The sequence below is a fragment of the Nicotiana sylvestris genome, chromosome 9, assembly GCF_000393655.2.
Source record: "Nicotiana sylvestris chromosome 9, ASM39365v2, whole genome shotgun sequence".
NCBI lineage: Eukaryota > Viridiplantae > Streptophyta > Magnoliopsida > Solanales > Solanaceae > Nicotiana > Nicotiana sylvestris.
In genome coordinates, this window is record NC_091065.1 from 107,339,986 (window position 1) to 107,412,074 (window position 72,089).

Sequence of the window (72,089 nt, forward strand, 5' to 3'; positions counted from 1 at the left end):
CTCCCTTTGGTTAAGGGATTCTGATTTCAACGGATAAAATTAGTTAAGGAAAGAAGTTTTAATTAAAACCTTTTCAAAGTAGCACAAAAGGGGTAAGTACATAGAAGTTATTTAAGGAAAACAATCAATGGCATACGGTTTGTGCCATATATGGCAAGGGAATCAATCAAACAGCCAGGAAACCAAAATTACAAGTTCAATTCGAATGAACCAAGTCAATAAAGGTAATAGAGGTTCAATCAAAGAAAAATCAGTGACAATTCATCAGCTTTTTTAAAGGGATTTCAGAATCAATCACTTAATTGGTGAAAACTTTTGAAAGAAGAATTTCTCATATATAAAGCACACAGATCAAGCAAAAGGAATCGTCAGGTTTCTTAGAAAAAGAGTCTAACATTGAAAGTCTTAGAGCCACAAGCAAAAGGGATTTGAGTTCAGTTACAGACTCATAGTGAGTCTGAAAGCCTAGGGTCCCTAATACCACTTGCCAAAGAAACCCCCAAATCCTAGGGTTTCAAATTGAGTCAGACAATTGAGATGAGAAGGCAGGCCACTTGAGAGGGGCTCAAAAGTTTTTTCAACAGACTTATGAGAGACAAACACACACGATAGAAAGAACACTGATTCAAAGTTGTGAGAACATGCTCGAGAAAACTTGAAGTTTAAACAGGTTCAGAAGAAAGAGATGATACGAGATTTAAACAAAAGTAGATGAAATATGCTTAGCAGGAACACAAACAGAACTCAGTAAAGTGAACAAAATCAAAGAACTCAACCATAAACACATATAGCAAAGAATAAGGATTAACAACACGGATTAACATGAGAGAATAAGAGTGATAGCAAAATAGAAGAGTCTCGCATAATAGAAAAGAAACAAGAGAGCAAACTCATGTGTAGTAGAAAAGAAAACATATGAGCCTAATATAGATAAACACACATATAGAAAGAACGGAAAGAATTAGAAAGATATTTGAAGAAACTTTTTCAGAAACCTTAACATCGAAATTGAATGATTTTAAAAAGGAAATTTGGGGAAAACCTTTAAAATGTCAAATAAAGCCAAGACATATCACAGATCTAAGAAAATAGGCGGGTACAGAACCTCAGACAGCTTAGAGTTGTAGATAAAACCCTAGCAATGAGAAAGGTCTTGAGGAAAGTCAGATCCTGAGTCGAAAAGACTCATATTGCTTGAACATGCAGGAATAATGGCCGGAGAAGCCATAGATCTACATATCTGAGAAGGATCTGAAGAAGGCCATTGAAGTCGGGCTTCAAACCTTGAATAGCTTAGGTCTGATGGTGAGAAAGGATGAGTACAGACCGTCCATGGCCGGAGACGCCATGGATTCCGGTGGTAATATGGTGAGATAAGGTGGGAAACGATTAGGGTTTCGGAGAGGTTCGAGAGAGTTTGAGAGACGAAGAGGGTTCAAAAGTGGCGTCTCAGTTAAATGAATTAGGTTAAAGGTGGTTTGGGAATTAAAAAAGGATTGATCAAAATGATCAACGGCCTGGATCAAAGAGGAGCCGGGTAGGTTTTTAAATTGGGTCAGGGGTCGGGTAATTTGGGGGATTGGGCTGGTTTAATTTGGGGACAGAATTGGGTCAAATTGAGGGCCAAAATTGAAAGGTGAAAGGGCTGTAATTGAAATAGAAATGGGCTAAGTGTTAAATAGCCTATTTTCCCTTTTTATTTTATAAAAATAGTAATAATAATTTTAAAAGTAAATAAAAACACTGAGCAAACAAATATTATATAAATATTAATTTAAAAATACTTAAAATAATTTTATAATTATAAAATGCTACTAATCATGAAATAGGCTATAATTGCAATTACATGCAATTTAGCTTAAAAATACCAAATAGATTTGTAAAAAATATACAACAATCACCTTAATTATATTTTGGTTTAAATATGAGAATAAAATAAGTTATTCACTAAAATGATAATCTTGGGAATAATTATTGGATTTTGTACTGCTAAAAATAGATAATAAATTGATTTTAAAATCTTAAAAATTAGAAAAAAAATACTAAAACCTCTTGGTCATGCTTATATATGTATGTATATACTATTTTGAAAGTATTTTATATATAAAAATATATAGGAGAAAATTGGGTATCAACAGCTGCCCCTCTTTACCCGAGAAGGATGAAAGAGTTGTCGGGTAAAGATATGATGACCAATTTTGACCGAATGAAACGATTTTGAAGCATTTTGACCAAGCTCTGGTTTCTGAGCTACTTACATATCCCTGGCATTACAGGAATGAGGCCATATGTAGTTCGGGATCCATCGGCGGAGTATGCCGATGGAGATTTTCGAAAAGCGGACGGATGTTCAGGTTGAGAAAGGATGGTCAGAGTCTGATAGGCTGCGAGAACTGGAGCGGGATCGCTCATACTGAGACGGTTGTTGCTAGCCGGTGTACCTGCGAATGAACAATACCAACATATATATATTGTGCATAAATTTAAACGTGATGCAAGTTCTCGTTGGACCGTGAATGCTGTCTTTGGACGGTTAGGATGACGTCCTCGGACCATGATGTCATGGGCCATGAAGCGTATGATAAAGGATTCGCAGACTATCAAATGATGTTCTCGGGCTATGAGGATGATGCCTCCGAACAATTATACCTTTGAATAATGATATGCAACAGATAAAATGGGGTCCTCAGGCCATGGTATGGCGTTCTCGGGCTATGAAAATGGTGCCTACGAACAATGACGCCTTTGGAAAATTTGGCGATCTTTCAGCCGATGAAAATGCAAAAGGTGGCGATCTTTCAGCCGATGCAAGACGTAAATAAAGGGTGGCGGTATTTCAGCCATGCAAGAGAAATAAGATGGCGGTATTTCAGTCATGCAAGAGAAATAGAGTGGCGATACTTCAGCCATGCAAGAGAAATAAGGTGGCGGTATTTCAGCCATGCAGATGGAGGTAGAGCTTAACCCCGGAAGGCAGAAAGGTAGCCTTATGCAATGCAAGAGATGCAGATTGAGGTAGAGCTTAACCTCGGAAGGCAGAAAGGTAGCCTTATGCAATGTAGAAAATGCAGATGGAGACAGAGCTTAGTCTTAGAAGGCAGAAAGGTAGCCTTATGCAATGCAGAAGATGCAGATGGAGACAGAGCTTAGTCTCAGAAGGCAGAAAGGTAGCCTTATGCAATGCAGAAAATGCAGATGGAGACATAGCTTAGTCTTGGAAGGCAGAAAGATAGCCTTATGCAATGTAGAAAATGCAGATGGAGACAGAGCTTAGTCTCGAAAGGCAGAAAGGTAGCCTTATGCAATGTAGAAAATGCAGATGGAGACAGAGCTTAGTCTCGGAAGGCATAAAGGTAGCCTTATGCAATGCGGAGAAATGCAGATGGAGGTAGAGCTTAACCTCGGAAGGTAGAAAGGTAGCCTTATGCAATGCAGAAAATAAAATGCGAATAGTAATGAAATCTCTTAGCTGATAGATGATAGCTGATAGTTGATTGCTATATTATGGCTACTGCGGATGTCGTGTACGGATAGCAACTGTAAATAGGTGATGATTCCGAGAGTTGTATTCCCGGGAAGTATGAGTGCATAGATATATCTGATGATTTTACGACTTGAGTGCCTGCATCCAAAGAAAAATTGTGAGTTTTGTAAAAGGAAGGGAAGGTTAGTTCGTTTCCCCATGAGCTTCGCTTTTCCTGTTTGGCGTTGTGTATCATTGAGGTAGCGTTGCTAAACAAAGCAATTTTGATACCAGACATGCATGATTTAGAAAAAAGTGTAACATAAATACATAATTTAAAATAGTTTTCTTTAGATGAACCGATGAATGCGACGCGGTTCAAGACATTGCAACCTCTCTCACTCCGGAATTTTGTAGGTCCTCCTTAAAATTCTGCCCCAGTTTACTAGGCTGGTGCTTCTGACAGCTGCATGCGATAAATGGCTGAAATCAACTTCGAAATTTTGAGGGTCCTCCTCAAAATTCTGCCCCAGTTTCCAATAGCGGGGGAAAATAAAAAATTTATTGAATTGTGACCGAACCCATAGGGCTACCTACGTATCCTCTCTTAAATGGGAATCAGGTCAGGCGTAGTCCAAATACATTATACAGGAAATCGTAAGAGTTACACATAGTATCGCTTCACTGCATCTGAATTGATCGGTTTCGGCCAAACTTCACTTTCCATTTCTGCAAGTATGAGGGCTCCTCCGGTTAGAACCCGGTGAACCATGTATGGACCCTACTAGAACTTCCCTTTGGCTTCATCTTGATACGGGAAAATCTTCTTTAACACCAACTGCGCCGGTGTAAACTGTCTCGGCTTGACTCTTTTGTTGAAGGCTCTAGACATTCTGTTCTGCTAAAGTTGACCATGGCAAACTGCATTCACTTCTTTTCCCATCAATAAGAGCTAACTGCTCGTAGTGACTCCTTACCCATTCTGCATCGTCAAGTTCTGCTTCCTGTATGATTCTCAAGGAAGGAATTTCTACCTCGGCGGGAATGACTGCTTCTGTACCATAAACCAACATATAGGGAGTTGCCCCAGTTGATGTGCGAACTGTGGTGCGGTATCCCAATAAAGCAAATGATAACTTCTCATGCCACTGCTTATGTTTCTCTATCATCTTCCTTAGTATCTTCTTGATATTCTTATTGGCGGCTTCTACAGCTCCATTCATCTGAGGTTTATAAGCTGTAGAATTCTTGTGTTTGATCTTGAAGGTTTCACACATGGCTTTCATCAGGTCGTTGTTGAGATTGGAACCATTATCAGTGATGATTAACTCCAGAATTCTGAACCGACAAACAATACGATCGCGGACAAAATCTGCTACCACTTTCTTAGTCACTGCTTTGTACGATTCTGCTTCAACCCATTTGGTGAAATAATTAATTGCCACTAGAATGAACCTGTGCATGTTTATTGCAGCAGGCTCGATAGGTCCGATAACATCCATTCTCGAAGCGGCGAACGGCCATGGCGAGCTTGTTGCAGTAAGCTCGTTTGGAGGCACATTTATCATGTCTACATGTATCTGACAGCGATGGCATTTTCGGACATACTGGATGCAGTCTGTTTCCATAGTCATCAAAAATAACCAGCTCGGAGTATTTTCTTGACTAAGACAAAGCCGTTCATATGTGGTCTGCAAGTCCCCGCATGAATTTCCTCCAATAATTTGGATGCTTCCTTTGCGTCGACACACCTTAGTAATCCCAAATCAGGAGTCCTCCTATACAGGATTCCTCAGCTATGAAAGAAGTTGTTAGATAGTCTCCGAAGTGTGCGCTTCTGAGTAGGATTTGCGAGTTCTGGATATTCTCCATTCGTCAAATATTCCTTGATATCATGAAAAGGTTTTCCGTCTGCTTGTTCTTCTATATGAGCACAGTAAGCTGGTTGATCATAGATCTTTACCGGAATAGGATCAATGAAGTTCTTGTCTGGGTGCTGTATCATGGAAAATAGGGTAGCCAATGCATCGACAAACTCATTCCGAACTCTGGGAACATGTTGGAACTCTGTCTTTGTGAACCTCTTCCTCAACTCCTGTACATGATGCAAATAAGGGAGTATCTTGGAGTTCTTGGTTTCCTATTCTTCTCGGACCTGATGTATAAGCAGGTCTGAATCTCCGATCACTAGTAATTCCTAAATGTTCACGTCAATGGCCAGCTTGAGCCCTAAGATGCAGGCTTCGTACTCGTCCATGTTATTGGTGCACGGAAACCTGAGCTTGGCAGATACCGGATAATGCTGACTGGTTTCTGATACTAGGACTGCTCCTATGCCAACTACTTCGAAATTTGCTGCTCCGTCGAAAAACATTCTCCAACCATCATAGGATTCTGCAATATCTTCCCCTATGAAAGATACCTCTTCATCAGGAAAATACGTCTTTAGAGGCTCGTATTCTCCATCCACGAGATTTTCAGCAAGATGATCTGCCAGTGCTATCCTTTGATTGCCTTCTGAGTCACGTAAACAATGTCAAATTCACTCAGTAGGATTTTCCACTTGGCTAGCTCGCCAGTGGGCATGGGCTTCTGAAAGATGTACTTCAAAGGATCCATTCTTGATATGAGATAAGTAGTATAGGCACAGAAATAGTACCTCAACTTCTGAGCTACCCAAGTCAGAGCATAACAGGTGCGTTCCAATAAAGAATACCGGGCCTCGTATGGGGTGAACTTCTTGCTGAGATAATAGATGACCTGCTCCTTTCTTCTCGTTTTATCATGCTGCCCCAGAACACAACCAAAAGCTCCATCCAATACTGCAAGGTAGAGTAATAGAGGTTTACCCGGCTCGAGCGGGACCAAAACTGGCGGCGTTGACAAGTATTCCTAATTCTGTCAAAGGCTTTTTAACAATCATCAGTCCATTTGGTAGAGGCGTCCTTCTTCAACATCTTAAAGATTGGCTCATAAATGACAGTGGATTAAGCTATGAACCGGCTGATGTAGTTGAGTCGTCCCAAGAAACTCATAACCACTTTCTTATTCTTTGGTGGTGGCAATTCTTGGATGGCTTTGACCTTTGACGGATACAGTTCTATTCCTCGGTGACTCATAATGAACCCAAGTAGTTTTCCGGCCGGAACCCCGAATGCACACTTGGCGGGATTCAGCTTCAAGTTGTACCTTCTTAGTCTGTTGAAGAACTTCCTCAGATCTTCCATGTGGTCAGTGGCTCTCTTGGATTTGATGACGACGTTGTCTACATACACCTCAATCTCTTTGTGTATCAGGTCATGGAAAATGGTAGTCATGGCCCTCATGTAGGTGGCCCCAGCATTCCTTAACCCAAACGACATCATCTTGTAACAATACATCCCCCACGGCGTAATGAAAGCCATTTTCTCCGAGTCTTCCTCATCCATCCATATCTGATGATACCCAGCAAAACAATCAACGAACGACTGCAGTTCATGCTTGGCGCAGTTGTCAATTAGAATGTGTATGGTCAGCAATGGGAAGTCATCTTTCGGACTGGCCCGGTTGAGATCCCGGTAGTCGACACAGACTCTAACCTTCCCGTCTTTCTTCGGCACTGGCACAATATTGGCTAACCATGTTGGATACTTACTACACTGAGAACCTTGGCTTTGACTTGCTTGGTGACTTCTTCCTTGATTTTCAAACTCATGTCGGGTTTGAACTTCCTTAGCTTCTGTTTTACTGGTGGACATGTCGGATCGGTTGGCAGTTTGTGAGCTACAATAGATGTACTGAGACCAGTCATGTAATCATAAGACCAGGCGAATATGTCCTCATATTCCCTTAGAAATCCCGTGTACTCTTTCTTTTCTGATGGTGACAGATGAACACTGATGCACGTTTCTTTGACATTTTCTGCATCTCCCAGGTTGACAACCTCAGTTTCGTCTAGGTTAGACTTAGGTCCGTTCTCAAAATCCTCAACCTCCTTAACAACCTCTTCTGGAATATCATCTTCTTCTGAGTCTATATACGTTTGTTGCGTTGTCTTGTTGCATGTCACAATCATCGGTTCATCACGATAAGCAATAGTAATGCTGTGTAAATAAAGTAAATGATAAAAAGTAATAAGATCAAGATTTATAAGAAACTGAAATGCTTTGATAAATTTCATAATTGTTTTGAACATTGGAGCTCTTATTTCAATATTAAAAATGCGGAAAGAAAGTCAACTAGCGAAAAATAAAGATAATGCATGGTGCTTTGTTCAGCCTTGCTACCCCGAAGCTTTCCGGGCCCTGGTGGTTCTGATGGACCAATTTTTGAGGCATGCTCCTCGGCTCACAGCTTTTATAGAAGGGCCTTCCTCCCCCTCCTCCTCGAAAATGATACAATAGTCCATATTGTCATCTTCCAAAAACAAATTCCTCATCGCCGCCAGTGCTTCCTCTTCTTCCGGCTGGAAGGTCTGCTCTAAGCGAGGTATCGGATGCTCCAGCGGGTAGTAGGGACTGCGCCATGGTGGCGACCATTGGTTGAAATCCTCCCGAGTGTATTCATATCCCAAACCGAAAGTGGTACCGTGTTTCTTCAACTTGATAGGCTTAGTGATTCCTTGGAGATTCTTGCCAAGTCCCTTGCTAGGTTCGTATCCACACCAATTCAGTATACTTTCAATTTTTTTATCCCACCATTTATCTTTGTCTACGGCGTTGACTCTCTCAATGTGATGGTAGGTTTCTCCGCCTATCTTCCTTCTTCCTCTGATTGTTGGGATGGTTTGGAGACTGTATATGGGATTGCTACCGTCGCCGTGAATAATTATCTCTTGGTGATTCCACTCGAATTTCACTGCTTGATGTAGGGTTGATGCTACAGCCCCAGCGGCATGGATCCAGGGTCGTCCCAATATCAAGTTGTAAGATGTTGGGACGTCTATTACTTGAAAATCAACGTCGAACCAAGTCAATCCCATTTGCAGACACAAACTGATTTCCCCGATAGTGGATCTTTGGGATCCATCGAAAGCTTTGACAGTGATGGCTCCATCCTTGATCTCATGCAGGCTCTTTCCCAATGTTCTGAGAGTCACCAATGGACAAATATTGAGGTTGGACCCTCCGTCAATCAGGATTCTGGTGATGAAATAATCGTCGCACTACACAGTGATGTGCAACGCCTTGTTGTGGTCAACCCTTCTGGTCGGAGCTCATCTTCATGGAAAGTGATTTTGTGACTCTCTAATACTTTCCCTACCATGTTTGCCATTTCTCCTCCAGTTTTGTTGCTGGGCATATATGTTTCGCTCAGCACCTTCAATAAGACATTCTTATGCATGTCAGAGCTTTGTAGCAGAGCCAAGATAGATATCTGTACTGACGTTTTGTTCAACTGATCAATGACCGAATACTCTTTGGCTTGTATCTTCCTCTAGAGATCATCAGGCCCAGTTTCAGCGACGGTTGGTCATCCAGAGGCCTACTTACTAGACTCAGCTAGATGTTCTGGAGTATAAACCCTGCCAGTTCTTGTCATACCCTGTGCTGCAATTATTTCTCCAAATTTGGTTTTCCCTTTCCTTCTCGCCTCGACAGTGTAATCCCACGGTATGGCCTTTGGGTGGAACGGTGTTACGACTGTCATGGCTACCGGAATGGGCACCCTTGCTTTGGGAGGTAATACAGAAACCTCAAATGGTACAGGTGCCTTTGGGGACCCAAACTCGAATTCAATAGGCCCTGGTGTCTTTGTAGAAGAAGGTGCTTCGAACTCAAGTGGTATGGACATGTTCACTTCAGCGTCTTTAGAAAGTTGCATCTGGACCACAATCGGGTTAAGGGTGATTGTTGGTTTCTTTGGCTCGTCACCTTCAACGATCAATCCAATCGACCCTTTGGGGTCCCAATCGTCTTCTATCTCAATCATGAACATCTCCAACCTTGTGGTCTGGTATAGGGTTGTTACGGACATTTGGAGTAGGCTCCTTTTCCACAATGATCTTGTTGTCAATTAAAGCTTGGATCTTATCCTTCAGAGAGCGACACTCATCAATGGTATGCCCCTTCATGCCGGAATGGTATGTACAGGTTTTGTTTGGGTTGACCCATTGGGAGGGGTTTTCGGGGTTTATGGCAGGGATAGGGGTGACGTAACCAGCAGCTTTGAGCCTTTCATACAGCTGGTCAATAGGTTCAGCAATGGCGGTATACTGTTTGGGGGGTCTACGGTTGAAGTTTGTTCGGGGTCTAAGGAAATGTTGGCGAGGGGGGGCTGATTGATATTAGGCTTGTTGGGTGTTGTAGGCTTGGTAGACAGGTGTGGCTTGAGAGTATCTAGGAGAAGTGGGCTGATATGTGGGAGGTGGAGATCATTGGTAAGTAGGCGGTAGAGCTTGGTAAGAAGGCAAGGGTACTTGGTAATTTGGGGTAGGCTGATATGTGAGTGGAGGTAATGGGTAGGTTTGGTATTTGATTGGGGACTTTGTTCTCTGTGCAACCATCACAGCACTCACATCCCTTTTCTTGGACGTGCCACCAGACTGTAGAGCCTTGTTGGTGGCCTGTAATGCTTCAAAATTTGTGACCATACCACTTTTAATACCTTCCTCGATCCTTTTCCCTAGCTTAATGATGTCAGAAAATTTCTGCCCTTCAATCAACATCAACCTCTCATAATATTGTGGGTCTTGAGCCCGGACGAAAACCCTATTCATTGTTCTTCTTCTAAAGTCAGCCTGACCTTAGCAGCTTCTGATCTCCAATGAGTAGCATACTCGCGGAACGTCTCCATAGGTTTCTTCTTTAAGTTCTAGATGTAGAGCACATCTGGCGCATTCTCCGTGTTGAATCTGAATCTGTCCATGAAATCGGATGTCATACTTACCCAATTCGACCACTTCTTCGGGTCTTGGCTAATGTACCAAGATAGAGCATCCCCTTTTAGGCTTCTCATAAAGAGGTTCATGCGAATCTTTTCATCCTTCCCTACTCCGACCAGCTTGTCGCAGTAGGTCCTCAAATGGACTTTGGGATCCCCTGTGCCATCAAACATCTCAAACTTGGGAGGTTTGTACCCCTCGGGCAGTTCGACATCTGGCTGAATGCAAAGGTCTTTGTAATTCAATCCCTCGATCCCCTTGTTTCCTTCAACATCCTGAACTCTGCTAGCAGCTTCTTGAGTTCCATAGCCAACTTCTTGATAATAGAGTCTTTATTATCAGACTCACGTGTGCTTGAAATAGGTTGAGTACAATGTGGTATGGTTTCCACATAGATGTGGGTGTTGTGGAGTTTAGTGGTTCAGGGATGAGTAGTGGGGTATTGTTTGAAGTGTGGCATGTGTTGCTGTGGTGATGGAGAGCAGGTTGGTTTTGTGGTTTCGGGATGTTTTGTGGAGGTGTGGGGTTTTGAGTGTTGGGAAAGTTGACATCTGGGGTGGTGAGGGAAAACGACAAGCTTGCCAAGTTCCGAACTTGGTCTAGTTCTTCCTGAAATTTCAACAACTTCTCGAGCTGGGAGGCACTTTCCTTAGAAACCTGAATACCTTGAGGAACCTCTACCCTTTCAATTGAGTTCTCCTTTCTGATGTTGCTCAAATCTTCCATTTTTCCTTGTCCTTGTTTCTGATAGGACTCGGAGGAGGAGGAGGCAGATGGCCCTTAGATCTTGTGGAGTATGATGACGATGCCAGAGTGCACGAACTAACCTTTGGGGAGGGGAATAAAACAAACAATAAAAACAAAGGTAGCAAGTTAGTGCGGGTTGTAAGAAGAAGAAGTTGCGATATTTAAACACATAGTGTGAGAATATAATTCATGTTCTAATTTGGGAGCCTCGTTGTGCCCGAGGTAGGCCCAGTGACAAGTTGATTTGGAGAACTTATAATGCTAAATGCCTCATTTTATTGATAAAAATAAGACAAATCCCAAAACGACACTAAAAATAGCAAAAAATAAAATGTCACTAATGGTCATTGGCCTTATAACATTCTTAAAGCAAAAGAAAAGACTCCTAGGTACTTGGTCCCAGAAGGACCTTCTTCAGGTTGAATGTTTTTGTTGATAAGATCCTCTAGCTCGCATAGATTTTCTAGTAAAAATGCCTTCGCCAGACGCTCTCCTTTTCCTTCCTCAGCGTTTTGACAGTCGATGACTCTTTTCCTCACTTTCCCTTCCAACTCCAGCAGACTGTGTTCCAGATATTCCAGCTTCTCACTAGCCCTGGTGACTCTCTCTTTCCATTCATTAATTTGGTTACTTGATGGGAGGTTCCTCCACCAGGTCAGCAAGAGTGAGGGTATGTTGACCATACCAAAGTCGGGAACTTTATCATTCATTTCTGCAAAACAAAAGGGCGAGGCCATATTTCTGACAGATTCGGCTAGTAAATATCAACAATTAGCATGCGCATCATTTAGTTCTCCAAATAAATGCACAGACACGGTAGCGTCCGTTTGGGTTTCAAGGGAACCCAGTGGACTTTGGACAAGGCTATCTTAAAGAGTCATTATGCGGACAGCATAACTGACTCGGCTTGGTTTGACAGTGATGCATGCACAATTGAACAGAGTAAGGTTTCTATGGGGTATTAGACCGGTACCCTTGAGCGGATAACTCAAGAGGGAAAGGCCCGGAACCGTCGACTACACCACTGATCGATTGGTTTTACCGCAAATACGCCTTTGCCAAATTTAGGGGTGATAATATTGGAAGGGCGCAACCACTCATTATAAGCGTTGTTATGGTATTTTGTTTGGCACGAGTGGAATATGATGTTGAATATGCAATTACAAGAATGAAACAAGTTGTCACGAATTTTCACGTTCATAAAGTAATGATTGCAATAATTGCTCATAATTACAACGGCATTGAAGGAAAGCGGCAAAAGAAAGCATTAAAAAAATAAACAAAGAACCAAGTCAGTTTCATAGCAGAAAAGAGGTAAAGATTAAATAAAGGTAATAAAGAAGCAGTGAAGTCACAAGTAACATGAGATGGTAAAAGCCTAAAGAATTCCCCAGCAGAGTCGCCATGCTGTCGTGCCCCCTTTTTCTAAAGGAGAAATCGGGTTCATGACATTTGGGAGGACAACTCGTTCCCTCTTGGGAATTGGATTTTTTGGGTTGAAGAGATGCCACCTAATGATTAAAGTGAATTAGGACACTAAAGAAGAGTTCGAGTTGGAAAATCAGAGTTCGGGTAAGGGCTAGAAATTATCTCAAGGGGAAGGTGTTAGGTACCCCCCAAGATCCACTAGTGTGGTTCCCGTCCATGTTACAATGTGACTTTAACTAACAAGTAAGCAAATAAAGGTCTCAAATAGAAGGGGATTTACACATAATGTTGCAAGTGAATTAAAAGTTTGAAGAAAGATAAAGAAAACAGAAATCTTAAGCAAATAGTCTGGACAGTTAAAAAAAAGGGGATAACAAGTAAAGGGAAAGGAGTCCTAGGTTTACAAGCAATATGGATCACATCAATGCAATACCTGGCAATCACTCCTCAAAAGAGGGGTCGCACGTGGTATTAGCGCACCAGTCATCATGTCCATATCTACCCTTTCCCACCCCGTTAAGGTATTAAATTCGGAATAGTGTCGTTGCTTACTACATGCTATTACCCGTCCCGATCCTATCAGTCCCGAAGGCATTTGGAACTACTAGTCCTAAAGGGAGGGAGGTTGGTTTTTCTTTCAGAGTTTTAAAAGGACAAAATTCTAATGCGACAAACAAAACACATAAATAAGTAAGGGGAAACAAATAGCAGTTTAAGTGCTCAAACAAGCCTCCTCACTTAAAGGAGCAAATTATTTAGCATGACTTCAAATACTGGTTATAGTCTGAATTAAATTTAAAAGCGTTAGGACATGCAGATTTATCACATATTTCTCAGATGAGGAGTCTGAATTAGCCTTGTCTGGTTGTAGTTATCAAAACTGACACAGTTAATTAATGACCTAATGGTTTGCGTAAGTGATACCTATAAGCATGATATCTAACGGAGTGTACTGATTTTAAAAGAGAGGGTTACTGGTTCTAGAACTAAAAGATCTGCAGATTTTAAACGACCTTATGACTGATTTTAGACTCATAGACAAAATAGACGAAGATGATTCAATTGATTACTCATATAGGCAAGTTATCTAAGCGTTATTGGTTTTAAACGATTACATAGATGCAAGAGTCCTATAGGCATGGTATCTAAGATGAGAATGCAGAAGTGCAGAAAAATTTATAGGCATGGTTTCTAAGATGAGAATGCAGAAGTGCAGAAAAACTTATAGGCATGGTTTCTAAGATGAGAATGCAGAAATTAGAAAATCTTATATGCATGATTTCTAAGATGAGAATGCAGAAATAAAAAAAAATCCGATAGGCAAGTTTTTTACCCTTTGAATACATTCACCCCCATCCTTTTTCACTAGCCAACCCTAATAGTTATTACAAATTATTACATACCCGAATGAATCAGAAAAAAAAAAGTAAAATTACATCCGAAATTCCAGCTACAACCAAACAGCCTAATTCAGACTCAAAGTCCAACAATACGAGATAAACCAACTTCCAAGATGAGATTTTCAAAAGGCTTTCTCATGTTTGGGATGTGTCAAAGTTCCCAAGAGTCTTAAAAGGCTCCGGGCAGTGCTTACACCCCAAACACATTGCAGAATTGAGATCATAGTGCAGTGTGGAAGGGACAACCCTCAGATGTCCAAGTTCAGAGGGAACTTAAGGTCCCAAAGCAAGGCTCATAAGAGGGGGGCAGAACTTAAGAGTCTAAGAATAAGTGTAAGTGCATAGAGGAATTAGGGGAAAGCCATGGCAGGCCGGTGGTCATGCTCAGCAATTGGGAATGCTGGCACACCCCCGACTAGCCTGTTAGCCAAATCTTAAGAGTTAGGATCCATTGTGGATCAGGTTAAGACTTGAGCAGCAATTTGAATACTGTCAGGCCATGAGCCTTAACTCAAACACATAGAAGGGAATAGGGGTAGGGATTCATAATAGAAACAGGTGCAGGGAAAGAACATACTTAGCATAAATCATTGAACATGAGCAGTAAAGTAAACAGAATTGCAGAAAACTGTAAATAAGCACATAGGGGTGAGGCAGAAACATTAAATCAGAACATACCAGTTTCAGGGGAAAAAAAGTAAAAACAATAGCCTTAGAAAAGGCCAAGTTGCAAGCCGAGCAATCCCAAAAAATCTCAAGCAAAAGCAGAGTGTTGAAAGAGTATTGAATTCAAAGCAATATTGCAAGTGTGCAAGTATTGAATTGGAGTTAAGGACTGGTAGTGTGTAGGTCGTGTGAACTGAAGGTGTAAGGTGTCTTAAAAGTGCAGAAGGGCAGTCCCTTTTATAGTGCAGAAAGCAAGTAAGAAAGGCAAGGAAATATCATTGAAATCAACTTCCCTTTGGTTAAGGGATTCTGATTTCAACGGGTAAAAATTAGTTAAGGAAAGAAGTTTTAATTTAAACCTTTTCAAAGTAGCACAAAAGGGGTAAGTACATAGAAGTTATTTAAGGAAAACAATCAATGGCATACGGTTTGTGCCAAATATGGCAAGGGAATCCATCAAACAGCCAGGAAACCAAAATTACAAGATCAATTCGAATGAACCAAGTCAAGAAAGGTAAAAGAGGTTCAATCGAAGAAAAATCAGTGACAATTCATCAGCCTTATTAAAGGGATTTAAGAATCAATCACTTAATTGGTGAAACCTTTTGAAAGAGGAATTTCTCATATATAAAGCACACAGATCAAGCAAAAGGAATCGTCAGGTTTCTTAGAAAAAAGAGTCTAACATTGAAAGTCTTAGAGCCACAAGCAAAAGGGATTCGAGTTCAGTTACAGACCCATAGTGAGTCTGAAAGCCTAGGGTCCCTAATACCACTTGCTAAAGAAACCCCCAAATCCTAGGGTTTCCAATTGAGTCAGACAATGGAGATGAGAAGGCAGGTCACTTGAGAGGGGCTCAGAAGTCTTTTCCAAAGACTTATGAGAGACAAACACACACGATAGAAAGAACACTGATTAAAAGTCATGAGAACATGCTTGAGAAAACTTGAAGTTTAAACAGGTTCAGAAGAAAGAGATGATACGAGCTTTAAACAAAAGTAGATGAAATATGCTTAGCAAGAACACAAACAGAACTCAGTAAAGTGAAAAAAATCAATGAACTAAACCATAAACACATATAGCAAAGAATAAGGATTAACAACACGGATTAACATGAGAGCATAAGAGTGATAGCAAAATAGAAGAGTCTCGCATAATAGAAAAGAAACAAGAGAGCAAACTCATGTGTAGTAGAAAAGAAAACATATGAGCCTAACATAGATAAACACACATATAGAAAGAATGGAAAGAATCAGAAAGATATTTGAAGAAACTTTTTCAGAAACCTTAAAATCGAAATTGAACGATTTTAAAAAGGAAATTTAGGGAAAACCTTTAAAATGTCAAATAAAGCCAAGACATATCACCGATCTAAGAAAATAGGCGGGTACAGAACCTCAGACAGCTTAGAGTTGTAGATAAAACCCTAGCAATGAGAAAGGTCTTGAGGAAAGTCAGATCCTGAGTCGAAAAGACTCATATTGCTTGAACATGCAGGAATAATGGCCGGAGAAGCCATAGATCTACAGATCTGAGAAGGATCTGAAGAAGGCCATTGAAGTCGGGCTTCAAACCTTGAATAGCTTAGGTCTGATGGTGATAAAGGATGAGTACAGACCGTCCATGGCCGGAGACGCCATGGATTCCGGTGGTAATATGGTGAGATAAGGTGGGAAACGATTAGGGTTTCGGAGAGGTTCGAGAGAGTTTGAGAGACGAAGAGGGTTCAAAAGTGGCGTCTCAGTTAAATGAATTAGGTTAAAGGTGGTTTGGGAATTAAAAAAGGAAAGGGGGGTTTATGGCCGTTGATCAAAATGATCAACGACCTGGATCAAAAGGGAGCCGGTGGGTTTTTAAATCGGGTCAGGGGTCGGGTAATTTGGGGGATTGGGCTGGTTTAATTTGGGGTGGAATTGGGTCAAATTGAGGGCCAAAATTGAAAGGTGAAAGGGTTGTAATTGAAATAAAAATGGGCTAAGTATTAAATAGCCTATTTTCCCTTTTTATTTTATAAAAATAGTAATAATAATTTTAAAAGTAAATTAAAACACTGAGCCAACAAATATTATATAAATATTAAATTTAAAATACTGGAAATAATTTTATAATTGTAAAATGCTACTAATCGTGAAATAGGCTATAATTACAATTACATGCAATTTAGCTTAAAAATACCAAATAGATTTGTAAAAAATTTTCAACAATCACCTTAATTATATTTTGGTGTAAATATGAGAATAAAAGAAGTTATTCACCAAAATGATAATCTTGGGAATAATTATTGGATTTTGTACTGCTAAAAATAAATAATAAATTGATTTTAAAATCTTAAAAATTAGAAAAAAAAATACCAAAACTCTTGGGCATGCTTATATATGTATGTACATGCTATTTTGAAAGTATTTTGTATATAAAAATATATGGGGAAAAATTGGGTATCAACAAAGGTCTTACAAAATTTTCATGCATGTTGAGGACTTATAGTTTTTTCATGCCTGTTGAGGTCTTACAGTTTTTTCATGCCTGTTGAGGTCTTATAGTTTTTCATGCCTATTGAGGTCTTACAGTTTTCTATTGCTATGTAAAATAGACTGGCTAGACCGAGTTTGCCCGCTCGGGGACTTATGACCTCGGGTTTTTTAGTGAATGGCGATTGACGATAGTCTTCGAGTCATCAAGTTTGCTTAGACTTGAAAGTCGTTACTCGGGAGCTCGGAATTGCCTCATTTATGCCTTACGAGCGCGGATTTCCGACCCTGAGGCCATGTGGATATCAAATTGTTGACGCTAAGTCTCCGAGTATTTCGGGACATACTCGATGGAGGGATCCTTGTCGTGAGTATGCTGAATTCTTTTTGGAGTACGAGATGCTTTTGGCGAAAGATATTCTTTGATTGCTTAATGTAAGTACATGTTGTTTCGTTGCCGTGAGCTCGGTCTGCGTGGGCGCGGCTCTTTGACCATTTGGCCCGGTACATTATTTCCTATTGGAACTTATTCTGTCATTCCCCGACCCTTCCGAGCAGACGTCATCTTCAAGAGAGGTACCTTCCAGCATTCGAGGTTGATTGCAAAAGAAGCCCTGCAAGCTTGTCGGATCCTCCTTAGAAGGTACGTCGCCCCGCTAAGAACCTTGCTGGTGAGACCCTCTTCGGGGTGAAAGCTCGGCTGAGGGGAAAGAGTGCGACGGGTGCCATTATGGCTTCGGGATCTTTGGGTAGGGTTAACACTTCCGAACGCCCTGTCCGGGTGTCTGCATAGGGGTTAGTGTAAAATAACGAAGGAGGGAGGTGGTCTTACCTTATCGCGGGGTGCACAGGCGAAGTTTCGAGGCCCGATATATCCCTGCTGTTTTGGTGCGAGGACTCTTGTACAGCCCTCCACTGTGTTTAATCAGGATTGGCCAAAGACATGGTTTGATTACCCTTTGACTCTTTTGAGAGTGGAGATATTGGTGCCAGCGATACGTTATGTTCCGCGAACATTCCCCTTGCCGCGTGTTGCTTCCTGCCGACGGTTTTAGTTCTGTCCCTTGCGGGGGATTTCATCCTTTGGCGAAGGGGGGACGGCACGCGGTCATCTAAATAAGGCGTTCATGCCTTGAGCCTCCTTTGATGATACGGAACTTGGCATTCCGGTCTGTTGTCTTATAGAATGGTCTTTCTTCACATCGTCTCGATGGCCGTGTGGAATCCATCAAAGATTCGAGAGGCGGGCATGATTTGGTCCAGCGGTCCGAGCCGCCCTATCATCCCCGGCCTGACAATGTTGATCGAGCCACCTGAATTCATGAGCACATGTTTTATTTGAAATGGTCCGAATGAGAAAGAAGGTTACTAGTGCGTCGGTGTGAGGCTGAGACACGGTCTCGGTGTCGTCTTCGCTGAATGTGAGGGAATCCATGGGAATACATCCCTGGATTTGCTTTTCTATGGTGACAGGCATTTTTACCCTCCTCTTTATAAGTTCTTGGAGAGTGTCGTCGCTTCTCCACTATCATGGTAATATTTCGCAGCCCATTCGCTTCGTTCTTCTCGGCTGCCTTCATTACTCGTAACTGAACTTGAGCCCGATAGCTCGATAGTTCTCGGTGGTGATTTTTATTGAGTAGCTTGGCTTTTTTCCTTCTGAGCTGGTGGCCATCTTCGGCCACGTGGCCGTGCGTATTGTATAGTTCACACACCAAGTTATGATTCCTCTGAGAGGGATTCGACTGAATAGGCTTGGGCCCTTTGGCGTCCCCGATTTTGCTGACGGTGAACACGATGTCTAATACAACGATGTTGAAATTGTATCCCAATGGGCAAGGTGCCCTCGATGGCCTTGTGTCCCCGTCAAATCTGGCTCTGTTGACGATTCCTCGAGGATATTGTCCTCGATCCATTCTCCGATCATAACGAGGTAGGTTGCGTCTCAAGGCATTCCTCCTATATGCGACGTACGGCCGATATCTCTCCTTGTTTGGCATCGATTTCTTTTCCAGGAGCCTTCTTGGCTATACTGAGCCCAAGGGGGCTCCCAGCTAGTCATCCACAACCCTGATTTACGACTGGTGCCGGATGAAGGCGTCCAACCAGGCTCGACCGGATACCAGATCAAGTTCTGCTTCAACTGCCTTGAAATCACCGGGCTTTGCTCATTTAGGTTTTGAGTGAAGGCCTGCACCGCCCGGTCGTCTGAGATCGGGGGTAATTCTGTTCGTTCCATTTGAGAACGAGATGCGAATTCTAGCAGCAATTCATTCTCCCTTTGCTCAATCTCAGATGCGTCGGGCTTTCTCGTCGTTGCTTCGATGGCACCGGTGTGTGCCTTCATGAAGGAATACGCCAGTATGGTTGTTGATACCCAATTTTTCCCTATATATTTTTTCAATATGCAAAATACCTTTAAAATAACATATATATGCATATATGAGCATGTTCAAGTGTTTTATTATTTTTCCCATAATTTTAAAGGTTTAAATTGATTTATTTTTTTCCTTTTTATCCATAAAATCCCCAATAATTATTTCCAAAATTATGGTTTTGATAATTCATCTATTTTAATTTTATATTTATGCCAAAATATGGCTAAAGTAATTTTTATATATTTTTACAATTATATTTAGTATTTTTAAAAGCTAAATTGCACATAATTTCAATATTAACCATTTTAAGGTTTAATTGTGTTTTATACGCATAAAACTGATCCAGTATTTTTAAATTGTTAATTAGGTATTATAAATAACTTTAGTACCTTCTATTTATTTTTTCAGAAACTATTTACTATTTTTTATAAATTAAAAAAGGGAAAACTGGCTATTTAAATAACAACCTCTTTGGTATTTCAATTATAGCCAAATCAAGACCCAATTCCCAGCCCAATTTTAATTCAAAACCGGATCCCAACGCAATTGAAAACCCACCGGACCCAAGCCCAAACCCGGAATCCCACCTACCCCATTCGATCTTGACTGTTGATCATTCAGATCAACGGTCCCCTTTTCCCTTACCATTTTTAAACCCAAATGACCCCCTAACCTAATTCATGTCCTACCAACACGCCTCCTTTGAATCTGTTTCCCCTCCAATTCTCTCTGAAACCTAAGGCTAACCCTAGCTGCCGCCACCCAAATCAACCCCAATCCCCTTCAATCGTCACTCAATCCATGGACTCCCATGGCTATTTGAGACGTATACTGGTCTCCTATGTCTCTTTGTTGCCTATTTTCATGATTTCATGGAAAGATCTCGAAGAGATCTAGTCCAAACCTTGCTCAACTTCTATCCATGGTCCTTTTCTGGCCATCCATGGCTATTCGAGTCAGATCCATGACTTTTCCGGCTAGATCGGTAACTTTTCGAAGTTTTCTCACTTTTTCTAGGTTCTCTGAAACCCTAACTTTAAATACTTTTTGATTTTCTTTCAGATCTGTCTTAGATCTGTGTATGTTATGAACCTCATGGTGTTTTCCTCAAAGGTTTTTCCGATTTTTCAAATTGACTCTCTGTTTTAAAGATTAGGGTTTCCTCAACCTCTTTTAAAAGGTTTCTCCTCTGATTTTTAGTGTTGTCTTATGATTTTACTATGTTTAAATGGTTTGTTTTTGTTTTCTTCCACCTGGTTCATCGTGTTGAAAACCCTAAGTATTTTTGGTTTTATCCGAGGTTCTAGAACTGTCTTTGTTTATTTTGTATGTATATTTGTTTTGGTTGAGTTCTTTATGGTTAGATCATTTCTCTTAGTTTGTATTGAATGATTCTGAGTTCTTACCGTTTTTAACTCGACTTCGTTAAAACCCTAATGATTTAAAGGTTTTCCCTCACTTGTTACAGTGAGTTTAAAGATCTCCTTTAACTGTTACTATGTGTTGGACTCGTTTCTTCATTTTTGTTCTATGTGTTAACGATGACTAATTGACTTTATTGATTACCATGCTTCGAGTAGTCCTTAGCCTACTTATGTCACTTCTGTATATTTGTGTTCATCTAGTTTGCTTCTTTTGTCAATATGTTTGACCCTGCATGTTTGATATGCATGTTCATTCTTTTCTATTTATATGTCGAGGTGCAGAATCATGACTCCCTCTTGATTGATCCTAATTTCCTTAAGTTACGGTTTGATTACAAGGTTTTCTTATAAACCCCTAATCCTTTCCCCAAATTAAGTATATTATGTACTTGGACTCAATTATATACTCTGTACTTTTATCATCCCTTATAGGGTAAAAAATCAATCTTCCTCAAACTGATTTTCTTTCCTTAATTATCTCTGTTAGTATCCGTTTGAGCTGTAATTCCTTGATTAAAGGGAAGTACTTGTATTAATGGGATTCTAATTATGATTACTTCCATATTTGTGATTAACCTTTACTTGTTAGCTTATTTTCTACCTATTTTTCAAAGTTATAAATACTCTACCCTCTCTTCTCTAAAGACATGAACATATTAGTTCAGTACACACACATACTCACTCAAACTCTCTCTTCTTTCTCTGCTACTTGTGCTACTGCCTGTCTAGCCGGCTGAAAGCCAAGGCTAGACTGTCGAATTCTACTTGCTTTACTTTTCTGCACTTTGCTTCTTTAACTGGTATGTCCTAGTTTAATTTTAAAGCTTCAACAACAACATGCTTCTTTTATTGTTTCAGTTTCTCTCGTTTTTGGTCTACTTCTGCTTGTGGTTATGTTGTGAAACCTATAGTTAAGTTACATTACCAGTATGCTATAATGTATCCCCTTCCTCTTTAGATTAATGCACTTCCATATGTGTGTTTTAAGGCATACTTTGTCAATCACTTATTGTGTATTTGCCATCATATGAATCCCAAGTCCATATCCCTTCAATGTATTTATGTTCTTTTTGACTAGTTTGTGATTGTGCCAGTATCAGTTATTGTTGTGCATGCCCAAACTAGTCCTAAGACACTTGATGGGGTTATGTATTTGCAGTTAAATGTCTGTGTATCCCAAATCCCTTGACCCTCTTGTGTGACTACTGATTCTATGTGTGATCCCCTCTTAAGGTGTTTGAGTTTTGTTTGCTACTACAACTGCCTCCAATCATCTCTGTTACTAATTGCTTTCAAAATGGACTTGTCAATCCAATTTTTAAACAAACTATTTTCAAACTATGTTAAGTACTCTCACATATATTCTTAGGCTACTAGGTTTTGCCCCTTTTATGTGAGCCTTGCTTTTGGACCCTTGAGCTCCCTCTGAACCTAGATACATAAGAGCTAGCCTTTCCATACTGCACTTATTCTTGGTCATGCAATCTGGGTGTAAGCACTGTCCGGGATCCCTTGAGGTCCTTAGGGAACTCTAACACACCCAAATATGAGAAAGGCTATGGAACAATATTGGCATTTGAGGTGGTTTATTACATAACTCAGAGAGAAAGTCAGAATCAGGCTTCCTATAGTTGTAACTTCTTATTTTACATTTTCTCATGTAATTCAATCACATGGTCTGTAATAATTTGTAAACAAGTATTGGGGTGACTAGTGAAAAGGTATAGGGTAAATATGCATGTTAAGGGTAGAAAACATGTTATTAGGTTTATGTTCCTAATTGCGCAATAGAAACCATGCTTAGGGATCATGCATATATTAGAAATCATGCTCTTAGGTCTCATGTTTATTGTTTCAGCATGTGCACCTTTGCAACATCATGTTTTAAAATCAGCCCTTTATTATTATCTGCATTCCTGCCATGTGCACTTAGAAATCCTGCTCTTAGAAAATTCTGCATTCCTGCCCTATGCATTTAGAAATCCTGCTCTTAGGAAATTCTGTATTCCTGCCCTATGCATTTAGAAATCCTGCACTTAGGAAATTCTGTAATCTTTCCATACGCATTTAGAAATCCTACTCTAGGAATTCTGCATTTTAGATACCATGTTTTAGGATCTTATTTGCACTTACACTTAGTGTAAATTTCTGATTATAAAAGAGGTAAAACAGCTTCATGCTTGATCATCCCGTTTAAAATAACTGGTAACAACCTCTGTACTTGATTAGAACAGCATGCTCCTAGGGTAAATAATTTCCAAACCGTCTTCTAATAATTCTGAATAACTACTGCATCTTTCTTTATGCCTAGGTAAGCCTTAGGTAATAACTTAAATAAAACTGGAAATGCCTTTGTTTAATTATCAACTGTTAAAATCAGTAGGTAAACCTGATTCGGACTTCTTTTCTGAGTCATGTAATAAATCTGGTTCTGATGTTATTACTTAAACACCATGCTTTAGGATTCTGAATTCAGACTTTAATTGTGTATGAGTCATGCTATCTATGTGCATTATTTGTGGAGGCATATCTGAGCTTTCTGCTTGTTTTCTGTGTTTTCCCCCACTAAATGCAGTCATATTGTTTTGTATGTTGTCTTAGTATTTTGCCTTTAAACCTGAGGGTCTGCCTAGAACCTCCTTATAGGATAGGAGTCCTAAATTCCTCCGGGACTAATAGGAAGGGACGGGTAACAGCATGCAATAAGAGTCGAGACCAACCCTCCCTTCAATTAGCTTCACGGGGTGGGAAAGAGTAGATATAGATATGATGACCGGTGCGCTAATACCACGTGTAGCCCATCTTTTGAGGAGTGTCATATCGGGTATTGCATTGATGTGATCCATATTACAAACAAACCTAGGACACCCCATTTACCTTCATAAGCATGCTTAGATTGTAACTCTTTCAAAAACCTTGCTCCCATTAATCGTTTTCAAACACTTGTGTATTTAAACTTAAATCCCCTATTATTTGAGCCCTACTTGTTTATTTGCTAATTGCATAAATTCACAAAATACTGTCTGGCCAGGAACCACACTAGTGGATCCTGAGGGGTGCCTAACGCCTTCCCCTTGGGATAATTTCAAGTCTTTACCCTGTCTCTGGTTATCAAACATAGTTAGAAATGAATGGGTTTTGGGAGTTCCGTCATTTCGAACTTCTTTTGAATGGGTTTCGGAGCCGCTTCCTCTGGGAATGGTCGTTACACGAACTTCCTCGAATTTACACCCTTTTAGACCGGGGGTGCGCCCAGGATTTGGTCGACTCTAAAGTTATAAGTTTCGACCTTCTTATCGTTGGCTGCTATCATTTTCTCGCCTGACTCGATCCTTTTGGCGATGTTCTCCAGTATTTTCAAGATGGCAGGATCGGCTACTGATTTGTTGTCGGTACATGTTTAGCCGAGGGAGTAGTTTCCGGTGCTAATGTGCTGGGAGTCTTCGAGTGGCTTTGTAACTGAGCGATAGCCAACTGTTGTGCCTACAACATTTCAAAAATATCACGAAGACTAACTTCATGTACTTCCCGAGTCAGGGTCTTCTGGGCTTCCTGTTGGTCGCCATGTTGTATGCTTCTGTCGGTGTGTGAGGTTTCATCGACCTATTGCGTGTCTTGCGAACCCGCATCCGCTGGAATCGGTCCAGGTGTGTTATCGGGGTTCTGCGGTGGTGCGCCAACAACTGAAACAACCACACCATTTTCTCCATGATTTTCAAGGTAGTTGTTCTCAACTCTGTTTACCGAGCCAGACATTTTGACCTGAAATCAAAAGATCTTGGGCAAGAAAAAGCATGAAAGATAACTTGCGTTGTGTAACAAAACTGGCAAGAAAATAATCACTATTATTTTTAGCCCCACGGTGGGCACCAAACTGTTTACCGTGAAAATGGTAATAACAATTAAATTTGTAAATAAGATTCTAATAATACATGATCTTATTTTAAGCTAGTTGTTAGAGCAGTTGATGCTAGGAGTATGAATTTTAATGACGAAATACAAGTTAAAATGGGGTAGTAATCAAACCGAGGGGCTTGCTACCCGGACTTCGAGCTGATCGATGAAAGGCCTCGAGGTCGATATTCGGCTTGAGCTCGAGCTATCAGGAGTAACCGAGAAGGGGATAACAATTGAGATATAATTAAAGAAGGCTCTTTATGGCCAATATCAAGCAATAAATGAAGAACAAGTATGAAAGCAATAAATGGAAAGAGTAGCCTCGAGAGAGTGAGTTGGAGAGAAGAGAGAGAGAGAGAGAGAGATACTATTGATTTTGTGTAGAATGGTTGGAGCAACAGCAGCCCCTTACAAAGTGGTGAGGATTTCCTTTATATAGGAGGGAAATCCTGCTATAGTACAACGTACATTAATTATAAAAGTATGGAAATGGGACGGCTAGACGCGACACCTCGATACAGCCTATGGGTAGGCTAGCTCTATCAGACTTAATCGCGTGCCTTGGGAAGTCCCCATTTTGCTCCAGCCTCGATCTTTGTCTTCTTTGAGTCGGTCCTCGACGAGCCCCGAGGGAGGGAACTCGGCCGCAACTCCACGTCCTCGAGGTCTCGAGACATTCCTCTGAAGTGACTTGATAGCAAGAAATTAGGCCCTGTGATTTCGCCGCATACAATACTAAAAGTCATAACCAACAATGAAAAATAGGAAGAGGAAGGAAAAACTCGTAGAAGAATTCTCTGCCTTGCTCCTATTGTGTCTCTGCCTCTTTAGGTCGAATCTGTGTCAAAAATTGGTCTCCTCCCCTCAAAATACCATTTTCCCTGTATATATACCAAGTAAGGTCGGGCCCAAACAATTATACCTTCTCCTACGTGAAAAGGACAAGTTTCCAGGTCTGGACGTCTGCGGCCACGGTCCGGGCGAAGTACTTTCCTAGTGTACCACCTCAGTCCGCATCAGGTTCGCGGTCGCAGTTTCGACCTCATTTTTCACCCTGTTTAGTTTGGAATTTGGTAAAACGTAAAACATAAAAGTTGTATCCCTTTGAGTTAGCTTTCCAACCATATATGTGAAGCCCAAATGGAGTTCTGAGCGAAAAGTTCTATGTATTTTACTAGACAGTGCGCAATATACCTACTCGATTCTTCATTTTATTGCTCTATCATCCGTTTATCCCCGAATATGATCCCGACTTAATTCCTTGGGCATTTACTCAGACTTCAAAGCTCCAAATCACTTGAATTCATTTCATAACATCTACATAGCTCAGAATCACTCCTACAAGGCATAAACACACAATTAGTGCAAGACACTAGCGATTAAAGCTCAAGCTCAATTAAAGTACCGTAAATTTGAGTGTAATAAGCGACTAAAATACGTAATTATAGCTTATCATCAACACCCCACGCTTAAACCATTGCTCATCCTCGAGCAATCAAACTACATTTTTTTTATAGACACGAACTTTTTAAACAATTCTCATAACTCATCACACCAAGAGTATTTAAAATAGACTAAGCACAAAAGCGTAACATCTTCACCTCAAGATTTGACTCACAAGTACCACGCATTATTCACAACTCACCCACTTACTCTAACATAGAGGTCACTGACATCACCTTTCCTTTATGAATCAAGTGTCCTCACACAATAAAAGAGAGTAGTTCCACATAATAAAATTTAAGAACACTTAAGAACTCAAGATAGAAAGAATTTACTCACTCTCAGAAATAACATTCATATGCCACAAAAGATGCACCATAAGTTTTCCCGTAATGTACTACTCTACTAATCGGGCTCATTCAATCTAGGATCAATTAGGACTTTATTTGGTTGTAACGTACGCTACGGGACGGGTATGATACATTTAGATATAAGAGTAACTACACCTCCCTAAACATTCTAATACATATACTTTAACATTCAAACCTCATATTTATGTCAAACCAAACTCCACCTTCACATCAATGTATATTATCCTATACTTCTTTAAGCACAATTACATCAAGAGTCACCACTTATTAAGGAATACTTTTTTTTCCACAGCAATACAACTATTTTGTTTTTCAATTCAAGTGGCTCTTACTTGTTCAAAACAGTGCACCTTTCTCCTGATTTCATTAGTTCCACTCAAAAGCCAAACCACCCCACACTTTAACTTTTACACAGTTCATAACAATTCAAGTGCTCATGAGAGGTTAAAAGGTTCAAATAGATGATTAATTCAAACAAATGGGTAAGGCTTGTAATATGTTTGCCAAAGAAACAAGATTACAGGCTCAAAGGGGTTAACTACGATACATAACAATTAGGTGGGCAAAATATACATATCCGGCTCAACAAAGAAACACCTATATCACTTCCAAGACTGAACAAACTACTATTTCGCTTTACAAACACACAGGGCAAGTTCTAGGCATCAAATGCAATGCATAGAATATAACAAATTCTTACACACACATGGCACATAACTCACTCAGGATTAGTTTCATCAAGACACTCTAGTCAAAGCAGTTAAGCAAAGTTAAGATCATAAAATTTAAGGTACTTATACAAGAGTAAAAAACTGAGCCTAAGCATCACAACCAAAGTACTCACTATTCTCAAGGCATAACAAAGTCAAGAGATATTGCTTCATTTCAAAACACAACACAATGGCTCCTATTCCTAAAAAAAGACTAACTATACCCGATTCAAATAAAACCCTTAGAAAAGAACTGTGGCACAAAGAAAAACCAAGGGGGAATTAATACACTACCCACAAAGAAAATCTTTTTTTTTCTTTAGACTTAAATCCCTCAAGAAAATTATCTAATAGATCCATCGTTAGGAAAAGTCCAATCTTTTCTATTTTTTTAAAAAAATTATTCAACTAAACTAACACAACTAAAATAGCATAGAAAGTCACCTAGACAATCTCCTCACCCCACACTTTAAATTGTGCATTGTCCCCAATGCACATCTATACATACAAGAGGGTAAAAGGAACTCCCTGGTAGGCTAAAGGCCGAAGCACTAGCATCTCATGGGGTACTCAGACTTCTCCCAGGCCCGGTCCTTCGTGCGGGTACCTCACACTTAGTTTCAATCATCTGGTTTGTTGTTGCATCCTTCCAATAACTTTGCTTTCCATGCTCCTAGAAAACCAAAAATCGGCAGTACAAAAATAATATAATAAAAAAATTATATTAAAAAAAACAAAGCAGTAAAGTTGGGTTGCCTCCCAACAAGCGCTTGATTTAACGTTGTGGCACGACGCGAATCACTTTTTGCCTCCACTTCGAACTTATAAATTGACCCCAAGTTTTGATTCTGCTCTATGATCATGCTCCTGGGGTGGTGGAACGAATCTGACTGGCCTAATAAAACAATGTAGTATTCTGCACTTCTTGGCCTTTGGATGAGATGTGTATTCCCGACTTTCTGGCAAGAAGCATTCCAGAATGTAGGCACCTTTTTTCTCATTCCTTGGCTCCTCAAGTGGCTCGGACGACTTGATTTCCATATCATCATCCAAACATAATGTGGAAAAATGCTTGGAGTGTGGACCAATGCGCTCAACTATAAGAATATTGGGACTGTCTACATTATCAACACTAATGATAATAGAGCCAACTAAATATGTATCCTCAATATCGTTGGTTGACTCTAGTATCTCTTCTACAATATCGACATCCTCAAAATCCAGTGCGATTGATTGTTGGTGTTCTACTTTGGCCTTATCCTCTAGCTCATCCTCGTATTTTTTTAAATCCTCCAGTATAATGACAATTTCTGCAGCCAATTCATGCTCATATTGGCTACTATCCACAATATTAACTTGTTGCGCTTTACAAGGTTCAATTAATTTATTCACTTGCGTCTCCAAGTTATGAATAGTTGCATCTTGCCTTTGTATCTGCCGTGTTATCTTATCACATAGTTCCATGCAACACTTTAACATATCTTTGATCTCTTTCCGGTCATCATCCATGGGTTCTTTGTTCCTATTAACTTCACAAGAAAAAGAAAAACCATCAAAGTAAGGGGTTGGGGGAAGATAATAACTATAAGCACAACCATGAAAGTGACAATCTTGACCACCACACATATCACACATATTCCACATATAAGATTGAGTTGGTGCACAAAACTCGCTCTCGGGAATATTTTGATAATTTTGCCCTGGGTGAGTTCCTTCACAATATGCATAAAGAGGATTAAAAGCAGAATTATCAACATCAAAATTCTCATAATTCTATGATTCCATGTCTCTCAGATCAAAAATAAAAAAAATAAAAAATAAATAAATTATCAAATACACGAAAACAAAAATCACAGTTCAAACTTGCATCCTAGAAATATGTACACCTACAGCTACACCGTTAGTTCCCCGGAAACGACGCCAAAATTTGATCACGCTCAACTATGCCTTATAAAAAGGACTAAGCGGTCTTTGCAAATATAATTCGGTTTACAAGTCCGGAGTCGAATCCCACAGAGAACTAAGTCTTAGCTACAACTGTTCACTATCACCAAGAAGACAAGCTTGAACAATTCCTGACTTATAGATATTAAGATTCTTGTATTTAACTAACTAACTAACAAATTAAAATAATAAATTAACACTAAAGATACTACAAGTTGGAGAAAAGATTAAGGAGGTCTAGAGTTATGATTTTCCCAATTGTTGGAATCCTTTCCGCTTTGTCTTTTATAATTTCCCCTAAGTATTCTCTACCGATCATGATCGCTCTGCGTGTTGTAATTCTCTCCCAAGTAATTACGACAATTTACTAGACATACTCTCCCGAGTACCGCTAGCTGGCTTTAATTACAGCTCACTTAGATTGCACCCAAGGTTTCGTTATCCCTAATCCCACTTTTAAACCCTTGGTTATTGATTCCTCACATACGTCGGGAGTGATGTTATTCAATAACTACCTAAATATGCACTCTCCCCTGAGTAATGCATACTAAATAGGCATAGCTAATTGAGGGCCCTTCAATCAACCACAAGAACAATATAGTTAAACAAATAGAGAAAATACTACGGCTCAATTATATAAAAACATAACAAGAATTTATCCTACAAAAGGTTCCATCAAAACCCTAGATAACAATTAACTATTCATAATAGTATGTAAAACTACAATACTAACAGTTATAACCAACAATGAAAAATAGGAAGAGGAAGGAAAACCTCGTAGAAAAATTCCCCGCCTTGCTCCTATTGTGTCTCTGCCTCCTTAGGTCGAATCTGTGTCAAAAATTGGTCTCCTCCCTTCAAAATACCGTTTTTCCATGTATATATACCAAGTAGGGTCGGGACCAAACAATTATACCTTCTTCTACGCGAAAAAGGACAAGTTTCCAGGCCTGGACGTCCACGGCCGCAGCCCGGGCGCGGTACTTTCCCACTGTACTGCCTCAGTCCCTATTAGGTTCGTGGTTGTGGTTTCGACCGCATTTTTCACATTGATCAGTTTGGAATTTGGTAAAACATAAAACATCAAAAGTTGTGGCCTTTGAGTTAACTTTCCAACCATATATTGTGGAGCCAACATAGTTCTGAGCGAAATGTTATGTGCATTTTACTAGACAGTGCGCAATATGCCTACTCGATTCTTCGTTTTGTTGCTCTATCATCCGTTGATCCCCGAATATGACCCCGACTTAATTCCTTGGGCATTTACTCAGACTTCAAAGCTCCAAATCACTTGAATTCATTTCATAACATCTACATAGCTCGGAATCACTCCTACAAGGCATAAAACACACAATTAGTGCAAGATAGTAGCGATTAAAGCTCAAGCTCAATTAAAGTGTACTAAATTTGAGTGTAATAAGCGACTAAAATACGTAATTATAGCTTATCATCAGCTGCCATGGTAATTAAATACGAATCGATCTCAATGTTTGCTTTGTTCATGGAAAAGAAAGAAGAGAATTTGGGATAAAAATTATTTATTAGCAATGATTGAGGTGGGGTGAAAGAAAAAATAGTGTATTATATAATTCAGTATACACGTGCAATGCAAGTGCCGAATAATTAATACAGATATACGTGCAAACAACTTATCCTAAGTAGGGGTATTCATGGTTTAGTTTGGATTGGTTTTTCTTTAAAAAGAAACCAAACCAAGTAAAATCGGTTCTTCAAATATTGGAACCAAACCAAACTAATTAAATCGGTTTTTTATCGATTTGGTTTTTGTCAATTTTTCGATTTTTTCTTAAATATGAGACATACACTACCAAACACATATTTCGCCGACTACATTTTCAACGTAACACTATCAAACTAATTGCTCTTTGAGAAATCTATCTTTTACCAAGATATATTGATGATAGTTGAATCAAATAGTGATGAATAATTTAATTACTCAACTAAAAATTGATTATTTTTAACAAAATAAATTATTATATTTAGCAAAAGAAAATTAACATTCAAACTAGAATGTAAAACCAAAGAATTAAATTATTATAATAGCAAAAAACTAGACTCAAAATACAAACGACTAATATGTACCATAAAATTTTAGAAACTTTATATAAAAATATACATATATATAGGCGTAAATAATAATTTAAATAGTTACTTCTATAATTGGTTTGATTCGGTTATTTTTTGATTTAAACCTAAACAAAATTAAATTTAATCGAGTTTTAAAATTTAAAACTAAAATCAAACCAAACATAACCTTAAAAATATTAATTTATTTGATCGATTTTCGGTCTGGTTCAATTTTTTTGGATTTTTATAAACACGACTGACTAGTCCTAATTCTATTTTATAAAAGGCTCTTGCGAGGTCTATTCACCGAAATAGTGACAACTCACAAGCAGTTAAGCATGGGGTGTTCACGTCGATCTCTCAGCCTTTGCCACGTATTCAAGTATGTGCCACCTTCCCCCCTCTCTTTCTTCAACTCCACGCCCATCAGCTATGCTTGCTTCTTCTGAGTGAAAATGAAGAGATCAGACAAATGAAAATGAAAAGAAAATAATACTTAAGAGAGAACAAATTAAAATGAAGGCAGAGAGTTTAGTGGTTTCAGCAGCCATTAACATAGGCTTAGCTATTCTGATTCTCTCTCTTTTCTCCATACTGAAAAAACAGCCTTTCTACGCCCCCGTTTATTATGCTCGCCGCCTCTCACTTGGCCACCGTACCGACCACCAGTCTTTTAATTTCCGGCGGTTGCTTCCGGAGCTGAACTGGATTTCTCGTGCCGTTCGGGTTACAGAGGAGGAGATTCTCGACAACTGTGGCCTTGATGTCCTCGTATTCGTTAGACTCTTCAAATTTGGGTCAGTCCTCCTGTTATTTAGTGAGAGCTATATGTGAATTGTTTTATTTGGAGTGTTATTCTAATTATTGTTTTAGATTCTCATTGTTGATCCTTGATACCTTTTTATTTTTAATTCTCATGTATGAAAAGGAATGTACTATGGATAAACTTTCTCTGTTTAACATATATATTTGGAGCGGACAAAAAATTAGAGAAACACTAGTGAATAGAGGTTTATTTATTGGTAATGAAGACCAGACAGACGTGGCAGCCTTGTAACTCTTTTCAACTCAATTTATGTATCCTAGTTTAGTTGGGGTGGCTAGACTATTGGAGTACGATAGCAACAACTAAACCTGGAATTACAAACTAGTTGTGGTTGACTATATGAATCTTTTTACCACAATTTCGCTCGCTCTATGCTAGCTAGACTTTACTGCACATACTATACTCATAGTGTGAACCCCCTTGCGCCCCCTAAATCCGCCCCCGCTAGAAACCTTACTCTTTTTTTGTGGATAATAATTTTATTAAGTTAAGTACCATGGAAGTACTGCCAATGTACATCAACAAAATACAAATATGCTCTTAACTCAGCATTAGCCTCATAGAGTGCTTCTTCATATTTCAAACTTTTGGCAGATACACCCTTGTTAGTTAAACTGACGATATCATCTGCAAATGCATACACATTGGACTTTGCCTTATATACTACTTCTACAATCTGCGCTATTCTGCAACTTGATGCCTTACATTTTATGAGATGACTTCAACTTCATTATATTTAAGAGGAAATTGCAGTAAAAATGGCACATAGCATGCGTATTAGATTGTTCTGGTATATGTTGATCTTTGGCTGATTACTGTCTGAGTTTTGACTTCATACAAAGATTTACCTTCACCAATATTTTCTCATGCATGAGAATTTAGGTTCAAGCTTCTTTATAAGGTAAAGCTCCGTATGTCAATCTCTCACCTAAATGCAATGGTGTTTGTGCAAAGTATAGGATTGCAGATCTTGAGAAGTGAAAGAGTATAAATTTTTTCTGTGACATGTGAACATCTCTGACTAAAGGCACATTTTCCTATCAATCCAAACTTATGCCTTCAATTATTATCAGTGGCATGCAAAGATTGAACTCACATTTCTACTTGAAACTGTTTCTCAGGATCAGATTCTTTGTTGTTTGTTCTATTGTTGGAGTTCTGGTACTTCTCCCACTAAATTATACTGGGAGTACTGTACCAAATACGAGCTCTCATTCCATGGATGCTTTCACAATATCTAATATCAGCAGTGGCTCTGACAGGTAATGTTCTCAATGCTACTTGTGTACTTCTGCAACTTCTTGCAGATAACATATCTCATCTATGCTTTAGCTCATGTTGTCTACAACCTGGTTTATCAGTCCTACGACAGGTTCATAAGTCGCACAAAATTTCTCTGTGTTCAACGGTAATTTTTTAATACAGTTGCAGAGTCCATCATTTCTTGTAACAAAATCTGTAGAGCTGTTTTCTATAATTGTTAAGATTCTGGACATGATCATTAAATGTTCAGATATGCGGTTGAAGAGTTAAGTTTGTATTATGAAAAGTTTTAGAGTTGAATTAATGCAAGAAAGAGAAGCAGTAAGGTTGGTGTAACTGAGGGAGATAGTTCCGTATTCTGTTGGCTCAAAGACTTCAGACAAGATCCTTAAGGAAGGTTTAAAATAGGCGGGCATGTTCAATACTTACTCTTAAAACACCCCTTTTTCGACTCTTAACTTAAAAGGTACCTCTCATGAGATGTTTGAATATCCAACAATGTGAAAACAAGTTCATATTGGTCGATGGGGAGTGATACAAGTTTTTAAGGTTGCGAGAGCAACTTTAAGAGAGAACCTGGAGAAAGAAATGCAGCATACGGAAGCTATTAAAGAACCAAGTTTCTTTAAATGGTTTAAGGCAGGAATCACGAATTAAGTTTTGTTTACAGTTAGCTTGGAGAAGCACTTGACCATCTAGCTAAGGAGTTGAGACTTATTTTTGAGGTAGAAGTAACCCATGTTTGCTTCTCTTTGCTTCTTAAACAAATTTGGGGCTCGTAACCCATGTTTGTAGAAGTTCCTCATGTTCTTTGCTGCATTCCTGGAATAAGGAGTGTTGCCAGTGAAAAGGGTTTCTAGAAGACGTGGAATGTTAATGTTTGATATTCATTGTGATGGAGAAATAGAAGTTAAATGAAAGGAGGAACTGTTAATTAATTTTCTTGAAATCCAGCCTGTAGGTGTGATGACATACCTAGTAGGAACTGAAAGATGTTAAATTTTCGTATATCTTTTATCATTTTTAATTTAACAGAGTTCTATAAATTATCTTTTTCTGGTATTTAGCCATTCGGATACCATCAAGTTTTGTAGCCAATAACCATCTTCATTCTTGTCTTTTAGTTGTATGTTGTCTGTTATATGTGTGGATTGTTAAGTTCTTACAAAATGGACTCATTTTTTGCATTTATTCTGTCATTCACAGGCTTTGGGTGCATTTTTCTTTCTTGTGCTTTGTCTCGTGTTATGGAATGTACCTACTTTACAAGGTAATGGCTAGCTAGTTCTCTTAAATTCATGCTTTAATAATTGTGGACTGTTATTGCTTGTTAATAATGTTGACAAGTTGTTATGTTCGAAAAAGTTTTCCGTTTTTAATGGCAGTTTGCTTCGTAGATGTATTGGTTTCATAATTCTTCTTTTTTTTTTTTTTTTTTTTTTGCAGTAAATGCTAATATCTGGGTTAGTTTACTAATTTCTTTATAAACAGTTTTTCAGATCATATATAAAAAGAAGCTTCTAGTTGGCGATCTCTCAGACTTGGAATTGTTTATGTCTGCGAATTGGTGAAAAAATGTTTTGGGGAAAAAAGAAGTTATTGGTCATGAAATACAACTGTTTATACTTCATATTTTTAATATTTTTTTCTGGTGTTGCATGGAAATAATGCATGAAGTTGTATGACTTGAAATTTTTTCCCATGTCCTCTTCAGGAGTACAATGACCTTCTTTTCAAAAGGGTTCAACAGCTATGTAATAGAAGGAGTGAACCTGATCAATTCACCATTCTGGTTCGAGAAATTCCACTTTGCAATGAGCACAAGACTCGTGGATGCAGCGTAGACCACTTCTTTTCCAAACATCATCCATATTCATACGAGTCTTTTCAAATTTTATATGATGGGAAACATCTGGATAAGCTACTAGTAAGAACAAATTACACTTGGTGCATTCAAGTTATTTCCATTAGCTAGTTTTCTATTAGTTCCTTAAGAATTAAGTTTCAGCAGAAGTACTGCCTTTATCTCGAACTAGTTGTAGTTTATTTATCGTTTATATAGATAATATCCACCAATCAAAAATGAGGACTCTATTGTTATTTTCCAGCTTTACTGGTCCAACATAACTGAAAAGTCATACCCTTTTCACTCTTCAAATAATTGACGCGTTTCTGTAATGCAAGAATGCAAAGTAGAGTATTGGGGGCTGCTTGTTTGATGTTCCTTTCCAGCTCTATGAATTAGTCTGCGTTATTTGTGTCTTAATGATCCTCTCAAGTCAAGTCACAACAATAAATTTGAAAGGCAGGCATTAATTTGCTATACAACTGTATGACTGATAAATTTTAAAATGCCACTCATAATTGTAAGTTAAACCCTTGGAAAGAAATGTGCGACTCATAGTAGTATCGCACTCCAGATATACCAGCCTGCTTCAGTGATTAGCAAAAAGAAATAGGACTACATAGATTTATGCTATTCCTTGAAGATAAGGGGTAAGGATAGAGAATAAAAGAAGGTACTCTGCATCGATGTTGATATGTTGAAAATCATAAGTGTTTCTACTAGAATCTTTTTCCCTGTGATTCAGCTTTTATACGTTTTACCCTCATAATGATACTGACAGATGGTATGGATCCTAGTGCCAGGCAAAGTTTCTCACCAAAAAGATTGAGGACCTGAGGCATCTTTCTTCTACTAAGAAATATAGTAGAAACTCATCTGCATCTGATGCATGGAAATATGATGCTAAAATAGAGAAGCTGGAAGACATGCTTCAAACCCTTGGTCGTGAAATAAGGCGTATACAGTGCAGAATGACAATTGAGCAGAAGGTTAGTGTTCACAGCAAATGTTTGTGATGGTAATGACAGTACTGGAGTTCAGCAAGTTTTGCTAGCATTGTTTTATTTTTTCCCTTTCAGATATACTTGCTCCAGTTCCCTGCAGCTTTTGTGTTCAGTCTGTGTGGTGCCTACTCTCTTAATATGTCAAAGAAGTCCAGCCTAGCACAGTGATCACTTAGCTCTCATCGTTAGTTTATAAAATGGGGTAATAGGTTAAGTCTGTCAGATATATCTAAAAGAAAACTATGTTAAATTGTGTAATCCATAGAAGATAAGGAAAATTCTAGAGTGAACTTTGCATTCATTATCGATCATGATAATGACAATGTAAAGGGGCAGAAGGGAATGGGACCTAATAGATAAAGTATGGTCTCTATCCGGAGCTTGTGCTGCCCGGTCACAAGCTAAGAGTATTATATTTGCTGGTAATTCCTGCTATTGCTTTCATCAGCAATTGATATCAGTGATCATATAGCAGTCTAAAAATGCTATCTCGATTTCATTCAAGAACACCTGAAGTAATTGTGTAGTTTCTCAGGTTTGTCTCATATTGCTGTGTGCCACACTCATTTACAAGAGGAATTCTGGGATTAAGATATTTTTCAAGGAAGCTTCAAATTATTAACTACATTTAGTGTCAAAACATGATTATCAACAGCTCACTGCCAGATGAACACTTAATGATTCATCACACACCTTCTACATTTTAATTTCTAACTCGTGTGTTTCGTCACTAGAATTTCATAATTGAGTTCGTTAATCTGATGTCCTGCGGAGCAAGAAGTGTCACTTAAATACAAAGGTCCAGAGGTACTAAAAATTGTTAATGCAAACGCAATTTAGACTAAAGCAAATATAAGGTCGGGGGCTATCTTTATTCTGATGTTCAGCTGCTAAACTTCGTACATTTTAGAATGTCGATATTTTGCTCATTGAGAGCTACATTGTGGGGCTTTGCTCTTGTTGCATTCCCTGCCAGTCAGTTACTGGTCACATCTACTTATCATTTTTACTTCTCCGTATTTCATCTTTGTCAATTGAGTAAGGTCATTCTTGCAATTGGTGTGCTCATTAGGATTTGGATTTCTATTTAGTGCAACATAGGCTTCTGCCAAGAAATTTGCTGAACTTTCTGAAAGGATTTCTAGACTAATTATTCTGTTTCCTGAAGTACCGCGAACATCTTCTATTCGGTATTTCTTCTTTGACTCTGGTAAATAAAAGGTATCTTTTGTTTGAGTGGTTTGCTCATTCTATATCAACTTCTATGGTGATTGAAGATGATATAAAGAAATGGGTAAACCTTTAAATCATTGAAGGAAACTTGTTTCAAGATATCGACAATCTCTCGGAATCAATACAACCTTAGCTAATATAGAACACAATAGAGGATCTATATAGTGGTAGTAACTTCTTGGTTATGAATTAGTTGTTATTACATTTACATTTAGGTCTGATATACCCTGAGAAGTCTTCTGTTATTCTGGTTAGAACTTTTTTTTTTAAGATTAGAACTTGTATATATCTAGGCATAGGTGTGCGATTTGGAGAACTCTTATATTGCTTTACAGAACAAATTACCTTGTTGGAATGAAATGGGTTTGAATAGAACGGGAAGTATAAAGATGACTTATGTTCGATCCAACTAGTTTGAGATTGGGGTTAGATTGATTGGTTGATATCAAAAAAATATTTTGCTTGTTCAGGAAATTCTCTCTAATTGCTTGCTACTTGTGAAGATGGGCCTGGAAATGTTAGCAATGCTTCAGTCTTTCAGTTGCAATTTTGACCTCATATGAGTTGGCCACGATGATATCCTGACATATTGAGGTATATGTCTGGGTCATTTGGTGAATTTTCCATCTAAATAGGAGTGAGGAAAATATTATCTGTTGTCATCCATTTGCATGCTATTGAGATTGTGTATGGAGATCTAACAAAGTGCACGAGGATTTGTCTGTTATCTTATAACTGGTCATGGAATGATTCTGTAATGATCTTTTAACAGTTGAACAATTTGTTTAACTTGCCCATATTTTTATTTCTTAGGAATTGCCTGTGGCTTTTGTTACATTTAGTTCACGATGGGGCGCTGTTCTAGCTGCCCAATCTCAACAGCACACAAATCCACTCCTCTGGATCACTGAAGTGGCTCCAGAACCGAGAGATGTGATCTGGCAAAATTTGGCAATTCAATATCGTCATTTGCCACTGTACAGGATAGTGATAATTGTTGCAGCATCACTTCTTACCATCTTCTTCGTGATACCAGTGACAGCTGTTCAGGGAATTGCCAAATATGATCGACTGAAGAAATGGTTTCCTCCTGCCATGGCTGTGGACTTAATGTACAGGCTTCATCTCTTTATTATTTCTGCCTTTTGATATCTCAAATATATAATATGTTTCATGCTGTAGTATATCATACTCCCCAGTATGGTGAGTATTTTGAAGTACTCCCCGTGTCACAAAAAGAATGATGGGGATGAGAATACGAGGTTCAACCTTCTGATTTTTAGTGTGAATTTGGCATCAACTTCTTATTAATTTTGAGGGAAAATTTGCATATCAAAAAATCACATAAAAAGTACTATAAATCTAACTTTTACTATTAAGAATATTTCAAAATGTTACTGTTTGATTTTCCAAACAGTAATTACACCATTCTTTTGGGACGAGAGAGTAACTCGATTCACATCGAAGTTCTTCTGTACATTGGCTGAGGATCAGAAGACGCAATGATGGAGTCCTGGACAAGATTGTCTTTGCTCTTAGGTTGCTCATTCTTTATTGTTTATCTTCTCCTCTTTCTTTTCAAATTAGATATATTATTGTTTCTTTCCCCCTTTTGGTTTTTATCTCTTCTCTTTGTGGGGAGGGGTTTGAGGTGGAGTAGGGGTAGTTACTGAGTCCTCCTATTTACAGTTTTTTGGTTGAAAAATGGTGTAGTAGGTTGCTGATCTTCAATCTTTTTGAAATATTGTGGCAGACCGAAGTTAAGGTCCATCATCACAGGATATCTTCCTAGTGCCATTCTTAATGGTTGCATATACATTGTCCCATTTGCCATGATCGGACTGGCAAGATTAGCTGGTTATATCTCGCGGAGTAAGAAGGATATAAATGCATGCAACATGGTGTTCTACTTCCTGGTAGGGAATGTATTCTTTTTAAGCTTGTTGTCAGGATCTTTACTAGATCAAATTGGCGAATCTTTCTTTCATCCCAAGGATATTCCCAACCGTCTTGCTAGTGCTGTCTCTGCTCAGGTGCAAAACATGTTAGCTTTGCTCTTTTCATTTAATATGTATTTTGCTCCTGTGTTAGGATACTGAATATTTGATTAGAAAAGAGGGATTGGTGCATGCACGTTTTCAGATAGTTGCTAACATTCAGCTGGAGCCTTTGATGTTTACATTACTTGTCTGATAAAGAACTGATAGGGCCTATCATAGTCAATATATTCTACTTGACATGTAGATGATTAACCTTTGCATTTGCATATTTCCTTTTTGTTCTTTCAGGCAGATTTTTTCATGACGTACATCTTGACAAATGGGCTGGCAGGATTCTCTTTAGAGATACTTCAGCCAGGATTACTCCTATGGGATACTCTAAAATCTTACACGTGGGACCATGGAAAGAAGAAACATCCTTATGTTTATTCACTACCTTATTATAGAATTATCCCTTTTGTCGCGCTGTGTATGCTGATTGGGATTGTTTATGCGGTGGTCTCTCCTTTGCTTCTTCCATTTCTGGTAGGCTACTTCCTGCTTGGATATGCGGTGTTCATCAACCAGGTGAAGTTTCTCTACATGCAATATTTGTGTGTTAAGAACAATCTGCTTATAAGCTTGACCCACATCACTTTGCACCTGTGTAATCATAGTTCGTCCGGTCTTAGCTTTGAGTAGTAATTTCCTTAATTGGTCAAAAATTGCCTTAACCCAAAAAGGAGGAAAAAAGGAAGAAGAAAAGTAATCATCCAACAACGAACTTTATATACTTGTTATCAAAAATATTATGAGCTTATATACCATTTTCCTCTGTCCAATGTCATCTCTTGATTTTTAATTTTTGAACATTCCGGTCTGTCTGTCTGGATAATATGTCGTTGTACAGCTGTTGGTGAATTCACAGAGATGCAAATCTACAATCATTTGAAATAATATTTTAGATTAATGAAGTTTTAAGTGCTCGTATGTACTTTTGCCTCGGATTTTTAGGAGATCATTCTGCTTTAGCTGCTATAGTACATCTGCAGCACTGATACTTATAAAATTAGAAGCAGCTCAACCTTTTGTGGTTTTGGGGGCTTTCTTATCGATGCTATTATAGACCTAGATATTCGCTGTTTGGTTCTCTCATTCTTTTTCATTTCGAGAAATGGCTGTAGTTCTTATCCTAAGTGACTAGTTTTCTTCTGTTAAGGGGATTGCAACAAGTTTCACTCCTTAGTTTAATACAAGCTGTTATTACATTCATCTTCTTTTACACCCCTTAAACTACATTACTATCATCAGGGTTAAGTATCCTGTTGATAATAAAATATATTGTTGATACACTTTATTTGGTGCTTATTTATTGAAGGCGAGCTCAATTTTTTTAGAATAAATATGAAGGAATATGAATTGTGTGATGTTTTTTGCAATGCAGATTGAAAATGTGTATATAACTACATACGAGACATGTGGTCGATATTGGCCATACATTCATCACTACATTATAGTTGCAATCATACTTATGCAAGTCACAACGATTGGTCTTTTTGGACTGAAAGCAAAGCCTTCAGCTTCCTTCTCCATTATCCCTCTCTTGGTCGTCACTATTCTCTTTAACGAGTATTGCAAGATTCGATTTCTTCCAACTTTCAACCAAGTCTCAGTTCAGGTAACTACTCTGTTCATTGATACCTTCCAGACCTTCCCCATCCCCTCATCCCCCTCCCAAAGTAGAACTCCAGCGAAGCAGTGCAAAGTCGCATAAAGAACACACCGCAAGGTACATTCGTTTGAATTTATGGGTCAGCACTGACCTATACGTTCTAGCATCTTATGTCATCTCTCTCTCTCTCTCTCTCACTTGGAATTTGTGGAAAGGTTGTATAGTTAAGGATGTGGATCACTACCAAAAAAATGATTTTTCTAACACCCGAGGTTCTCTTTTTATTTGCTGAGATTTTTCAGCCCTTTTCCTTGGAATAAATAAGAGCTCTTTAAAGTGGTCAAATCGTACAAACCCCTGGATCAATGTGAATGATTTTTATTTTTCAAAGTTTCTACATATTCCTTCGAGCTTTATTCTTCTAATAAATCATATAATCGTCAAAAGAAGGTAAAATACATAGAAAGATGATGTCTGAAGAAAACATGTTCCATTGAATCGATCTGCCAGAAAGCCTTGAGGGCTTCCTTTTTGAAAAGAAAAGATTTGTTATTTGAAGTAGATATGTCCCTTGACCCTCAAAATTGAGCCAAGTATGTCTGACTGTTTTGGAGGACTAGGTGTTCCCCGAAGTGCTAACACAGAGCTAAGCTCAAATCTCCAGCATTTTCCTCTTTTGCCATCATTTATTTTGGAACAAGTTGGATTGTATAGATTAAGCGAAAAATTGCATAACGAGGTAAAATCAATTGGGGCAAACACTAGGGGTGTGTGTAAATGATAATCTGTCCTATTAATATTGCATGATAAGCTTAACTAGGAATGAAAAGGATAATCTTATCTAAAAGGAGATGCACTCATATTCATCTAAGGCTAAGCTAGCTAATCTTATCTAAAAGGAGATGCACTTATATTCATCTAAGGCTAAGCTGTTTCGCTTATCACAATTTTAATGTTGGATGTCACTCTGGTGAATGTGACTAGGAGTCGCTTGGATAGAGACTGACTCGATGTTGTTGCTCTTTGTATGCTTATAATTGCCAAGGCCTTGTACAAAGTCTTATGCACTCCATCAACTAGTAAAATTTAACCGGCACTTTAGGCGCTAGAATTGTTGGTCCAAAGGGCAACTCTTGCTTTGTTTCTGGGAAAAGTTATGTCTTGTGAGTTTATTTGATTTTCAACTGATATTATGGTATTTGTCATCAGGATGCAAAGAAAAATGATGAACTTGACAAGAAGGATGGGTTGATGGAGGAAAATGTCCGGAAGGCTCTAGATGCTTATTCTCCTCCATGTTTGCGGCCCTTGGACCTCGGGATGGAAGGAACAAGCTCTACGAAGCCATTTCTATCTCCTGCATAGAACATGTTCTCTTCTCTTTTTTCCTTCCTGGTTACCACATGCGCATATCTGCCATTTTGTTAGTGTGTGTGTTTCAACTTCATATCGTCAGATTATACCACGAGAAGAAAGTTGACGAAAATTATGTATTGTTCACTGCCCAACGTCGTACCAATTTTGATGGTGCCATTTTGTTTTATTGACAAGGCTCATCATTGCTAAGGCCATTTTGAAATTATCTGTTGGGTCTGAGTAACCGTACGCAGGAAAACAGCCTCAAGAAATAATGTCGTTATATTCATGTGTGTTCTAGTTGTAACCAAAACTAGAATATAGGATGTAAGGGGTAACGTAATTTTCAAGAAAAAATTTTTCTTTATGAAGTATATTTGTATTTGGTTATCATTTTTCGTAAAGTTCTTAATGGGGGGAGATAAAGCCTCCAAATTTTTATTTTTTTGGAAGAGGAAAAAACCTCGAATTCGTTTGATGTTTACATCAAATGGACGACATTGGAATTTCAGCTCTTACTTATATTACAGAGACGTGAAAGATGCTTTCAGTTCTTATTGTTACTTTATGTTTAGTTTAATTGAACATTTAGATCGATAAGCTACGTTTCGATCCATTTCGCCCTACTCCAGTATATCTGATCTCAGTTCCGATTTTTTTTTCCATCGTCGTACACACTTCTATATAGATATCTCGGTTTTGGTTTAGCTAGGTGGCATTGGTTATACAGATCAATTTGCTTCTATTGCGTTATTAACTGCATTTGTTCCAAGTTTATTTTTTTGGATCTTCCCTCTTTGTGATGTTATGCCTACGGAAATACACTTATCTTGCTTGAGCGTTTGGGTTGCAGGCAAAACGGGTGAAGTTAAAAAAGAAAGTTATTATTCGGACTTGTAATTAAAAAATAATTGATTCAAAAATCATTGAAAGATAGTCATTTCTTGACACCTTCAATCATCGAATTGCCAATGAAATCACGTATTTAGAAGTCTTCAGAGTGTCGCCAACCATTTTAGTAGCACGTTCCTTTTCTGTGTTCCAATTATCGCTACCGTGTAACATTATTGGACTTAATAGTGATTTTCTAGGGAGAAATTAAAAATAGTCAAATTTACAAGCGGTCCTTCAAAAATAGCCACAATTTAAAAAGTATTCGAAATTTAACCACTTTTTATGTAAAGATAAATCTAAACGCAAACACTGTTTAAAATCCGAAAAAACACTCCAGCATAATATACTGGAGTTCCAGTATAATATACCGGTCTAGCATGATATACTGGAGTTTGGAGCACCGGTGCTCCAGTCCCCAGTATATTATACTGGAGCCAACAAAGTATACCGGTCCAGCATAATATGCTGGAAGTTCATACACAGGTGCACCGAACTCCCGTATATTATGCTGGACCGGTCCTTATTGCAGCAAAATAGTAACTATTTTTCAATGACTTGGCAAACACTGACTATTTTTGAATGACTAATCCGAAAACTGGCTAGACCATGCTATTTTGTCAAATTTTCTGACTTGCAGTCGTCTAACATCTCATAGCATTTCATATTTACCATATTATTTTCTTATAAACGAAGCGTAGATATCTGGACTTATGTGTGACTTGCATACCGAAATTCTTCTCACAACGGTTAAGCTAAAGTAAGATTGTGTTTTTCAAGTTTCTTATAGGGTTTCTTTCTAGTTTTAACATTAGGTTGATTCGTCGATTAATATAATATTACTTGAAATTAGCATGAAACATAATCACATATACTATAGGTCAGCACATCTATAACGCATACGAATACAAACTTGCGGCGGATCCTTGATATAAACGCATGGTTAATGTGTGCCTTAAACTTGTGATATCTCAATCATATAAGAAGTTATTCTACATATTTGAAATTGTTTTTCATCAAAGCACACACAGAAGGATTTCTTTGCACATCTCCGGTCTTCCTATATATTATTATAAATGCTACAAAGTAAAAAAAAAATGAATGAATTCCCAGATATTTGTTAAGGCACATTTGGAACAAACATTACATCAAAAGCATCAGTTTGTGCCTTGTCACCGTATGCTGGTTTTCGGGACCAATCTATACCTTTTGCTTGTTCTGTAAAAACCACGGATGGATAGGTACAGAGGTATAAGCTTATTTATCTCAGAACTAACATAATCGTCATGACCTGCTACTTCGTAGGAGTTATATACATCTATCTTTAAATGATACAACTGCCAAAATCCAATGAAGTTTCTCTTTCAGGTTGACTGCCCCTTATGTATTGGAACAAGGATAGATGTATCGTTGAATTTTGGTAGTAGTATCATTTAAGGATAGATGTTATGGTCTATGACTCCTACCTTATGATGCTTATGTCAGTTCTAAAATAGATAAGCTTGCTAAGCTTATACCTCTTTACCTATTCATCCATAATTTTTTTGGAGACAAGCAAGGTGTAGATTGGTATCATGAACCAGCATACAGTGACAAAGCACAAATTGATGCTTTTGATGTAATGTTTATTCCAAATGTGTCTCAACAATAATCTAGGAACATGTATGCATTCAATCCTATTTTTACTTTTGTAGCATTTATAATAATATATAGCTTGACTTCCCATGCTTTTCTAACATCTCCATGGCACTCTCAAACCTATAAAGGAAGAACATCTAGTTCCTAAACTTTTCTACCCTCATATTTTCCATTACATCCTCTATTTCAACCGATCCAATTCTACGGATGTAATTAAAGGTACATAACTTCGTGTCTATCGATGTAGGTTTGCAACATTTTTGTGATTTCTTCAAAATCATTCTCTTATACTCTTCACCACAAACGTAATGCTAGTATCCATGTGTGCTTTTAATACACAATCCTTCCTCTTCCCTTATCCTTCCTCGCATCCCCATCACCATTTATTTCCTTTAACTCGACTTCATACTTCCGGTCACAATTTCCTCCATAGATCCAATCTCAAGAGATGGGAACAACGGATTTTGATAATTGTTCAAATTGAATGTATGGTTAATGTCTAAACTCATAAAATTTGTTTTATAATTTGAAAATCATAAAGGCAGGACAGAGTGAAGCGCTCTCATTCAATGGGACTCACAACAATCCAGATACCCTTTAGCTAGCACATGCTAAAAAGAATAAGCAAATACCCGTCTAAGAACTTGCACCTCCTACATCTCTCAAAACATGTACCCTTCGCACTATTTCCCCTCTCAAACCCCAACGCAATCTTTAGTCTTTCCCATCATCACCACTAAAATTCATTCACAAACCCCGGGGAAAAAATAAAGAGAAGAAAAAGAAAGGGACAGTTTCTCACTGCATTTTTTCTTTTTGATTGTTGTGTCTCTGCATCTAAAAATCAGGCACTTTGTATTTTATCTCTGTTCTGTCAAACACGTAATTAATAGGCCCGAATCTGAATAAATCCAAAATGAGATCAAGCTTAGTAGCTTGAACATTTAACTTTCAATTTTGTACAGCTTGTCTTACCCAATATCTGGATGACAAGCTTCATCGGTTTTGCAAAGGCAGAACCATCCTAATTAAACCTTTATCACAAGATATCCACCGAGCTAATAAGGCAATCGCAACAAATGATATCATAAGAAGCAGTGTAAGATATTCAGCAAAAACAGTAACGCCTTAACTCAAACATGCAAAATTAATCAGTAACCTCCCAGCAAAAGCTGTCTTTAAACAACACAAAAAGTACTAATCCAAAACATTAATTTAATATTACCGTAAAGGAGGTAAGCATCAAAGTACTGAAGCTTGAAAATCAAATTAACGGTAGGATTTCTGGAACCTAGCACGAGCACCACGACCTCCAAATTTCTTAGGCTCACAGCGCCTAGGATCAGCAACAAGCAAAGTCCTATCATACCTGACCAAAATATCCTTAATTTCCTTCTTCGACTGCTCATCAACGTACTTCTGGTAAAAAGCAACAAGTGCTTTAGCTATGGACTGACGGATAGCGTAAATCTGAGAAGTGTGACCTCCTCCTTTGACACGGATGCGCATGTCGACACCAGCAAAACGGTGACGGCCCAAGAGAAGGATTGGTTCAAAGGCCTTGTAGCGAAGGATTTCGGGCTGGACCAACTCGATTGGGACACCGTTAATCTTGATCAGACCGCGTCCGCGCTTGCAGTGAGTCACCGCCACTGCTGTCTTCTTCCTCCCGAAGCATTGCACTGATTCCGCCGTTGCTTCTAGCTTCTGCATTTTGCCTTGATTGAGAGCTGAAAATGGGAGTGTGAGAGGCGAAAGAGTGTGGTTAGGGTTTTTGAAGTAAAATAGGTTTGGGCTTGATGACTCTTTAGTTTGGGCTTCTTCATTTACCTAACTAGAGTGGCCCAATATACTTGGTATCTTTACATAAGGAATTTTTACCTAGTTATATTATATTAGAAACTTATTTACCTAAGTTTTCAAGTTTTTAATAAATATCTAGGTTTTTCTAACAAATTATATACATTGCTTCTTAAAAGAATCCTACCTTATTATTAGTGTCTTCAATTAATAAATTCAATTATATCCTTTCCTTCTCCCCCCCCCTCCTCTTCCCTCGCCTTTTTTTACATCAAAATTCATTAATCTAATCCCAGAATCTCCATCTTCTCTCTTTCCACCATCATCGATAGTTTTATATTATTAAAAAATATTTTAAAATTTTATGATAATTGTATGATAATTGTATCATAATTATATTTGAATTGCATCAGATACATCAATGCCTAAAACATAAATGTATCACAATTGTATTTAACTTGTATCTGGTATATTAATACCCAAAATAATACATGATACAATACTAATAAATTAATATACAATTATCACACTTGTGATACAAACTGTGAAATTCATCACGAAGGCACAACTGCTCGTAACAATATACAATGAATATACAACTCTCATACATTTGTAATACAATCTTGCAACAAGTATGATACATATATAATTATAATACAATCGCGATACATTTCTGAAAAATTTTGATCATCATCTTCTTCAAGTTTCAATCACAACTATACAGTAAAAATTTAATGTAATCATATTATAATTGTATTAGTGTTGTATTGAGTATTATTTTGGGTATTGATGTATCATATACAAGTCACATATAATAAAGATTTTAGAAAGAAAGAAAACAAGATTCTAACGCTTACCCACAACTTGATTCAAGAGCAATATTTTGAATTTTGTCTGCATTATATCAATAAAAAAAATAGAGATTTTGGGTGATTAGTAAGAAAGAGAGAAATTGAATTTCAAAAGATTTGGAAGAGCAAAAAAATCTGCAATGTTTTTTTTGGGGGGTGGGTGGGTTGGGGAGGGGTTGGGGAGGATAAAAATGGGTAAGCAAGATTTTGGCTAACAATAGGTAAACGAAATTTCTTACTGTGGGTAAGATTAATCTTGGATAATTGTTAAGAAACATAGAAGATGTTTTCTGTAATCCTTTGGAAAAGGAAAGAATTTTAAATGTATGGGGAATTATTGGAAATGGGAGTTGAGTGTCACGTAACTGATAGCCTAGATTTAAGGGATCTTAATTTTTTTTTTATTTTTTTTTTATGATTTTGTATATAACTAGTAAATATAAATATAAAAAGTAATTAATAAAAAACCTAAATAAATGTGATAAATAGGTTTCTATTATAGTATAACTAGGTAAAAAACCCTTTACATAAATATCTGGTTGAATTTACTGTTTATTTTTCCTAGCCGGTGTACATAAATAACACACTAATTTATGAGGATTATATATATATATATATATATATATATATATATATATATATATATATATATATATATATATATATATATATATTATTAATTAATTCTTCAATCCGTTGACTATTTTTAGTTTAAGCGATTAAATGGATTATTAAGTTAATTCTTCAATTCTCCTTCGTTTTTTATACACGACAGTACAAAATGCATTGGTGGTAAGAAATTACTAGAATGTTTACTCCTAGAGTGCAATGTTAAACTTCTTTAAATGCTGCTAGAAATTTTCAAAATTTAAGAAGATGCATAAGTTCATACATTAATTCATATAATGAGTTGTCTTCAGAAAATTTAAATTTAAGCTTCTTCACTGCCAAAATATAAATGGAACGCCCCGTAAATTTTAACACTATTTTGAATTAAGGAAATCTTACAGAAATCTCCCAAAAAATTTCCAACTTACTAACCTCTAGCCATTAATCATAAATTTATCAAAACTAGCCAAACACATATAAAAAATAAATACCCAAAGAAATTAGATTCTTTCTCTCCAAGAATCACACACAAAGATCTCCTTCCATATTTTTAGGCATGATTAGCAACATTAGATGCAAGATGGAAAGGAAATTTCATGGATGAGGTAACAAATAAGGTGATGAAACACCAAAATGTACATATATATATATACAATATTCCAAAAATTTAAGCAAAAGAGAATATTTTTTTTCAATGGGTATGGTTGAGATTAATTGAAAACATATAGATGAGTCAATATACAAAATTTGAGAAAGATTCGAGGTGATTTGGACTGAATTGGTATCAAAATCGGATTCAAAAAGTTCTTCTGCGACACATGTATCACACGTGTATCTCACACGCAGTTATACATGGATATACATGTGATACAAATATAATACATATTGATACACAGTGTGATACACATGTCATTTTTTCATGTTCATATTCTACTCCGAATTTTCAATTCAAACCACCTCAAAACTCCACCAAATCCATCTCAAAACTGAGATTCAAGCTCCTTAAGATGTATCCAATCTATTCTAATAACACCCACTCAAAAGAAAGCAAAAAATTTGATTTTTTTTTCTACAAATAGCTAATTGGCTAATAATAGTAATATTTTATGAATTGGTGAATTTTTATAATAAGCTACTTATTAATGGACATAGCTGGTATTTTTCCTTGAATTAATTAGGAATAATGTGTATAATGATGTGATTTAGTTCCAAGGTGTGTATAGGCCCATACAAGGATGGTGAAATAATTGGAGCATGGTAATATGTGCACATAGCTTGAAAGCTTTTCTTATTATTACAGAAAGATTTTGAACCTTAACTGATAAGTTCTATGTTTTTTGTTATAATGATTTGACAAACTTCACGAGGAAACCAGATAAAGAACCTGAAATAATTAGTTCTTTTGCATTTAGAGTAACTAGTCAGATGTCTAGTTCAACTCTCAATCAAATCAGTTAAGAGAACAGCAGATGGAACAAATAGAGATCAATTCCTCCGGTGACAGTACAAGTCAACTCTTTATAGCTGTTAAAGCTGCTGCACTATTACGTGTAGCATGTTGTGTACCGGATATTTGCTTACATCATCCCAATGACATCACACATATATATTATCAGCATGAGGCAAATGATTTCATCTCTCCAATACTTGTAAATCCAAAAATGATATTCTTTCAAATGCTAGCCACCACATCTCTCAAGAACAAAAGTTGCTGCAACCTCAAGGACCAGATCCAAAGATTGAAGATATCTTAAGTCCTTAGGTTTATTGAGTCTTTGTTATTTTGTTCTTCATTTTTAATCCTACACTACTTTCAAGAAGTGTCTTTGTAGGACAAATTTAAACTACTGTTTGGTTTAGTTTCTTGACTTGAGTTAGTCAAGGTTTGTTGCTTTGTAATAGAATTATTGCAAAGGGCTTACATTAGAGTTATTGTAAGGGGTGAGGGATTAAGAGTTTAATTCCTAAGTTGCAATAAGTTATGATCTGAAGTTTGCTCGATTTAGTGGAGTTGAATCCTACTAGGGTAGGTCATGGTTTTTAATCCCTTGAGCAAGGAGTTTTTCACGTAAATATCGCGTATTGTTTATTTGCTGCCGATTTAATGTGGGAACAGATAGAGAACCTGGTTCCCTATACTATTTGGTTTTACAGTCTGTTTCTTATTGTGTAAACTGATATAGAACTTGGTTCTCTATACAGTTTGGTGACTCTTAGTTTCTATCAATTGGTATCAGAGCAGGTTCTTTCTAAAAAGGTTAACACCTAGAAATAATCTACTTGGCTGCTCCACCAAACTTCGAGGAAGGACAATCAACGTACATATCATCAAGATTCAACGACCAATATTATGGTTGGTAGAAAACAAGAATGCATGACTTCATCATGGCTGAGGACTCAGAGTTGTGTGATGTAATCTATGATGGACATTTTGTTCCCATGAAAACTGTTGGTGAGGGAACAGTTACAGTCCCAAAAACAAGAAAAGAGTACAACGATGCTGATAGAAAGGCTATTGAGAAGAGTTTTACGGCAAAGAAGATTCTTGTTTGTGGCATCGAACTAGATGGATACAACCGCATCTCAGCTTGTCAGTCTGCTAAGGAGATCTGAGAAGCTCTTCAAACTGCCCATGAGGGAACTACTCAGGTTAAACAGTCTAAAATTGATATGCTTACTACTGAGTATGAGCTTCACTCCCTTGGAGAAGTCATCCCAAGAAACAAGATAGTCCGGAAAACACTCAATGTTTTACCAGGTTCCTAGGAATGTAAAGTGAATGTAATCACTGAAGCCAAGAATCTGCAGAAGCTGACCACTAATGAACTCATTGGAAATCTCAAAACCTATGAGATGAAGAGAAAGAAAGATCTTGAAATAAGAGATCCCAAGAAGGAGAAAAACCTGATTCTTAAAGTTGTCCACACTAACTCAAGTAATGATGAATCTAACATGACGTATCTCACTTGAAGATTTCAAAAGATGATTCGTAAAAATGGTGGGATCCCAAAGAAAGGAAGTTCCAACAGGAACTTCAAAGGAAATGATTGTTGTAATAAGTGTGGAAAATGTAAGGCCCCACAAAATTTCACCAAGGAATTCAAGTTTAGTGGTACCGAGGTAGGGCAATGTATACATGGGTAGTAGTTATAGCAGTAACTTGTAGAATGCATTAAACAAGCTTGTTGACTTTTTGGCAGAAGAAGGCAGTTTCTGCGGTCAAGTTCGAGACCGCAGAACCACTCCACAGGCCGCATATCCATCGCGAAGTTGGGCAAAAACTTTGTTGAAATTTGAAGGATGTTTTGCGGTCATTTATGCGATCGTGCATCTGTTTCGCAGTCCGCATTCTCCATCGCAGATATGGCATGAAGAATTTTGTTGGGTGATTCTGCGGTCCATTTTGCGTCCACATAAGTGGTCTGCGAACCGCAGACCCATCGCAAACCGGTCCAGACCAGCTCAGTTCTTTGCATCATTTTCGCAGCCCATTTTGCTGGCCGCATATCTGTTACGCGGTCCATTCTGTGACTGTAGACCTGAGTTTGGAGGGTCCATTTTCCTATTTTTATAACTCGACCCAATTTTAATAAATAGCCTTAGAGGCTCATTTTGAAGTGGACTTCTTATGATCTTAGAGAGAGGTAAGAGTATTTTAGAGAGAGAAGGAGAAAACCTAACATTCTAATCATCCAATCTTGCACCAATCTTCAAGAATCAAGGAAGCCAATCACTAGATTATCATCTATCCGGGTAACTCCTACTCCTAAGCTTTCATGCAAGAGGTTGAGTTCAAGTATATTGTGGGGTTGGAAATAGGCCATGCATGCGACACTAGGTTGTATTATGTGGGGTTAGTGAACCATTTTGGGTTATTTCTTGTTGAAATTGGTTGAGGGAAAAATGGATTACCATTGTAGAGCCTTGTAGTTTATTTTGCATGATAGGTGTTTGACAAAATTCCTAAGAGAGTTACACCATGAGAATCCTTCTAATTACTAACCAATTTTCGCTATCTTCCTATAGATTGTTATTGCTAGAAGTGTTGGGGCATTGTAGTAACTTAAGAAAAGCTCAAACAAGGTATGTCGGCTAAACTTCTCTCTTGAAATCGAATTCCATGATGTTCCCATAAGTTTCAAGTATGGTTGGCCCAAGTTCCTAATTCTCATGTTCCGAGTTATTCCTTATATATTTTACTATTCCGAATAAGCTTGTGTTGAAAGATATATACTAAGAATATGCACCAAATTCTCTTATCGTCTTGTGTTCTCCGTCGGGAAAATATCCTAGTGTGATCAACATGTCGAGATAGTATAATTTCAAATCATGCTTAAGGCCTTGATCCCAAATGCTCTTACTATTGATAACCTATAAATATGCTTGAATGTGAAAGAACTAAAGTGAGATATAAAATGAGTGATGGGTTTACAATACTTTAGCTTTATGTTTTGATGATCTAACAAACTTATTGTCAAAGAATCAGATAAGGGACCTGTCACACTTGGTACACAACTCAATCAACGGACTCGAGCTAATGTGAGTTGTATGACTTCAGAAGATAAAAAATCAACACAGGGACCTGATCCCCTTGTGTTTTCGTGATAGCAGTATGAAGTCAACTGTCTACAGCTCGAAAGTGACTGCCTGCACTGTACACGAAAATAGTGCAACACAGTACTGCAGACACTCCCCTTTGACCAACCAAATGATTATATCATTCAAGTGATGTCATCCAAGTTGTATTAACAAAGAGTATTAAAAAAACATCACTTGAACATTTGAGAATTCATTCAAGCTCTCCAGCCGTAACTCAATCAAGCATTCAATTCTTAAGTACATCAAGAACAAAGTACAATGCTACTACATACCAGTTCCTATAGCTAGTCTCTTGTATGTCCTTAGTTTAGTTTTAACTTTGTAATTGTTCTTCATTATAATTCCTACTTTGCTTATCTAGAAGCTTTAATTAGGAACCTCTTGAAAACCATAAACCTTCAGTGTTTGTATCGTGACTAGAGTTAGTCATAGTTGAAGTCTTTGTAATAGGTGTATTGCAAAGTGGCTTGTAATAAGTGTATTACAAATTAGTGAAGAATTAGGAGTTTAATTCCTAGATTGCATAGGTTGTAATATGAAGTTTGCTCATAGTGAAGTTGAAATCCTACCAGTGTAGGTCATGATTTTTTATCCCATTGAGCAGGGATTTTTCCACCTAAAAGTTCCTTGAACGAGGAAATGCAATTGAAGTGTTGAAATCAAAAGCCCGCTCATATGAAAAAGGAGCACACTTAGAATCAATAAAACAGAGGAGTCCAACAAGATCCCCAACAAGAAACAACAAGAGTTCCAAAAGGAATACGGAATAAGACCAATGCCCAAGAGTCACCAAGATATCAAGACAACAAGAAACGCGAGAGCATGATCTAGATAAGATTTTATAATTCATGTACCATAGTCTAGTTTAATTTTGTATTTCCTTTACAGTAAGGTGTAATAAGGAGGTCAGCAAGCAGTAAAAACAGCACGAAGCAGCAGTAACATCACAGTCCCACGGTAGTCCCAGCTACCAAAACTTCCCGAACTACATTGACCTGATTCCTGTTTAGCCCAGGATATGTAGGAAACCTTTGAAGCAAAGGTTCGGTCAAATCTTTTTCAAAAAATGCTTCACACGGAGTACTCGGATGGGCAAAAATCGCTCGCTTTATCTTTGCACGAAAACCCTTCGTGTATCCGGGCAAAGAGGGGCAGCTGTAAGCACGTGATTTTTGCCCTATATGAGAATTACTCCCAAAAAATCCAAAAATAAAATGATTTTTCTTTGGTGTGCAATTTTGTGATATTTTGTGATATTTTGAATAATTATTTGTATTTGTCTGTGCGTGTTTATTTGATAAATTAATAAAAAATACAAAAATATGTCGCATTTTGCATGTAGGATTTAATTCTATAGTTGTTAGTAATTAAATTTGTTTTACAAAAATTAAAAATTACAAAAGTAGGCATCGTTTGCATTTTTAGCATTTAATGTCCAAATATACAATTTTATGCTTAATTATTACTTAATTGTGCGTTAATTGTTATTGGGAGTTAATTTGCGCTTTTATAACTTAATTTAATTCTTAATAATAGTTTAAGTATTTTTATAATTTAGTTTTAGAGAAATAAAAGAAGAAAAAAGAGCGAAAATATAAAGAAAGTCGGAATTGGGCCTCTTCTTCGATTTCAAGCCATAGGCCCAAAAAATGGCCCAATCTTCCCTACGACCCAGTCCATTTCGAACTGGGTCGACCCAGTCCATAACCCAAAAGACCCAAACCCTTTTTGTTTTACATTTTACAAAACAAAACAAAAACAAAATGAAGAAAACCCTAAAAATTGCAAAACTCACCCGCCCCCCTTTCTATCTTTCTTCTTCTTCTTCCTCAAGAAAGACAAGCTCCATCAATGGCTACTTCACCATCTCCACCACAACCACCCCTTCACCACATAACCATGGCTGCCCTCAAGCTTCACCATTGTCGTTTTTGTTTTTGCGCCATGGCTGCCCGCGTTTGCTTTCATCTTCTTCGTCGAGCTCAAGCTTGAGCTCGACATCCATGGACGACCACTGCTTCTCTAGCAGCCATGGCTGCATTCCTCGAGCACCCGAACCACCACCAAACGACCATCGTTGTCATGCCCGTTACTACTGTGCCGTGCTACTGCTTTTGCTTCCTCCGTCGAGTTGATGCCGCCCGTTTCTGCCACTGCTGGGTCGTCGCCGCTGCTGCCACGTCGCAATAGTGACGCTGCCGCTGCTACTCCTTCCTCCGCCGCTGCTTCTGCTTCTCGACGTCGTGCTGCTGCTCGTCACGGCAGTAGCTGCGGCTGCTTCTACTTCTTCTTCGTCTTCGTCGTCCTTCGTTCGAGCTTTGGTCGAGGCTCGGACAGATTTGCTTACAATAAAAGTGCGTCGTTGATTCATCTCCGGTTAGTTGTTTTTGAGTTTTATTTTTGTCCATATTTTGTTTGATATTTTCCGGATTCAAATCGTTAAATGATTTAATCCTTGTTTTGTTCGTTGTTCGTCGTTGAAATAATTTTTAGTTTGTTCATATGTTTCGTTAAATTAATTTTCAGATTTCAAAATAGAAGTTTAATTAGTTGTTTTCATGTTTATTTCATGTTTGTATTATTGTTTAAGTAAGTATTTGTTAGTTTGATGTTTGTTAGATTCAAATTGAAATTTAATCAACTATTTCTTCAATTTGTTTCATGTGTTTATGTATTGTTAGAAATTGTTAATATTGTTAAGTTCAAGTTTAAGTTCATAATTGTTTCTTCGTCGATCTTGTTATTTGTTTAAAGAATTTAGTTGTATTAAAGGAATATATTGTTTTAATCGTTTAATCCGTCATGTTTGTTGTCTTAAAATAGATTCATTCATGTTCATACTTTGTTTGGATGATCTTGAATCCGAATTTTGTATAGTTTGATTTCTTGTTTACCATTTATAATTATTGCTTGAATTGTTCTCATAATCTTGTTTAAAGTTTAATATAAGAATTGTTTGTTGTAATGTTGTTAGAGTTGATTTTAAGTTCAATATGATTGAATTTAGAAATCTTCATACTTTGTTTGTTGTTGTTGTTGAATCCGAAAATAGGATTGTTTGTTGCTAAAATATTGTTCAATCAAATTTTAGTTGTTCTTTGTTGTTCAATTCGTGTTCATGTGATTTGTTGTTGAAATGTTGTTAAAATTGTGTTCATGTGATATTGTTGTTATGATGTTCATCCATGTTCATATTGTTGTTTGAACATTGTTAGAAATTGATCATATTGTCTATATTTTGGTTAAGTTTGATTAATTGATGTGTTATAGCTGATGGGTAGTTTGGTAAATTTGTAATACGTTCAGGGGTAGTTTGGTAATTTCAGTAAGGTCGGAAGGGGTAGTTTAGGAATTGTACATTTTGAAATTGTTTATTTGAAGCATGGGGGACAAAATGAAATGGGGTGGGTTGTGATATGATTATTTAATATAAAGGGGGGACAAGATTTAAATTAAAGGGGAATCTTGCATTATTTTAAATAAAGCATGGGGGACAAAATATAATGGGGTGGTGTGATATGTTTATTTAATGTAATGGGGATGAGTGGAAAGATAATGGGTTGGGTAGAGAAAAAGTATTGATTTAATTGATTAAAAGATTTATGGGATGGGATTATATATATGGGAAGTCTTGAAGACAAATGAAAAGAAATACAGAGAACAGAAATAGAGGGAGATACGAAAAAAAAATACACACACAGATAGAGAGAAAAAAACGGACAGAGAATAGAAGAGAGAAAAATTCCGAAAAAATATTTAAGCTTTCAAAATAAAAATAAAAGCTAAAAAATCTACTGCTTTCTTTCTTTGTTTGAAATTAGTATTAATGGTTGTTGTTTCATTTAAAGCTTAAAGCTTTTGTTTTTGGGATTACTACTCCACCGGTCTGTTACTGGGTTGTTACTGTTGCTGGGCAGTTGTTGCTATTGTACTGTTATTACTGCTGCTGATTCTCATCATCATTTTCTTTTGCTTCCAATATCAGGTACATATCTGTAAATTCATGTCATGAAAAGCTTCAACATGGCAAGTAAATGAAGTTTGGAATTATAAGGATGTCTTCTACTCATTTAAATTTTATTAGTTTAAATTTCAGTTTGTTTCAGTTGGTTAACAAAGTAGTATGCTTGACATGAAGACTATTATCTAATCGTTTTCTTTTTAAAAGTTTGCATAAGTTTTGTAATAATATTGTCCATTTCGAAATCTCATTAGTATAGTTATATTTGAATTGTCAAAATAGGGAATATGACATAAAAATGGGCCATTGATTACATCCCGTAACATTGTTAGCTAAATGTAAAGTAGAATAGAAATATCAAGAAAACTACGTTCTAACCTCTGTTGTTGAATAAGGTTAAAATGATGTTGATTGTATTTTTTCATATATGGACGTTAAAATATTATGAATGGTTCCGACGAATTGATTAGCTTGTTACGACGTTAAAATATTATGAATGGTTCCGACGAACAACTACGTTGTATATAAAGCAATTTTATTGAATCAGTTTGTAATATTTCTTTTTTCTTATCAACTTGACTCTTATCTTCCATTGCAAACATTAACCAAACCATTATAACTTTGGACTAAAAACAAGTAGATGAGAAGGAGATATAATTTCTTCGAAAACTATTAGTTTGTTCATCAAATTAATTCTCTTTCCTAGTTTTATATGCAATTCATTTTTTGGGTATGCATATATTGTATTTACGAAAAAATGGTATTATTAATCCCACGTTTATTTTTACCCTTTTAAATTTGAATGGCTTGGAGAAATTTAATTCTTACGCAAAAAATATAATTTGCGGTTAACATTCAACAATTTATGGAAAATCTATACTACTATTAAGAATATTTTGCGTGATTAGGGATGCGTTCGCGTAACCTGATTATATTTCTAAAAGCAATTCGGATTATGCGTTCGCGCAACTTCGAACGAACATTTAATAAAAAGGGGGCTCTTCGGAGAATATCAATATTAATTTCATATAACTCGAGATGTGCGGTTCAATATTTAATTATACAAGAGCGACGAACGTTCTTAATTTTATTTTAAGCACAATTTCGAACTAGTCCTTTTTTTTTTCTTATAATAAAAAATTTCGAAAAAAATAATAATTATTATATTATCAATATCATTGTGTATACGTACGCGTGACACGATTTTTCACGTTAAAATATATATAATATATAAAACGGATACACGTACGCGTGATTCGATTCAAAGAAGGGTCTTTAAATCTAAATAGAAGCGGTAACAATAAAATCATGCAATAAAAATGTATTTTACAAATCAAAATAATCAAGCCGAATATAACAGTTGAGCGACCGTGCTAGAACCACGGAACTCGGGAATGCCTAACACCTTCTCCCGGGTTAACAGAATTCCTTATCCGGATTTCTGGTGCGCAGACTGTTAAATAGACAGAGTCATATTCTCCTCGATTCAGGGATTAAAACCGGTGACTTGGGACGCCTTAAAATTCCTAGGTGGCGACTCTAAAACAAACAAACAAATCCCGTTTCGACTGTCCTTTAATTGGAGAAAACTCCCCACGCGCCCCGCGGGCGCGGTAAAAAGGAGGTGTGACACTAGGAACAAGCTAGTGAGAAAAATTCTTAGTGTTTTGCCCAGTTCATGCGAGAGTAAAGTGAATGTCATTACTGAAGCAAAGGATCTGCAGGCCCTAACTATAGATGAGCTAGTTGGAAATCTGAAAACCTACGAAATGAAGAAGAAAAAGGATAGTAGAAGAAGAGAACCAAAGAAGGAAAATAACGTGATACTCAAAGCTGAAAACAATGACTCAAGTGAAGAGGACAATGACATGGCTTACCTAACCAGAAGGTTTCAGAAGATGGTCTGAAGGAATAGAGGCATACCAAAGCTGGCAGTTCCAGCAAACTAAAGAATTATGACCTCTGTCATAAATGTGGTAAGCCAGGGCATTTCATCAAAGATTTCCCTCTCCTAAAGCAAGAACACTTCAAGTACAAGCCTGATAAAGCAGCCAAGAGAAACCCGATTCCTGACAAACGCTTCAAAAGAAAGAACGTCTCTGACAACGTTGTGAAGCAAGTTCTTGAAGCATGGGGAGATTCCTCCAGTGAGTCTGAAGAAGAAAATGATGCAGGTGATAGTTCTATGAGGGCTGTTGAAAGTGAAGCAAATGAATATGATTCAATATTTGCCTTGATGGCGCAGTCAGACAATGATGAAGATGATGATAATGATGAGGTAACTTTCAGGGATGTTCAGAGAAATATGAAATCCTACTCTCCTAAGAAACTCATGTCATTAACAAATGTATTAATTGATGCCTATCATAGTCTTGTAGATGATAAGGATGCCTTAACCATAGAGTTAGGAGATGTTGAACGAACTAGAGATGACCTGGTAGTTTGTGTGGTTGATCTGAAGGAAACCATAGGTAATCTGGAAATTGAAAAGGAGGTTCTAACTAAGAAAGTTGCTAGTGTAGAACATGAAAGAGACGATTTGATGGTAGTAGCTGTTGACTTAAAAGAAGCTATTGAAAAATTCAATAAAGAAAAGAATGACTTAGTGGAGAAAGTTGATGTCTTAGAGCAAGAAAGATATGGCCTCGTAGTTGTGATTATAGACTTGAGGGAAACAATAGAGGAACTCAAAGCAGAACGTAGGCCTAGAAATTATGAGAAAGGGAAAAAGTTGCTAGTGAAGCACATATTAAGCTTGAAAACGAGTTAAATGCTATAAAAACTAGTCTACGTGCTGACCTTGAGAAAAATAGACAACTTCAAGCAGAATTGGAAAGAGTAAAAAATGATCTTGGGAAGTCTCTTAAGTAGACCTGGTCCTCGAATGCTATTACTGCCATGTACGTTAATAATGGTGGAAACAGGCAGGGAATAAGGTTTCAAAGGGTGAGAACTCCTTATAACCCTCATAGCAAGTATGTTACTGTACCTGACAATTGGTTGTGTACCCATTGTGGGAACAATAGGCATTTCAAAGAAAATTGCCAAGCTAGGGTTCAGTCTCTTAAAAAAATCAAATTTTTTGCTGAGAGAGTAACTGCTGAAAAGGGACCAGGTGCCACCCATAAAAAACGCATATTACCTGCATGGACTATAAGAGCACTTCTTCATCCTCTTGATTATTACAAGGGACCCAAACTTGCTTGGGTTCCTAAATCTAACCCGTGATCTCTTTGTGCAGGGAACAGTGAAAAGAAGCAGTCAATAATGGTTCATGGATAGTGGATGCTCAAAGCACATGACTGGGAATACCATGGATTTTCTTTCACTAAAAGCCTTGCAAGGAGGGAGTGTATCCTTTGGTAATGGGAAAAGGGGTACATTCTTGGAGTTGGAAAGATTGGGAAATCACTCACTCACTCAATTGAGAATGTGTACTATGTCAATGGTCTTAAGTACAGTCTCCTGAGTGTTTCTCAAATATGTGATAAAGGAAACAAGATGAAGTTCTTGTCAAAGATATGCACAGTTACAAATCTAGTAACGAGTGAAGTGGTACTTGTGGCCAAAAGATACAAGAACATCTACACTGCTGACTGTGAGTCCCTACAAAGTGGTGATCTGAGTTTCCTGAAAGCAGTTGATAATAATGCTGAACTGTGGCATAGAAGATTGGGCATGTAAGTTTCTCTCTACTGAATAAGCTAGTTTAGAAGGACCTGGTTTGTGGTCTGCCCAAGTCAAAGTTTATGGAGCAAAACGTTTGTGATGCCTGCACCAGAGGAAAGCATGTGAAATCTTCATTCAAGCCAAAGAAGGATGTCAGCACCTCAAAACCACTTGATCTCCTTCATATGGATCTACGTGGTCCTATGAGAGTGCAAAGCAGGGGAGGAAAAAGATACATTTTTGTGATAGTGGATGACTATTCCAGATTCACTTGGACTCTGTTCCTTAAAACAAAAGATGAGACTTTTGAAATTTGTATAGCCTTTGTGAAGAAAATTCCAGTGAAAATGGAATCAAAAGTAGCATGCATTAGATCAGATCATGGAACAGAATTTGACAATGCTAAGTTTAATGATTTCTGCAACGAGAATAGGATTACTCATAACTTCTCAGCCCCTAGAACTCCACAACAAAATGGAGTTGTGGAAAGGAAGAACAGAACCCTTAAAGAAATGGCAAGGACAATGCTGATAGATAGTGGGATTGCTAAGAACTTCTGGGTTGAAGCTGTCAACACTGCCTGCTACTTGGTGAACAGGTGCATGATCAGGTCTCTCTTGAACAAAACTCCCTATGAGTTGCTGAATGGAAGGAAGCCCAAGATGACTCACTTAAGAAATTTTGGGTGCAAATGTTATGTTCTCAACAATGGAAATGATCAGCTTGGAAAATTTGATGCCAAGAGTAATGAAGAAATCTTTTTGGGACATTCTTCTCAAAGTAAAGCTTACAAGGTCTACAATAAGCGGACTCAATGCGTAGAGGAGAGTGTACATGTAATCTTTGATGAGTCGTACCTTTCCTATGAGGAAAGCAACAAGGGTGATCAAGATGGAGAGCCTCTGCTAGTTCCAAGTGAAGTCATTGATATGGCAAATGGAAAGGCAGACATGATGAGTCAAGTGAAGGAGCCAAGTGAAGACAATACAGTCTCTTCCTCATCAACCAGAGAGGAACCAAGTACCACAATTATAACTACTAAAACTGAAGAAAGAGTGGTTGATGCAGTTCAAAGTACCCGACAGGTAGCTGAAAGAAGAATGCCAGGGAACCAATCAGATTTACCCAGCTCCTCTACAAATGAGGCTCAAGTGCCCAACTGGAAACACAAACGCTCCCATCCTCTTAACAATATAATTACACCTCTGGATTCAGGAGTGCAAACTAGATCAAAAGCCAGAAACTCATTTGCCTTCTCAGCTTTTCTTTCCCAAATAAAGCCCAAACACATTAAAGAAGCCTTAAAAGATGCAGACTGGATCACAGCCATGCAAGATGAGTTACATCAGTTCGAAAGGAACAACGTATGGCACCTGGTACCTAGACCCTCAAATCGAACCAACATAAGAACCAGGTGGGTATTCAGGAATAAGCTTGATGAACATATGTCACGACCCTAAACTCGGACCCAGTCGTTATGGCGCCTCTCGTGAAGACAAGGCCAGCCGACACTTCCTATTTAAATATTTAACAGTTAAACAGTAAGAAACAGTCTAAAGCAAGATAAAATAATCCAATGTTTAAGCAGTTAACAACATAATGTGCGGAATACAATCCAACACAGCCCGATACTGGGGTGTCACTAGTCATGAGCATCTAAACAATCCGAAATACTTAGATAAATCTATAGAGTTTAATACAATAACTAAGAACTCAGAGAAATAAGATAGGGAAGAAGCTCCAGGATGCGAACGCCGACAGCTACCTAAAGACTCCTCGGATCCGCCTGAGCTGGAAAGATCAACATTCGAGAGCGGGACCAGATGCGCCTGAATCTGCACATGGGGTGCAGAGAGTAAAGTGAGTACTCCAACTCAGTGAGTAATAATCATAAATAAAGACTGAAAGCAAGAAATCACATAAAACACATTTGCAGACTATAATGAAGCAGTAAAATTAGTGAAAGATATGTGAAAGTCATTTAATTCAAATTAAACTTCACGAAAACCTTTTTCAACAATTTAAGCAGATAAATGGCAGGTAATTAAGAAAAATAAACACATAATGGTTCGCCCCTCGGGCACAGTATCAACAAATCCGCCCCTCGGGCAATATCTCAGAACAATAACAGCCCTCAGGCTATATCTCACATCACAATGGGTACCTGTACTCACTGGGGGTGTGCAGACTCCTGGAGGGGCCCCTTACGACCCAAGCACAATATCAAGTCATCTCGTGGCATCATCGCTAGACCCTCGACCTCATATCAACAAGCCACCTGGTGGCATACATATCTCAGCCCCTCAGCCTTATAAACATAATCAGTGTATCACTGCTGCGGCGTGCAGCCCGACCCAAAAGTATCCTCACAGCACAGGCTCTCGACCTTACTCAGTCTAAAATCACATAAGCCACTCGAGCAATAGTAAAACATGATGCTCAGCCCAAAATATTATTTGAGATATCATTTGATATATTAAAACAAAGTAAACATGGCTGAGTTATGAAAACAGTGAAATATAGCATGACTAAGTTCAAGTATAAAGTCAAAACAGTGAGGAAATATCAATAAAATCCCCTAAGGGTTCAAATAGTTGGCATCTAGCCCAAATATGGCATTCAGCCCAAAACATGATGATAACAAATAGATTTCAGTCAAATACGCGGTAAAATAGTCATTCAGGACGGACTAAGTCACAATCCCCAATAGTGCACGACCCCACGCTCATCATCTAGCGTGTGCGTCACCTCAATATAGCACAACGATATGCAATCTAGGGTTTCATACCCTCAGGATATCATTTACAATTATTACTCACCTCAATCTGGTCCAAACTCTAGCCCGCGATGCCTTTTCCCTCACGAACCAACCTACGGATGCTCCAAATCTAGCCACAATCAGTACATAACCATTAAAATATGCTAAGGGAAAAAAACTCACTCGAAAATATTCAATTTACATAAAAATCCCGAAATTGTTCAAACCTGGCCCCCGGGCCCACATCTTAGAATCTAACAAAATTAACATCAATAGAATCCTCATCCTCCCACGAGTCTATATATATCAAGAACATCAAAATCAGACCTCAAATGACCCATCAAGTCCCCACTCAAAGGTCTCTTACTATCAAGCCCTAATCCCTCAATTTTATTCCTTAATTTCCACTAATAACATGATTAAACAATGGAAAAATGATCATAAACATGAGTAATGAAGCTCAGGGAACTTACCCAACTGATTCTCTTCGATTATCCCTTGAATTCACTGCCCTAACTCGCTTCCCGTCTTCAAAAATGGAGAACTTAGCAAAAATTCGCGAAGGAACATTATATACTTTCTGACCCAGGTATTTTCGCATCTGCGGTCCTTTTTGTGGTCCCGCTTTAGCGACTATTCCACCGCATCTGCGGTTTTCATTAAAATGACAATCTCCGCATCTGTGGTTAAAAACTTGCACCTGCACTACCGCAGGTGTGCCCACTTCACCGCTTCTGCTATTCCTAAAGACTTCTACTTGGCCGCATCTGCGGCTGCCTTTCGCTTCTGCGATCATAGCACCTGCGGTCTCCCAACCGCAGGTGCGGTTATGACAGAACCAAATGCTTCAGTTACAAAACTCAATTCCAAATCCTTCCGTTACCTATCCGGAATCACCTCGAGGCCCCCGGGACCTCAACAAAAAGCACAAACATATCCCATAATCTTATTCAAACTCGTTCCAACCTTTGAAATGCTCAAAACAACATTAAAACATCAAAATCACATCAAATTCAAGCCTAGGATTCTAAAATCTTCTGAATTCCGCTTTTGATAAAAAACCCAACAAAACCACGTCTGAATGACCTGAAATTTTGCATACACATCCCAAATGCCACAACGGAACTACTACAACTCCCAAATTTCCATTCCGACCCCTATATCAAAATCTCACCTGTCAACCGGAAAATGCCGAAATCTCAATTTCGCCAATTCAAGCCTAAACCTTCCACGGACTTCCAAAATGTATTCCGATCATGCTCCTAAGTCCTAAATCACCTAACGGAGCTAACCAAATCATAAAATATTCCGATCCACGATCATATACCAACAAGTCAAATCTTGGTCAAACCTTTCAAATTTCAAGCTTCAAACTGAGGACTGTTCTTCTAAATTCATTTCGATTACCCTGAAAACCAAAACTAACGATTTACATAAGTCATAATACATCACACGGGGCAAGTCATGCCTGAGAAGTGGCAAGCAAAGTGTAAAAGCTCAAAATGACCGATCGGGTCGTTACAACATGGAAACACTACAATGAACAAGGCAAGGCTAGTGGTCCAAAGCTACAATAAGGAGGAAGGAATTGATTATGATGAGACTTTTGCTCCGGTTGCTCGCATGGAAGCTACTAGAATCCTCATTGCCTTTTCATCACATATGAAATTCACTTTGTTTCAAATGGATGTCAAAAGTGCTTTTCTAAATAGCTTCCTCAAGGAAGAAGTTTATATAAAGCAACCTCCAGGTTTTGAATGTCATGATAAGGCACTGTATGGGTTAAAGTAGACTCCTCGATTTTGGTATGAAAGATTGTCAAAGTTTCTCTGAGAAAATAGTTTTACAAAAGGAAAAATTGACAACACCTTATTCCTGAAGAAACGAGAGAGGAACCTGCTCATCGTTCAAGTATATATTGATGATATCATTTTTGGGGCAACAACTGATTCACTATGTGAAGAATTTGCAAAAATCATGTGAAGTGAGTTTGTGATGAGCATGATGGGTGAGTTGAATTTCTTCTTGGGTCTTCAAGTAAAGCAGTCCATAAAGAGTACATTCATCAGTCAATAGAAATATATCCAGGAGCTTCTGAAGAGGTTTGATATGGAAGCATCAAAAGTGATTGACACTCCCATTACCACTGCTACTCAGCTGGATATGGATGAATCTGGCTCTCTTGTAAATCAAACCATGTATAGAGGAATTATCGGGTCTCTTCTCTATCTCACTTCCAACAGACCAGATATTGTCTTTAGTGGGGCTATGTACAAGGTTTCAGTCAAATCCCAAGGAATCTCATCTGAAGGCTGCCAAGAGAATTTTGAAATATCTTAAGGGAACACAGGACCTGGTCCTATACTACCCTTCAGGTGACAATTTTAATCTTATTAGGTATGCTGATGCTGACTATGCAGGTTATCTTGTGGACATGAAAAACACATCTGGAATGGCTCACTTTCTAGGATCATGCCTCATCTCATAGGGCATAAGGAAGCAAAATTCAGTTGCTTTTTCAACAGCTGAATCAGAATATTTTACTGCAGCTTCTGGCTGTGCTCAGCTCCTATAGATCAAACAACAATTGGAAGATTTTGGTGTGTACACTGGCTGTGTGCCTCTTCTATGTGACAACACTAGTTCACTCAACATGGCCAAGAACCTGGTTCAACATAAAAGAACCAAGCACATTGATGTGAGACATCATTTTCTCATAGACAATGTGAAGAAGGGGCTTATCTGTATGAAGTTCTGCAGTACAGAAGACCAAATTGCAGATATCTTCACCAAAGCACTAAGCATAGAATATTTTGAGAGAAACAGGATGGAGCTGGGGCTAATAAAGCCTAATTGAGAACCTGATTCCTACCATATGGCTATGAAAGTCACATTTAGGTAAAATTAGCTAAAGTGTTTTCCGGCCAAGCCTAACTCACTTCAATACTGTTGCAGGTAGACACGCATGATGATTATAGAAGTTGCAAAAGCACTGTATGAGCGGTAAAAGAGGATTGAGAATTTTTGAAAGACAGGTCAAGAACCTGGTTCTTGTACCACATGTTAGTAGTCTTGTGTTTTTTCATACATATCTTAAAAGGAAACAAAAATTAAGTGCCATGTCATCAACCTTTTCAGACCCTATATGTCACGTTTTTTCATTCAAATCCCTTCACTCCCCTCTGAAATGTTACATCTCCCCGAAAAGCACCGCCATTTCAGAACTGGTTTCTCTCTCCCTCATAATTGTCTCTTCTCCCATTAAAACCCCCTCATCACTTTGAACGATCATATCTCTCTCCCTCTCTCTCTCTTTATCTCTCTCTCTCTCTCTCTCTCTCTCTCTTTCCTTCTCTTCAGTCCCTCTCCAGAACTTTCAAACTTCTTCTCCACCATGGCTGAAGATCAACCGATAATCCCCACCATAGTCTAGAAAACTCCAGAGAAAACCCTTGACTCTTCTATTTCTAGTGAAACACTTCTCACCATTCCCTTTTCCACCACCATTGTAGATGATACTCCTAAACCTGATTCTCCTTCACCCTTTATTTCCTCCATTACTCCCTCAGACCCTTCTCTCTCTCTAAGTGTTGAGAACTCAGAAACCCCCAAACTCAATAACTTCTTATCTTTGTCGCCTGAGATTCTCACAACACAAAACAAAGATAGAGAACAGAGTGATACTCCATAGGTAGAAAAGTCCTCTGAGGTTGGTATTAATCAATCTTCAAGTACTCCTATCTTGGAGTTTGCTGCACCCAGAATCTCCAAAGAAAGAGGTCATAGAAATATATTGACTATATCTGTTGAAGGAATAATGTATGGAGTTACCCCTACTATGTCTGAGTCTAAGGGGGAAGAGACTATGTCTGAATCTAAGGGGGAAGAGACTAAGTCATTGGTGGGAGAAGGAACTGTGGTGCTCTTTGAAAATCCTATACCAGAAGAACCTACTGGGACCCTTCTTGAAAGACCTGACCTCTCTCCTAAGGAAACAGGTCAAGGATCCTCTTCCTAGGTCAGTTTCAACCCTGCTCCTTCTCCTCACGTTGATGTTGATCCTTTGGAAATTTTGGCTCCTGCTATGATGTCTAGTGATGAAGAAGATCAGGATAATGTTGCTCTAGATGTGTTCATTGCCAGAAGGAGGCCAGTAGCCATTCCTGAGCCCTCTCCTAAGTGACCTACTATTAGGTTGCAGGCAAATGAGGCTCTTGAGTCTGCCAAGAAGAAGAAAAAGAGGCTGGTGAAAAATGGAGAGGTTGTGTGTGACAAGAACATCCCTGTTGTGGAAGTGGATGAGGAAGCTATAGAGGAACCAAGTTCCTTAGTCAAGAGATCTCAGAAAAAGAAGCGATCCGATGAAAATGCTTCGGAGGAAGGTGTTGCAATGCCAAGTTCAAAGTTAGTAAAATGCAGTGACAAGTTGAAACAAGTAATGGCTGAAGAGGCACTGTTTGATGAGGAAATTCTAGTGAAATCAAGTAGAAAGGGTAAGTCGAGTGTGAAGTCTAGTAAAAGAAAATTGGAAACTGTGAGGGAACCCGATTTTGTGAAGAAAGTGAAACGTGAAAGTATGTCCGGCAAAGAAAGATTGAGGTATGTCTGTGGGGTCGCACATTCGACCCAGAAATATCTGAGATGACTGGCATGAGACAAATCCTTGAAATGGTTGAATTTCAATAGTAGGGACATCTGTTCAAAGTGGATGTGCCCAAAGTCTATGAGGATGAGGTCCAAAGTTTTTATGCTGACCTCTTCACTGCTGAATCTGACCATAGTTGTGCACTGGTCAATGGAGTTGATATTGTTCTGGATGCTGCTCTGCTTGAAGACATACTTAAGGTCCCTGCTAATGGTATGTTTTCTGTCAAGGACGTATGCGATCAAATTTTAGGCATGTTATTGTAAATGAGAGAGCAGTCCAGTATGGGGAACAAGTGCATAAAAAAGCTTTGCTTCCTATTTATCAGCTCCTGTTTGAGTTGGTAAACAAGGTCCTTCTACCCCATGCTGAGAGGAGGTCCATCACTTCCAAGTCTGATCTGTATTTCATGTAAGCACTGGATGGGTTCCTATTTGTTAATCTGCTAGCCATAATGATTGAGTACGTGCAAAAGGTGGCAATTTTCAAAGATAGAAACCATGGTCTTCCTTATGGATTTCTTCTCACGCATGTCTTCAAGTTCTTTGATGTGCCTTTGGGACATCCCAAGATAGGGACCAAGAAACAGACCTTCTCTTAAACTACTCTAGAAGAATGTGAATGTATTGAAAAAGGTGGAGGGGTAGGAAGCACTTCGACAATCTCACAGCTTATCAATGCCCATAATAGTGCTACTGAGGAGATTATGAAGTTGAAGGCAAGGAATGCCATTTTGGAGAGTCAGCAGGCTCAAGGGGAACTAGGGTCAAATGCAGAGGTTGCTTGTCTGACTAAAGAAAATGCTGATCTCAGGCAACAAGTTGAGAACCTGAAGGAGAAACTGCTCGCAGAGCAAATGTCGGCCAATGCTCAAATTGATCTCGTTCTCAACACTCTTGCTACAACTTCTAAGACCTCTCCTTCTAGTGTTCCCTAGGCTAACCCTTCAGTGACCAGTTTCTAGATTATCTCTTTTGTTGTTGATGACTCTATAGTAGTTGTTTTTGCTTTTATTTTATGGTGTGGATGGAATTTCCTTGTACTGCTCCCGCTGATAACATTCCAAATATGCCTTTTCTGTAATGGCAAAGGTTTATGTTTTATAAAAAGTAATGAAAACTATCCTCTTTTGCTATGAATGCTTATGTTTCTCTACTTCTCTTTTCTATCATGTGGTATGCACATATGTGACATGAGTTAGCTAGTCTAGACTTCTTTATGTTGATTTGTCGCTTGTGTATTTTTAATGATGTCAAAAGAAGGAATAATAATTGAAACATGGATCTGATTAAGGGGGAAGCATAAAGTTAGGGGGAACTTGTGAAGTTCCTATTACTTCATCTGGTTTATTTTGCTCAGAATATGGGTTATCAATTTCTAAGTTTGTCATCATAAAAAATGGGGAAATTGATGGGTTTATAGTACCTTAGCTTTATGTTTTGATGATCTAACAAACTTACTGTCAAAGAACCAGAAAAGGGACTTGTCACACTTGGTACACAACTCAATCAATGTGTCACGACCCAAATCGATGGACCGCGATGGGCACCCGGTACCTTACTCAACCAAGTACCAACATAACATATCTTTTCATGTCATACTATCATAAATAACTGAGCCGAAGAGGCTACCGTGAAATAGGTAGGATACAACACGAAATACCAATCTATACATAAGACATACGGGCCTACAAGCCCAAAATAACCGCTCGTTCCCTGAATATATGCCGACAAGGCCATACAATATCTTACGTACATGACATCTGTCTACAAGCCTCTAAGAATATGAAATTTTCATAAAGGTCGGGACAGAGTCCCACCATACTAATCAATACACATCTAAATCATACCCACCAAACAAGCAACTCCGAAGCAAATGGAGCGCACCAACATCTTCCGCTGAGCTGATAGCCTACTTGGAGGGCTCTCGACCTGTCTATCAAGACATGCGGGCATGAAACGCAGCGTCCCCAGGCAAAAGGGACGTCAGTACGAATAATGTACCAAGTATGTAAGACACATAAATAAGTACATAACATACATGGAAGAAATATAGAGTAATTGACTCAACCTGTAAGTCTGGATAACTCTGTAAATCATGAAATACTTTTAGTGTCATGCATATGCGTATGAATGTCATGTCGTGAATAGGTACATATTTCATAACATCGTCAGCCTCTGAGGGCATCCTATCATATCATATCAACCACTTTCGGTAAAATCATCAACGTATACCAGCTGATCATGTGGTGATGCGTATATAACACCTTAACCTTTTCCCATATCCCATATACATATATATATATACACACACACACACACACATATATATATATATATATATATATATATATATGCGTATATATACATACATATATATATATATGCGTATATATACATACATACATATATATATGCGTATATAACGCCATCTTGGTCATGGGTCAATGTACATGTATAAATGCATGAAGTGCATATGAAATACGTTAATAAAATCTCTCGGTATGTCATAGGACCATTATGCCTCTGATTAATATCATAAAGTAAACTCTTTTCAACTTTGGTATTTTTTTGATACCCATGAACAGATGATAAAGTATTATGACACATGGAAATTCAAGAACATAGATATTTTTAATACTTCTATGAATAAAGTTATTCATGGAATTTGTGCATTTGCACGTTTCATTCGTATCATATAGATCATGCCAAAAGAAAGAAGGGATAGCCTTAGCATACCTGGAGTAGGGAAAAATCTGTATGATATTCTTGGAAAAGGCCGCACCGTACTTTCGTAGAATCACAAAATCTCGCGTTGCTAATGTGCTAAGAAATTTCGTCGGAATTACTTTGTTGCGAGACTTTTGTTAAAAGCTTGTTGGATGGAGTTGTAGCGTTGGTTTGGACATGTCTTGAATTTGTATTAAGAAGAAATCAGACTTGCATCAAACTTGTAAGAATTGCTCTTGTTTTTTATTGTAGTACTTTAGTATATAAAATATAAGGATTGAAGTGTTTGTTTTAGAATGAAATGTATTGAAAACTTGATGAGAATGGCTAACGCCCCACTTCTGATTGTAGTAAAATCAGGTTGTTTTCAAGAAATCAAGTTGTTTGTAAGGAATCAAATTATTTGTATTGAAAATCTTGGAAATGGAGTGTCTTGTACTTAATATGCTAAGTTGCCACTTAACTAAAATTGATCAAGAGTCATTTGGGCAAGAGTGGCTTGCTGCCACGTTGGTTTTCTCATCTTTATCCAATTGCTTTTTTAATTAATTGTGTAATACCCCATTACCCAATAATTAACCAATTACTCGCATAATTAAGAATTATCTCAACTTACTTAAAATACTACTCTCTTTTAACATACCTTGTACACCTTACTAGCATGGTCATGTAGTACCTTATATGACACTAGTCCATAAATACCGGATATTTTAGCTCGGGCCGTATTTTATCCCAAAATACCAAACTTTGATGAAAATTCATTTTCTTTGACTTGCTTCCCCTTTCACCTTCACGAATTTACTCATCATTTGTGAAATTGCATAATCCTTGTAATCTCCAAATAATCTTTTACTTGGACTGATGTCAATTACCTTACGACAAATTCAACGTGCAATACTACAGGATGCAACATCGTCGTAACTTAATACTACAAAGCGGTAACATCACCATAGTGCAATAGTGCAGGGCATAACATCATCGTAATATAATACTGTAGGACGTAACATCATCTTAATATTGCGGGGTGTAACATCATTCCCTCCTTTGAAACATTCGTCCTCTAATGTTGACTGATGTTTTTATCATTTTCATAACTTATAGCTCTTGTGAATACCTTAATACTCTTCTTACTATTTAAGCAGTTTCTCTGCGAATAAATCCAAGGTCTAGGGTACTCCCCCCTTTAGTCTTTTTGCTTATATCATGACTTGTGGTCGAAATCTTTCTAATCTCGCAACTGCTGCTACCTCTTGTCATGCAGCATGTATGACCCTGGCTTTGTAAGCGCGCTTGTGCGATTCATCTTCCCTTTTTCCTTTTATCTTTTAGTCAATTTCTAGGCCTTACTTTATAAATATATACAAGGCTTAATAGGATGCCTCTCTGGGCATCTATAGGTATACTGAATTTCTTCGATCAGTACTTTGTAGAACTTGCGAATATGGCCATATTTTATTTCATAGATATGGTT

General features: G+C 38.0%; 3 protein-coding genes across 3 annotated transcripts; 2 read left to right on the forward strand and 1 right to left on the reverse strand.

Moving 5' to 3' along the window:
• The first annotated feature begins 31,620 nt into the window (after positions 1 to 31,620).
• LOC104216202 (CSC1-like protein At3g54510) lies at positions 31,621 to 43,023 on the forward strand. Its single transcript, XM_009766203.2, has 10 exons — positions 31,621 to 32,086; positions 33,237 to 33,377; positions 34,585 to 34,648; positions 35,093 to 35,305; positions 36,022 to 36,213; positions 38,275 to 38,573; positions 39,215 to 39,494; positions 39,750 to 40,028; positions 40,885 to 41,118; positions 42,322 to 43,023. The coding sequence occupies exons 1-10, from the start codon at positions 31,806 to 31,808 to the stop codon at positions 42,475 to 42,477; spliced, it is 2,139 nt and encodes a 712-aa protein (XP_009764505.1). The 5' UTR covers positions 31,621 to 31,805; the 3' UTR covers positions 42,478 to 43,023.
• A 3,081-nt stretch (positions 43,024 to 46,104) lies between these two features.
• Positions 46,105 to 46,777, reverse strand: LOC104216201 (small ribosomal subunit protein uS9-like). Its single transcript, XM_009766202.2, has one exon. The coding sequence runs from the start codon at positions 46,708 to 46,710 to the stop codon at positions 46,267 to 46,269; it is 444 nt and encodes a 147-aa protein (XP_009764504.1). The 5' UTR covers positions 46,711 to 46,777; the 3' UTR covers positions 46,105 to 46,266.
• Positions 46,778 to 50,627: 3,850 nt separating this feature from the next.
• LOC138878021 (uncharacterized) lies at positions 50,628 to 59,587 on the forward strand. The gene is made up of 5 exons (XM_070157675.1): positions 50,628 to 50,847; positions 51,052 to 51,214; positions 52,284 to 52,340; positions 58,493 to 58,718; positions 58,799 to 59,587. The coding sequence occupies exons 1-5, from the start codon at positions 50,628 to 50,630 to the stop codon at positions 59,585 to 59,587; spliced, it is 1,455 nt and encodes a 484-aa protein (XP_070013776.1).
• Positions 59,588 to 72,089: the final 12,502 nt, after the last annotated feature.

Bases quoted from the DNA above. Each gene is read 5' to 3' on its own strand.
- LOC138878021 (XM_070157675.1), top strand. From the start codon at position 50,628: ATGCATGACTTCATCATGGCTGAGGACTCAGAGTTGTGTGATGTAATC. The intron at 50,848-51,051 runs GTCAGTCTGCTA...TAATCACTGAAG, and splicing joins ATACAACCGCATCTCAGCTT to CCAAGAATCTGCAGAAGCTG. The intron at 58,719-58,798 runs GTCTGAAGGAAT...AAATGTGGTAAG, and splicing joins CCAGAAGGTTTCAGAAGATG to CCAGGGCATTTCATCAAAGA.
- LOC104216202 (XM_009766203.2), top strand. From the start codon at position 31,806: ATGAAGGCAGAGAGTTTAGTGGTTTCAGCAGCCATTAACATAGGCTTA. The intron at 32,087-33,236 runs GTCAGTCCTCCT...ACTGTTTCTCAG, and splicing joins GTTAGACTCTTCAAATTTGG to GATCAGATTCTTTGTTGTTT. The intron at 41,119-42,321 runs GTAACTACTCTG...ATTTGTCATCAG, and splicing joins TCAACCAAGTCTCAGTTCAG to GATGCAAAGAAAAATGATGA.
- LOC104216201 (XM_009766202.2), bottom strand. From the start codon at position 46,710: ATGCAGAAGCTAGAAGCAACGGCGGAATCAGTGCAATGCTTCGGGAGG.